The sequence below is a fragment of the Leuciscus leuciscus genome (assembly GCF_965113295.1).
Source record: "Leuciscus leuciscus genome assembly, chromosome: 17".
NCBI lineage: Eukaryota > Metazoa > Chordata > Actinopteri > Cypriniformes > Leuciscidae > Leuciscus > Leuciscus leuciscus.
In genome coordinates, this window is record NC_138741.1 from 12,204,705 (window position 1) to 12,276,793 (window position 72,089).

A 72,089-nucleotide genomic window follows, 5' to 3' on the forward strand; every position below is an offset into this window, starting at 1 on the left:
CCGATCTGCTCACAGTTTTCTCTTCAGATCGTTTCCGTGTAAACATAGCCTCGAACACATAAAAGTTTTCAGTTTTCAGTTAAAAACATGTCGTGTAAACATACTCTAAATAAGAATCTAAGGGGCTGTTTACATGACACCGTTTTCAACTAAAAACATAAACCTTTTTATGCGTTTTTGCCGATCATTTACACGGCAACGACATTTTGGGAGCCTGAAAACGCAAACTTTTGAAAATGGGTTTCAAATTGCAAAGTTTTGGAAAACTGTCTCTGTGTAAACAACAAAAACGCGAATCTCTGAAGACGATGACGTCATGTGTTCGCATTTCACCGCCATCTAATGGCCTGGCAGCAGAATACAGGGGTTTTAGTCATTTTCGCGGATCCGTGTGAATGGGGATCATTTTGACAGGTGTGGTCTGAATCAGAATCAGAATCAGAATCAGAAAGAGCTTTATTGCCAAGTGTGCTTGCACCCACAAGGAATTTTTCTTGGTACTGAAGCTTCCAGTGCACATATACAAATACAAATACAACAAGAAACATAGTAATACAAATTCTAAGAATAAAATATATATAAAAAAAAAAAAAAAAAAAAAAAAAAAAAAAAAATAGTATAAAAAGTAAAAAAAAAAAAAAAAAAAGGGGTCACAGTTGGGTTTAGTCTGAATAAACATTTACAGATTATGAACATATTTACAGTATTTTGAGAAGTATGAATAATATAAATATAAATATCACCTGAGTTAAAGAATATTACACTAGACAGTGGGAGTCTAGTGCATGTTACAGATTATGAACATATTTACAGTATTTTGAGTAGTATGAATAATATAAATATAAATATCACCTGAGTTAAGAGAATATTGCACTAGACAGTGGGAGTATTGCACTTACAGGCATATGCCTTGGGGGGCATGTTAAGTGTTCAGAAGGGAAATGGCCTGTGGAAAGAAACTGTTCCTGTGCCTGGATGTTCTTGTGGCCAGTGATCTGTGTCGCCGTCCTGACGGTAACAGTTCAAACAGGGGGTGTCCAGGGTGAGTGGAGTCTGTGATGATTTTACCTGCTCTCTTCCTCACTCTGGAAGAGTACAGGTCCTGGGGGGTTGGCAGGGGGGCACCAATAATCCTCTCTGCTGTCCGGACTGTCCGTTGTAGTCTCCTGATGTCCGATTTGGTAGCTGAACCAAACCAGACAGTGATGGAAGTGCTTAAAACAGACTCAATGACGGCTGAGTAGAACTGGATCAGCAGCTCCTGTGGCAGATTGAACTTCTTCAGCTGGCGAAGGAAGTACAGTCTCTGCTGGGCCTTTTTCACAATGGAGTCAATGTGATTTGCCCACTTCAGGTCCTGAGAGATGGTAGAGCCCAGGAACCTGAATGACTCCACTGCTTCCACAGTGCTGTTCATGATGGTGAGAGGGGGGAGTGCTGGGGATTTTCTCCTGAAATCCACAATCATCTCCACTGTTTTGAGCGTGTTCAGCTCAAGGTTGTTATAGCTGCACCAGACAGCCAGCTGTTCAACCCCCAGTCTGTAAGCAGACTCGTCACCATTTTGGATGAGACCGATGACGGTGGTGTCGTCTGCAAATTTCAGGAGCTTGACAGAGGGGTCTTTAGAAGTGCAGTCATTAGTGTACAGGGAGAAGAGCAGTGGGGAGAGAACGCACCCTTGGGGGGCGCCAGTGCTGATGGTGAGGGTCCTGGATGTGAGCTTCCCCAGTCTCACTCGCTGCTGCCGGTCGGTCAGGAAGCTGGAGATCCACTGACAGATTGAGGATGGCATGGAGAGCTGAGTCAGTTTGGCTGTGAGAAGATCAGGGATGATGGTATTGAAGGCCGAACTGAAGTCCACAAATAAGATCCGTGCATAAGTCCCAGGTCTGTCAAGATGTTGCAGGATATAGTGCAGTCCCATGTTGACTGCATCATCCACAGACCTGTTTGCTCTGTAAGCAAACTGAAAGGGATCCAGAAGGGGTCCAGTGATGTCCTTCAGATAGGCCAACACCAGTCTTTCAAACGACTTCATGACCACAGACGTGAGAGCGACAGGTCTGTAGTCATTAAGTCCAGTGATTTTAGGTTTTTTGGGAACCGGAATGATAGTGGAGCGTTTGAAGCAGCAGGGAACTTCACACTGCTCCAATGATCTGTTGAAGATCTGCGTGAAGACTGGGGCCAGTTGGTCAGCGCAGGCTTTTAGACAAGCAGATGAGATGCCGTCTGGGCCTGAAGCTTTCCTAGTCTTCTGTTTTTTGAAGACTCGGCTCACGTCCTCCACACAGACCTTAAGCTCAGGTTGGATGGCAGAAGGGGGGAGGAGAGGGGTTGCAGGAGGTGATGGTGGATGTGTGAAGTGCACATCAGAGCGGGTGTGAGGTGTGAGTCTGGGCTTCTCAAACCTGCAATAGAATGCATTGAGAGTGTCAGCCAGTTGTTGATTCTCCACAGATCGGGGGGATGGTGATTTGTAGTTGGTGATGTTCCTCAGGCCTCTCCAGACTGATGCCGGGTCGTTGGCTGAAAACTGGGTTTTCAGCTTTTCAGAGTAGCTTCTTTTAGCAACTCTGATCTCCTTTGTCAGTCTGTTTCTGGCCTGGTTATACAAGATTTTATCCCCACTTCTGTAAGCATCCTCTTTGGCATGACGAAGCTGTTTGAGTTTCCCAGTAAACCATGGTTTATCATTAGTGAATGATAAGAATGTCCTGGTAGGAATGCATGTATCCTCACAGAAACTGATATATGATGTTACAGTATCTGTGAGCTCATCCAGATCGGTGGCTGCAGCTTCAAAAACAGTCCAATCAGTGCAAAACTCAACATCTCTGTTTTAAACATATCGTTGCCGTGTAAACGTACCATAAAATATTACAAAAACATACCTTCTTCTTGCTCTTTTTCTTCACGTTCTTGGCCCGTTTTCTTTCTCTTTTTCTGCTCTGATTGGTTGGGAAGCAATTGCCATTATGTCAAGACGTTGCTGCACTGCATGATGTCCGAGTCAGTAATAAATATAGCCTAAAAAAATACGTATGACTCATCTAAAGTTTAAAAATGTACCTACAGTAAATTACCGCCATGTTTATAGTGATACGCTACTTCAATGATCTTTGAAAGAAAGAGGGTGGTTCCAAACCTGGTGGTTCGGGAGTGGATCCAAGCAAAAGATGAATTAATCTGATCATATTTGCAGCACAAATCGAAATGTATCACTGTACAAACTTCTTTAAATTAATTTAAAATTAATAAAAAAAAAACTGACCGAGATCAGTTAAAACCTTTAGAACCACTTCATGGGTTCACCAGATCAACGCCATCCATTTTGAGATGATTCGAAATTCGAATGTCGTATTGGATCGAATCGCTCGCTGTACTTTGAACACTGTTGAAAACTCGATTCAAGCTCTGATTGTTTCGAAAACAAACACCTATTGCAAAAAAAAAACTGTCATAAAAAGATTTAAAAATGCATAATAATTATGTTTCTATAAAAAAGGACTCTGCAAGAGGAAAGGGAAGTTATTTTGATTAAAGATTGCAAACACATTTATGTATTTATAAAATAATGATGTGAACGGATAAAGCATTTATAATAAATACTGCAATATTCTATTACAGAATATTAATTTTAATTTTTGAAATTCAATTCTTTTTTCAGTTTTTTATTTTTTTATTTTTTTATTTAGGAGATCAGTTTGATTGTTTCATAATCTCAAATGCCTCACTTTCCCCTAGACACCACGCGATGGCGCCATGAAGCTAAATATCGAGGTAGGCCGGTAGTGGACGCCGCCACTCGCGGACGGGCTTTAGGACCGCTGGGTGTGTGGGGCATTGCCGTAAGCTGCCTGTCTTCTGGTGCAGCTCGTTTCGGAGTCTTTTCGCCGAACATGTGGTGTGGTAGTGGCGTCACTACACTTGCCGCAGTCACTAACAAAACCGTTTGAGACCGAGGCACCGCTTTCTGACGAGTGCAAGGAAGTGTGACACGCGAGCAGCAGGTCAAGAGCAATGAAAACCGAGGGAATTGAGGGTACTGAAAGATTTCTGAGCCCCGGTAAAGGCCGGGGACTCAAAGCCACTAAGCAGTTCAAAGTTGGTGATCTAGTGTTCGCCTGTCCGGCGTATGCTTACGTGCTGACAGTGAACGAGAGAGGCGGACACTGCGAATACTGCTTTACCAGGTCAGCGCTCCTTTTAAGTCCACGTCTGACACTTTGTGTCTTTGTGTACGAGACTAGATCTTCCTGACTTGCTGTGCACACGGATGTTTCATTTGACAATGCATGCACGTACACCAAGAGCTTTTAATAATAATAATTGTTAACTTTTATAATAGTTCTTGATCAACTTTGTTTTGGTCATGACATATTTGACAGGAAGCTAATCTGCATTCACTGCAAGGCTGGTCCCTCTTAAAGATGGCTGGCACATGCTTTCTATTTTTTCTACGTTTATATGCTGCTGGGTCATGCACTCTGTGAGTGTGAAGGGTGACCCACTTTATACACACCTCCAACACGGACAATGAGTGCTGTGCATGAATGTTTAGTGAAATCTTTCTTTTCAGGCAGTCAGTATGTAGATTTTTACAGGAGACGTGTGTGATGTGATCTAGACTGCATAAATCCACTAGATACAATGACAATACATCTATCATAAGCATATGTAAACACAAGACAATGTAAATTATTCTTTTATGGACTTAAATGAGAGCTTTTGGTGGGATTGATGCATTTGTCACTGATGATTTTTTTTTTTACTTTTGTATTGTTACAATGAAGGTGATGTATGACTTTGTGCCATTGAACAAGAATGGAGTTGTTAAAGTTGGTATGCAAGAAAAAATCACCTCATCTGTTTTCTAAATGCTTGTTATAGATCTTATTGTGAGGGATTTATCCTTGCATATGTTTCATTTTTAATGAAACTTTGTAATGTTTCATTAAAATGTCATAACTGGACCTTCTGGTGAAATCTTCTCTGTGGTGATGTGGTTGCAGGACGTTTCCAATCATTTTATCTAAGACTTAGTTCGCGCAAAAATGAAAATTCTGTCATCATTAACTCACCATCATGTCGTTCCACAACTATAAGACTTGTTCATCTTCGAAACGCAAATTAAGATAATGATCACTTAAAGATTTCTCTCTGTATTGAAAGTCCAGGTAACCATTGATGCATCAAAATGTTCATAAAGACATGTGACATCATCAAAAAAGATGATGTTTTCAGGGTCAATATTAACCAAAACTGTATAGTTATTACCAACATTCTTCAAAATGTCTTATTTTATGTTCTGCAGGAGAAAGTCGTATATGGTTGGAACGGGTGAGGAAATGATGACATGACATGAACTTTAGAGAGAATGACAGAAATAAGATGCAATCAATGAAACTTAATGGTGACCGTGGCAAAAATATGTTGTGCTCTACCAAAGAATGAAAGTATTATGTTTTTTTAAAGGCATAAGGGTCAATAGTGACAGGATTTTCATTAACTTTAACATAGAGGGAAATAGTGGCATGCTGAAGTGTGAATTGAGGATCATCTAAAAAAAAACAAAAAACTTTTTTGTCATTTCATTCACAGGAAAGAAGGGCTGTCGAAGTGTGGAAAATGTAAACAGGCCTATTACTGCAATGTTGAGTGTCAGGTAAGTCTGTGTTTGTGCTTTTTGTTGAGGGAAACTATATCATAGTCTCTCTGTGTGTGGATTTGCTCCATTGTCCAAATTACAAAAATAGTTCACCCCAAAAAAAAGAAAATTAGGTTACACTATATTTTAGTGTCCTTGTTACATGTACTTACCATAGTAATAACAGTCAATTATGCATAATTACATGCAAATAACCAAATCCTAATCCTACCCTAACCTTTAGTAAGTACATGTAGTTGCTTAATATTACTCAGTACTTAAATATATAATTACACTGTAACGATGACACCTTAAAATAAAGTGTAACCAAAATTCTGTCATTATTTACTTACACATCATATTGCCAATATGCTGTGGAACACAGACACATACAGTACTGTGTAATGTAACGCTGACACACTGTATTGACCAATCAGAAACCATGGCCATAACGACCTGTTTCATAAAGTTAATTTTGCTCTGTCAGCATATATCAGAGCTTTTTTTCCCAACGCTTAGTACTTACACTACAGTGCTCTAATTGTGAGGATGGTCCCACTGGAGCAACGCTTGTTGAAGTGCTTTTCCTGTGTATGAGCCAGAGTAGCATAGTCTCAGAATGAACTCCATAGTTAACGCACTCACTTTACCTGGAATCAAACCTGCAGCCTTTGTGTTAGCAGCGCAGTACCTCAACAACTCAACCACCCTTTGCTACATACCTGAGACTAGTTTTGATCCATCCATTCTAATCAAATGTAGGGTCGTGGGGATGCTGGACAGTTTATATATAAATAAATAAATCATTGTACTGTATATTTTAAGAAATATACACAACACCGTTTTCAACTAAAAACGGAAAACTTATGCATTTTGGCCGTTCATTTTTCGGGGCCTGAAAACGCGAACTTGGGTTTCAAAGTGCAAGTTTTTGAAAACGATACCGTTATCATCTCCATGTAAAATACAAAAGCGCGAATTTGTGAAAACTAGGGCTGGGGTAAACGATTATTAATTAAACGATTAGTCGGGCGATTATTTGATCGATTAGTCGACTAATCTAACGACTAATTGGAATTATTTATCCTGTCTGTTATTCGCATATCTCTGTCGAGCCGTTACCAAATTACGATGGATTTCAAACTCGACAGCTGTCTGGGCACGAGTAAGTGCAGTGCCAAGTTTGACGTTGTTTGGATGAGAAATGCAAAAGATATGTTAAATATATTGGTAAAAGAAGCACTTAGAAGGTTGTGGTTTAAAAATAAACATTCTGACATAAACACACTGTCAGCTACAATGTTTACTTCTGAATAATATAGTATAAATGTGATAAATCCTTTTTTTTTCATGCAATTAATCCATTGAATCAATATAAAAGTTAATTTTCACATTGAAACTGTTGAAAATACACAACAAAGTAAGTTGATCCACATATGACAGCCTCTGAACTCGGTCAATACTAATCTGGACTAAACATAGGCTACATTCAATCAGCCATCGCTAGAAATACCTTCTGAACGACGGCGACCTTCTTTTTTGACGGCGATCAGCTGTAAAATGGCTTAGGTCCTGCTCGGTTTTCGTTGACTTTGAGTACAAGAATTGAAAGTTTTTTAAAAGATCCCCTGGGGTTAACGTGTCAGCATTCGACAGAAGTTTGACGCTGTCGTGTGAGAACAAGCATCAGTCGGCATTTCTCTTCCTCCCGCGTGCCTCATCTTCTTAATCTCCTCACGTAAATGATTAGATTTCGATGGCTTACGTTTCTTCCCTACGGCAGAATCCACCACAGGTTCATCAATGTATTATTTTTTTTGTTTGTTTGTTGATCAAAAAGTGCAAAGTAGATAAGGAAAACTAGGATGCCGGGTGTCAGAGCGCCACCGTTACTGTTTACAATGCGTGGAATGGTGCGCTGTGATTGGTTGAGCGGATTTGTGGCATTCTGCAGAGAAAGGAGACGTGTGTGTGTGGCGAGCTGTACCTCCGGGAATGGTGCAAAAAAATAAATAGATAATAAATAAAGAAGCGTCGACGCAAAAAAATATGACGTCGACGTAATTTTGGCGTCGACGTCATCGACGCACCGCTACAGCTCTAGTGAAAACGGTGACGTCAGTCTATAGACCTTATGTGCTAGAGAAACAAGCGCCCAGCTTTAGAATTTAGTTTTTTAACTTCCGTTTTCCCCATTGCTCTGTATAATTATAAGTCAAAGTAATTTGCTGGTGTAGTGGATTTACTTATTGTAGCGTTAACGAAAGCGGATATCATAACAAATGTTTAAAGTGGATATAACAAATGTCAGTAGACTGGGAAGATTTTAAAACGAGCGTTTCATTCATAAATCCGTAAGATCTTACCTGCATGCTGTGCAAATATAAAGCATAAGAGACTTAAAAAAAAATCTTACCAGCCCCAAACATTTGAATTGTAATTTTTAATTTATATATTTACTTTTTACTGTTCTAAAAGGCTTTAAAATATTTATTTCATCTCATCAACTTTGTATAAGACAAAGCACAGTTGACTCAGTTCCTCATTAATGAGTTCCTCCAGGATGAGAAACAGGGATCGTTCTCTGTAGAAACCACAGCCGGAATGACAGCTCTGTAATTGATCATTACGGGTGAGTGCCAAGCAGAGTCGAAAATCCAGCACAGAAAATAAAGATCATCAATAATCCATTTGCACTCTGCCACAAGGCCCTTCTCTCTAGTCCCTGCTGTTCTTCTGCGCCCTACAAGTTGTGGCGTTAGAATCAGCCTATCCATCATCATACGGTTTTAAGCTGTTCCAATTCAGGCTTGTTCCTCTGTGGATCCTTGCTCTGAATTTAGGCTTTTATTCACATATATATGTTGATCAGCCTACATAAACAGAAGCTCAAACGTACTTGCTTGAGAAGGGCACAAGTATGAACCTCATTGGTTCTCGCACATCAAGCAAACATGCGTGAGCTTCCATTTACCATGTCTGATGTGTTTATTTGTGAATAAAAGCCTAAATTCAATCTGTTCATCATATAAAAAGCGAACATGTCTCTTCAGAAAATGTGGACTACACCTCTCAATTCATATGGATTAGTTTTACAATCTCTATAAATTTTTTGAAGCGTCAAAGTGGTAATTTCACGGACTCAATGAAGAGACAGTGTTTTGAGGATGAACGAAAATCGAACAGGTTTGGAACGTCAAGATGATGACAGAATTTTGGGTGAACTAACCCTTTAACGTAACGTCATAATGTAAGGTAATTTGTAAAAATGTAAAGTTTATGCATTATCATTAAAATCAGTTCCTCCCACATGAAAATGACAAGCATTTTTACTTCATCCCAAATGCAATGCTCTATTCCCTGCTAAATGACATACAGGAAGTCCCGCCTCAAAATCACACCAATGATCTAAGACTTGCAGCAGAACAATGATTTGATAGCACTTCAGTGTTTATACTGCGGAAAGGGAAGCTACAAATGGTTGTCTCTGGCAAAGAAATGACACACTGTTGTCCATTTAAATATAAAAAAGCAAAAGTACAAAAAAAAAAGAACAGCAGACCAATATAATTAAAGCAGCGATCATGAAGAAAATCTGTGCAGCCTGTTTATTTTAAGGGACTTGGTGGTTGCTCCATTCCTAAATTGAGCTGAAAGGCGTTCTGGCCACGCTGTTGCTATGACAATCCGTCTCAAATGCATTAGGGATCGGTTTCTGTTTGCTCGCCAGAACACAGGATTTAGTTTATTCGTCGCCCAGTAGCCTGTGAGGCAGGCTGAGACTAATTCAAAGTCTTATCTCTCAGGAATTCTCGTATTCGCCTTGAGGTTCCGTTCCATTTGAAAGCATGACTCATCAAACGGAAGCGAGCCGACATGCGATTGGTTATATCAAAACAAGCATATCATCTCAAAAAGAAGAGCTGTGACCCTTCATGCTGGGTGTGGTATTCATCTGTTGATGAAATGTGAAAATATGCTATATGTTTCCAGTTTGTGTGAAAATAAACAATGGCCTTGTCCTTTCCTCAGAGAGGAGACTGGCCCATGCACAAGCTGGAGTGCTCAGCCATGTGCTCATACGGAGAGAACTGGTGTCCATCAGAAACCGTGCGACTGGTCGCCAGAATAATACTCAAACAGGTGAGGACAACCAGGATTTTTGGCATGCGATATAACTTTTTTGTTTTCAGCTTTAAAGGAAAAGTTTATTTTACTATTGAAATTGAATGCTATTTGTTTTTTTATGTCTATTTAGCCTTGTTTTTATTTTTATTTCAGTTTTAGTATTTCAGCATTTCTAATATGAAGTTTTTCAGCTTTAAAACTTAAGCTTTATCAGCTTTATTTCAATGAACTAATGATTTTAATAGTTTTAGTTAACAATAACAACAGTGCTCTAAAGACACCTATTTCCGGGTAACTTTTCATGCACGTACTAAATGCAATTATTATTACACTTAATGATATTTTGCTTGCTAACAGTCTTTGCCTAGGTGGATATTTACAGTGAATTTACTGCAGAGTAGTTGTTACAGTACATTTTATTCTCTGCTAGAACTACATTGCCTGTTAGATCTTAAACGTTTTTTTGGCAGTGGAAGTATGTTGAGGAGGCAGCTCTCCAGCTGCTCTGCTGTAATAATGTCTATAGCTACAGCCACTCTACTCATGAGTACTTCAGTTCAGAGAGTAAAGAGAGGTCTAGTGCTTTCACGTTCCTCACCTGCCAATTAGATTTTTTTGGGTTTTTTTTTTGTAGTTTTAAGTTCGCAATGCCTTCAGACCCTGCAACTGTACATGTCTGAATGCCTTGAGGAAAAAAAATTGTTATAGAGGGTTAGAGAAGATGCAGCTTGCTCAGGGTTGGTACGATTTTTTTAATGTTTTTAAAATATGTCTCTTATGCTCATCAAGGATGCATTTATTTGATCAAAAATGGTTTTCTATATTTTACATTCTATGATTTTCCTGTGCCTCATGCTGATTTAGTGCTCAAGAAATATTTCTTATTATTATCTGTGTTGAAAACCGTTGGGCTGCTTAATATTTTTGTGGAAACAATAATATGTTTTCTTTCAGGTTTCTTTGATTAATAGAATGTTTAAAAGAACAGCATTTATTTGAAATAGAAATCTTTTGTAAGATTATGAATGACTTGTCACTTTTGATCCATGGAACGAGTCCTTCCTTGCTGAATAAAAGCATTCATTTCTTTAAATAAATAAAAACTTACTGACACCAAACTTGGGCAGTCTTAAAAATTTCAATGATGGAAATTGTTTTAGGAACTAATAAAACAGACATTTATAAATGAGTTTCCTCCCTTTAGCCACTTCATTCGATGCTATTATTATTAATGCGCCTGATCGTGAGATTATAGGCAGCGAAGACAGCACACATCTCTGTTGTCTTCTAAATCCAACCAGATCAAGGAGTTTCAGTAGACAGGCTGTTACACAAACATTGGATTTAGATGTGCCTTGTTGCCTTCCTACCTCCATATGTTGCTTGTGAAGGCAGCATTTATCAGGTTTCAGACACCTCTAGAGTGAGTCTGAAGGAACTCGGCTCTTTCTGCAGCACCTGTTCAGATGATTAACCTTCACAGGTGTGAAAACACGGATGGCTTTTCTTTTTCTGAACACACTGATGCAAAGTTCACCAATAGTAATATTCAGTCATTTAAAAATCGGTACAATCCAGTGCACAGCTGATGATTTAGTTTAGAATTAGATGTAGAATTTTCAGTGCTGCTCTGGCACATATGGTGCTACCATGTGTTTTTTATGGATGTGTTTTTCCTGAATGCGTCAGGGCCGGCAGCTCTCCGTGACTCAGTCTGCCGGCACATGGTGCTTTGTGTCACACAGCATGTGCCCGTTAGACAGTTGGCCAGAAAACTGTTCGGTCTCATCAAACACTGAAACAAGGTTTTGTTTTGCATGTTTGACAGTTTGCGAGGATTGTCACATCTAACTTTTTAAACATTTTCTTGTTTTCCAGAAAAGCCAGACAGAAAGGACTCCTTCAGAAAGAGTGTTGACTCTTAGAGAATTGGAAGCACGTAAGTGTTTAGGGTTTAAAAAAAACTCTTTTGCTTAAAAGAGGGTTTGAAGTTGAAGTCAGTAAAAGGCTGGTGACTTTCCACACCTGTTTAATGACCCTTACCATCTGCCCTGTTGGCTCTCACAGATATATGACGCCTAGAGTAGGACTTGAAGTCTTTGTCTGTGTCTGAAATTGGTTGAGCCATGTGACAAAAAAAAAAAAAAAAAATCCGACATTGCATGTTTGATGAAAAGAGAGCTATTACTGCTATTGTCCTGATACTCAATTATATATTAACATTCTGTCTAATTTGTGGCATAGCCTTAACAATGTAAGACTGGAGTCTTTTTGAAGATGAAAGGCTAATTTCCTTTTTTGTACAATGTTTGTCAGATCTGGACAAGATGGATGATGAGAAGAATGAGATGAATGATACAGACATTGCTGCACTACATCACTTTTACTCCCGTCATCTCGATTTTCCTGATAATGCAGCACTTACCGAACTCTTTGCTCAGGTAAAGTTAACTGTGAATTATTATTTAAATTTTTTTTGCGTATAGTTTTGGGGCTCTGCATGTTTTTCACTAAATGAACACGGATAAATGCTATTTAATCAATTTCATGCATCAATGAAGAAATGCAGTAAAGCAAGGAATAATTGGAGTATTATCTTATATGTTTACTGCAACATTTTAATTACTCAATCAAATTTTGTAATCAAGTGATTGAAAATGACAGTTTGAAGATATATTTGCAGAAATTAACTCACCAAGTTTTTTTTTTTTTTTTTTTTTTTTGCTTCTAAATAAAAAGCCGAATTAAAAAATAATATTTACAGGATTGCTTTATTTTATATTGCCAGCAAAATCATGCAAACTAAGTATTATAAGAGCTTATTATATTCTAATCACTTTATAAAGTATGAATGCGTATCTATGAAATAGAAATACAATATAGTTTTATAAAATATAAATTAAGTTTACTATGTTTATTTTAAAGGGATAGTTCACCCAAAAATGAAAATTGTCACTGTTTACTCACCCTGTAAAATCTGTTTGACTGACTGACTTTTGTGGAACATAATAGAAGATATTTTGGAAATATATTAGTGTTTTCAATGTCAATGGTATCTAAAATGTTTAGTTGCTTACCAACATTCTTCAAAATAACTGCTGAAGAAAGAAAGTCATGTTTAGAATGACATGAATTCTCATTTTTTGTGTGAAAAATAAGGAGAATGACAGACTTGGAAATAAAAGATTCGATGAAAGTGAATTGTGACCTTGGCTTTCATTCTGTCTAGCATCTCTTTTATGTTCCACGGAAGAATGAAAGTATTAAGGGTTTTGAAAAAATGATCCCTTTAAGTGATCCTAGGTTAGTCTAGCATATCTAATAGTTCTCACTTCAGAAAGCATGAGATTTGTTCCAAAACCTTGTACCCTATTTGTGGATATTTCCAAGTCTGTGTGTCCATGCTAATTCCTCCTTTTTACATCACAGGTGAATTGTAATGGCTTCACCATTGAAGATGAAGAGCTGTCTCATTTGGGTTCTGCTGTTTTTCAAGAGTAAGTCTCACACTAGAAATCAAAACCACTGCCTTGACCAAAATATATGAAGTACTTGATAGTAATTGAATGTCTTTCCATGGTAGTGTTGCTCTGATGAACCACAGTTGTAGTCCAAATGTGATTGTGACGTATAAAGGTACAGTAGCCGAAGTGAGAGCGGTGCAGGAGATCAACCCTGAAGATGAGGTGAGACAGGGCCATGTTATGCTTCTTCTTAATATTGTATTGTATTGCAGCATGTCTTGTCATTGTTTGAGACTAAATAGTGACTAAAATATTACATTTACAGTAATGCAAAATTTTGTTATCTTCACTGACTGGCCAGACCTCACATGATTTTTATTGCCACATTCAGGAAGCCTTTGTTGTTTGTTATTTAGCATTATAATCATTGTCATTAAATTGTAATGTGAACTGTTCATGTAAAATGCAGAATTATCTGACAAGTCAGTATTGAATTCTGACATCTATTATAGTATTGCATAATCATCTCATTACTAATTTAATTGTTGTATATTGTGTGACAGTCCTCTTTGTTTCTCTGGTATAGATCTTCAACAGTTACATTGACCTCCTGTATCCAACAGAGGATAGAATTGAACGGTTGAAAGATTCTTACTTCTTCACCTGTGACTGTAAAGAATGCACCTCTAAATCAAAGGTGAGTGTCATTTTAACCCCTTTAATAAACGACTTTTCATATACGGGTGCGTTCACACTTTTAGTTCAGTTCTTTTGGTCCAACCCAAAAAACAGATAATACATTTAGTCCTGGTTTGCTTAGCGTTCACACTGTCATTTTGTAAGACCGAGCCTAAAGATACAAAAAACAAAAAACGAAAAAAAAAACGTATTTTGCGACTGAACTTACCGAATATCCAAAACAATGCTGTGTGCTTGGATAAATGTGCTCGTTATATGGGTGTACATATGATGGCATTTTGTCCAGCTGAGAACTCGTGAAGAGTTTATAAAATGTGTAAAAAGGAGTCAAAACAGCGTCGGGAATTCCTCTGTTGCACACAAACGAAGATCGAAGGAGAAGGCGTTTCTGACGCCTGTACCGAACTGTTATGGCTCCCATGACGAGAAAAAAATCAGGTATGCTTCAGCATTCTGTCCTTTTTAGGGTCGCATCTGGTGACATCACGTCATGTTTTTGGTTCGTTTATATGTCTTTGGTCCTTGTTGCGTTCATATTTCTGTCGAAACGCACCAGAGTTCGTTTGAAAGCGGACCGAGAACCATCTTTTTATATGTAATAACAGTATGAATAAAAATTAACACGAATAAGGGAACTCAAGTCGATATATGTGGAATAACACCTTCTTTTTTATTTAGGACAAAGCCAAAATGGAGATCCGTCAGAAGCTTAGCACACCTCCAGAGGATGAGGAAATCACACAGATGGTCATGTATGCCAGAAATGTCATTGAGGAGTTCAGGAGAGCAAAGCACTACAAAAATATCCTTCATTGGCCTTTTAAATTTTTTTTTTTTATCTTTATAGTTTTGTCTGTGATATCGGCCAATATTTTGAATATAGAGCAATCCAGAGGCACTGGGATATATTTAGTCTCCACACTTGAAGCCATACTAACCTTTGGGATATATTGTGCCACAAAACATACATTAGTGTTTTTTAAAAACACAATTGCTTGAAAAAGTCTGAGAAAATGTAGACTGAGCAGATCAGACCAAGCTCCCTTTGTCAGACAATATACACTACCATTGAAAAGTTTTGGGACAAATATTTTCTTTTTCTTTTTTTGCTTTTATTCAGCAGTTATGCGTTAATTATATATTTTTTAAATCTACAAACTGTTTTCAACATTGATAAGTTATGTTTCTTCAGCACCAAAGAATATATGAATGATTTCAGAAGGATCATGTGACAGTAATGAAAGTAATGAAAAAAAGAAAAAATGAACCGAGAAAAATAGTTATTTTTAAAATTGTAGTAATATTTCACATTAAATGCATATTAAATTAAATGCAGCCTTGGTGAGCACAAGACACTTTTTTTCACAGACCCCAAACTTTTGAACGGAAGTGTATATATCCTGAAGTTGTGGTTTTGACTAAAAGTTCCTTGACCGCTAAGTACCCCCCAGTGAGCTGCTGGAAATCTGTGAACTAAGCCTGGAGAAAATGGGTTCAATCTTTGCCGAAACCAATGTGTACATGCTGCATATGATGTATCAGGCAATGGGTGTCTGTCTCTATATGCAGGATTGGGACGGAGCAATGAAATATGGCGAGAAAATTGTCCAGCCCTACAGGTAATGCTGGGTCCAGTGTAATTCCTGTCCTTCTAACTGATTTTAATTTAAAATTCAAATAATAAAGAGTTACAGTGTATCCACTTTACTAATAGTGTCCAATGCACATATCTTTCTAGTGTGCACTATCCTCCTTACTCACTGAATGTGGCTTCTATGTACCTGAAACTTGGAAGATTGTACCTAGGACTTGAGAGGAGTACACAAGGAGTTAAAGCTTTAAAGAAGGTAAGGCGTTAGCGGTGCTAATGTAATAATAATGTTATATTGGACGTGGGCGTCCTTTTGAAATCTAAAAGAAGAAAAAAACTAAATATTTTTGGACCCATCTAGGCTTATAAATTGTTGTTGCTGAATTTATCACAGGCTCTTGCAATCATGGACATTGCCCATGGTAAGGACCACCCGTACATCGCTGAGATTAAAAAGGAAATAGAAGACCAGACATAATGGGAACACGTGGAGGAATATGCATCAAACACTGGCATGTGTCTTATACCTCTCCTGGGAATATAAAAACAAAGTGATGTCAAAATTACCTGTTTATCTGAGATGTCATTTAAATGAATTTTGGGTTTTGTAAATAGATGGCCTGAGTCTGAGATACTTTGTTGCTTGTGTTGTCTGCACTTTGAAAAAATGTGCTATAATGTTTTCTGAGAAGAAGGGCTAAGAATTAAGAATCATATCATATATGCCAGGTTTTTAACAACATTTTGCCCCCTCATGTAGCAACACAATATTATTGTTTTCAATAGCTAACGAATGTAAATCATTTATATATTCTCAATAAGGCGAAAGACTCTGATTCTGTTTTATTTGTCTGTTTGCATGGTTATTGTGTTTGCACTGATCAAAATATTTCATGGATACTGTTAAGATATTGGACTTCCAATCAATCAGTGCATTTCATAATGTTACTATCATTGTTGCTTATTTGTTAAACGTTTCTTGTTTGTTTAGTATTGTGCTATTTTGACAGATCGTATGGGCAAAAAAAAAAAGAAAAAAAGATGCAGACTGCCACATGCAAAATACATTAAATTTAATGTGACAACACTAAAGTAATAAATTCCTTATGACAAACACTGACTTTATGGATTAATTTTTTTTTTAGTGGAATACTATTTAAGATGTGCAACCAGCATCAAAATAACACATTTATCTCTGAATTGTATCACTAAATACATTCAGCGACTTGTAATCATCATCATCTGCTATTGTTTTTGTCATAAGTCTCTTCATAAGCTGTGTTGCATCCCTGGCAGTAACCATGGTGATGCAATCCATATATGGCTCTCATACCATCTGCTATGACCCAGAGCACGTGTTTGGCAGAGCCCTTTGGAAGCAGTATGGTGCCATTCATCTCTCTACAGAGCACTGCATTCAGGAAGACAAACACGAACAGAAGAGTAACCATTCAGAAGTGTATTGCAGCAAGGGATTAGAAATCATTACACACAAACACAAATCATATGTGGTGTATTAACTATGGTCATCAGGTTTGCTCAAAGCCCAGTTTCAGATGTCACGAATTATAAAGACAAACATGATTAAAGTTTTCTTTTAATATGGATATTAAGGAAGCAGAATTTCTTTGAGTCTTTATTTGTGTTCAGGTGTTTTTTTAAGTGTTATTTTCTGCAAGTCGTCGGTTGTTTATATGGACTTTTGGATGAGAGTTTACTGGTTCACCCGGCTATTCATTTAAATTCTGAAATAAAAGACTGTTTTTAAAAAATGGGTGGGTGGAGTTAAATTCGAATGGATAGGGATGACCAATCAGAGGCCGATATGTTCTTACGTCTTATGCCAAACGCGCCAATGAATACGCTGCATTCAGTCACCAACAATTTTGAACCTTTTTTTGAATTTTCCACTTTAGTAACTGAAGAAGAACACACAAGGGAAGAGCCTACAGAGAGTAACCATAAGGGGTTCTTTCTTTATTTCTGGTAAGATGATATATTTTTGTCGAATGTAGTATTTCATTTTTGAGAGTGGAATGTTAAAAGCCGTTATAAAGTAATTTGATGTCTTAAAACCATCCGCGTGTCAGCCGACTGAAACATTTTTTTTTTCACAACTTTACGTTACCTGCCTTTAAAACATAAGTTATAAGATTTAAACACATATATGTCATTTTAATTTTTTGTTCTATAAAAATATAATATTAACTAAACCTAAAACCACCTCCGGTCATAACTAAGTTAGCCTACTTGCGATATATTTACCGAAATCTAAATATTTCTTATTTTAAAGAAACTAATAGGGTGAAGAAGTTATTTTTATTACATAACGTTACACCTCTTATTATGTCTCACAGCTGTGCCCCTAAAATATTTGTGAAATTAGGTAATATTAAACTCGGTTTTCATCCTGGAGGACCTCTTTCTGTATTTCACTTAATATGAGTCTAAAAATGTTACACATGTCCTGATGTAACGTTACTTGTAAGCACTTTTGACATGTAAAATCTAATATAATCCTTCATTTTAAGTAGATCCTTCAGCATTTAATACATGTGTGAAATGCAAAATATTATTATTTTGTGAACAGTAATTTGTCAACATCGTAATGTATTCTGTCAGACTGGTGACTGCAGTAGATGAAGCTGAAATAAGTTCAAAACCATCCTGTTGTCTCTATTCATTAAGTGAAGTTGATTCAAGATTTGCCAATATTTATATTAAATGTGAGATTTTTTTGTTGTATACAACAGTGTTTAATAATTTAATGTTAAATTATTTATATTATTGTATACAATCAATTGTGCCAATATGTAGCCTGTTTTATCTCAGTGTTAGGTTATGCATATAATTCTGTAATATTTCATCTTGACCGGGACTTTTATAAAACAAATGTTGCTCATTGTATTCTTCAGAGCATGCCAGTTTTTCTTTGAGGAGCAACACAGCATCTTCAGTAAGTATGAGCTGGGCTGTAGAAGAGTGGAAGGATGGCCTTCCTGCAAAGGCCTTACAAAAGATCCAAGAGATTGAAGGGCAGCTTGACAAGTTAAAGAAGGAAAGACAACAGAAACAGTTTCAGATGGATTCCCTCGAAGCTACTTTACAGAAACAGAGGCAAAAGGTCAGTTACCTGAGAAATATCAGACTAGATTTCCTCAGATTTGAGCAGATTTAAATATCTCCATTATTTGTGTATTGTATTTCCCTACAGATGGACAGTGAGAAAAGTGAAGCGTCTGCCCTTAAGAGGGAGAACCAGTCTTTGGTAGAGTCTTGTGAAAGTCTGGAAAAGACTAGACAGAAACTTGCACATGACATCCAAACGAAGGAGCAACAGGTGAATTATCTGGACGGGCAACTAATCTTGTGCAAGAAGCAGACTGATAGATTAGAGCAAGAGGTCAAAAAGTAAGTGGACTGTGTTTAATACTTTAGCCCTATTTGCACAGGATATGTGTTAAGTATTACCTGGTGACCTCTAGTCATTTTTAAATAATTGCGGAGGTTGTCTGTGATCTTAATCCCGTACAAATCGGCCATGTCTGTAATTTGTAAAGTAAAAATTCCCCCGCAAATGACCTACCATATTTCGCCAAACACCGAGGTCCTGTGATAATATTAGTCCCGTGTGAATCGGCATCTCTTTGATTTGGCGGGGGCGTTTATAATTTTTTCAAGGTTTTTGTTTCCTGTGCGCTTTTTTATCCCTCTTTCGAGAAGAATGGAGTGTTTTGATAGTATTTTGGCAGCTGGGTCATTTCGCTATACACCATACAACTATACAATTTGCAGAAAGAGAAAGCTGAAAACCATCAGAAGAGCAAAAACAAAAAGAATGGTTAGATGGAGATGAATTACATGTATTGCAGCATGCGGTATGGAACATTATTCTGTTTATGATATCATACAGCTAGACCTATAATAACAAGTTATTTCCAAGCAATAGCCTATTGACATAATATCCGAGAGATAAGTCTGTAAATTCGAGTAAAATCACAGGCTTCGCTTATCCCGTGCGAATGCCCCACACGAAATTCAGATGTGGGTGGGTAATTTCTAAATCACACGAGGTCCCCAGATAATACTAATCCAGTGCGAATAGGACTTTTGTTGTGAGTTGTGACAAAGTTATCAATATAATATCATTATTATTTTTAAATGTCTAACTAACTTTTATATAATATTATTATATAGCCTAATATGTATAAAAACTTTGTGTAAGAACATATTCTAAACTAGCCAAATAGACTTGTCTTGGGCTTGGCTTAATTTTTTATTTTATTTTATTCAGGTATAAGCATGAATTGGAACGATCCCAAACTTCACATTCTTCAGAAATCCAGCAGTTTAGTACACCGCAGAAACCTTTTGCAACCCCTGCAACACCTAATCATTGGCAACAAGGTAAGATATGAATTGTATAGAAAATAAAAATGCAATTCAGAATGAATGCAACATACTTAAACATTATAATATTGCATCTTCAGACTCAAAAATAAGTGACCTACAGGAAAAGTACAATCGAGAGGTTGAGGAGCGAAAAAGGTTGGAAGCTGAAATGAAAGTCATGCATGTAAAAGTAAGTAAAATACATACAATTTTGGTGAAAAGAGCCTTGTAGCTAGATAATATATTAAATGAAAATTATGTAATTTATTCACCCTCATGTCGTTCCAAACCCATAAGGCTTTCCTTCATCTTCGGAACACAAATTAAGATATTTTTAATGAAATCTGGGAGATTTTTGTCCCAGATTTGACAGTCTGTGCAACTACCACTTTGATGCTTATAAAAATTACATAAACTAATTTGAGCAGGTTCGGTTGAGCTTTTGTTTGTGGTTGCTGATCAATGTTTATTTGTGAATAAAGGTTACATTTAATCTGTTCATCATATAAAGTGAAAATTTGGACTAAACCGCTTTAAGTATATGGATTAGTTTTACAGTCTCTTTATGAACTTTTTCAGATTGGCAAAATTTTTCGAAGTGTCAAATTGGTAGTTGCGTAGACTATTACAAATTTCTTAATTTGTGTTCCGAAGATGAACAAAAATCTTAGTGTTTTGAAACGACATGAAGGTGAGTAAATTATGACAGAATTTCTGTTTTTGGGAGAACTAACCCTTTAATTTACTAAATGGTAATAATGCATCTCTCTTTTGTAACACCTGAAGCTTCTGAACCAGTCTGCAGTGAGCCATAAAGACATTGCAAGACAGCAGACAGGGTCCTCAATTTTCCCTTGGCAGCAAGACCAAAAAATACACAGTCATCAGTCTCAGACTGTGATGGAGACACCATCTAGGAGAAGAAACGGACCCTCTGGGATGTCATGGTCTTGTGATGACACACCAATAAAGCCACACCAGCAGTTCACATCAGGCACTCAAAGTGACACAGCTGGATCACAGCAGATGGAACAGCTTAAGAATATAAATCAAGGTTGGTCTGACCTTACAGATGGATTTAATTTTTTTATTATGTAATTGAGAATATGCTTTTGAATACAGCACTACAGTGATAATCTTCATATGCCTTGAGGTAACACATTTTGTTGCTGGTTTTTTTTTTGCTTTCTTATACTGATCAGATCTGAGGTCCAGGGTTTCTGAGTTAGAGCTCCGTCTTCAGGCTCAAGAGAAGGATATGAAGAATCAGATCAATAAATTCAGTGAAATTCAAACTCAACTGGAAATGGCCAGGAAAGATCTGGCAGACAAGGACAAACTCCTGAGCAAGTCCAGAGATGAACTCACAAAGACTACAGGCCAGTATGAGCAGTCAGTTTCTAAGGTAATGTAGATCTGTTTAATACATTATACTACTGCATATTATAGAAGATAAATTATCTTATATACAGTGGCCCCAGAAACTATTTTATCATGATTATATGTTATGTATAATGTATGAAGATATTAAAACATTAAGTGTCCTCTATATGTATTTTCATGTTGCAGTCATTTGGTTGAGGGGAGGGGGGCGAGGTTCATTGTTTAGAAACTCAAAATGTATTATAGATGATAGAGTTATCATGTGAATGTAGTAGTTCATCTTTGGTTGATTTTGGCTCCTCAGTGTTCTTCAGTTGAAATGAAGCTGAAGCAGGTAACAGAGGAGATGAACTGTCAGAGACATAATGCTGAAAGCGTGCATAGATCTCTGGAGCAGAAAATTAAAGACCAGGAGAGAGCGAGTCAGAAGGTCTTGTCTCCTTACTGTCAAATATAATTTAATGGTTTTTTATATATATTTCTGAATATTGGATGAGCTGAAATTTACAAATTCTTCTCACTCATTTCAGGAACTTGCACAACTTCAAAGCTCCCATCAAGCTCTTGAGCAGCAATTTAACCAGGTAAAAAATAAAACGAGTATGGAGATCCAGCAAGCCAAAAAAGACTACAATGTTTTGCAATCAGAAATGGATAAGGTAATTTGAAAATTCAACTATTAATATTGTTTTATAAATGTTATGAATACACATTTCTTTTTTACTTTGTTTCTTTTCAATTTCTCTATACACATTTGGCTAAGTTAATCACAACAGAATGCCATTGGTTTTAAAGGTAACTGCTCTAAAGAATCGACTGGAGAAAGATTTGGAAGAGCTGAAACAGAAACTTCTCAGGTCTGAGCAGGGGTTACAGGCCAGTCAATCGAAGGAGGCAGAGTTGAAGAAGAAATTTGATGTAAGTTCTTTGTGTATCTGTTAAAGAAAAGTTATTAGTTGGCTTGTTTTAATTTAATAATAATAGATTTTACTTTATGGAGTATGTGGACTAAAGTTTGTAGTACAAAAGCATGTAAATGACTTGTTTCTGCTTATCTTAGGAGATGCAGAGAGAGAAGAACACTCTCAGTTGTCAGTTAGACCAAGGAATGAAGAGGGTCAAACAACTTGAAGAGGAAAAACAAAATATTGAGCAAAACCTTGCCAAAAGCCGTACGATGGTGGATGATTTAAAAAGTATGTTTAAAAAGTGTAATAAATCTCATTGGTATATTTTCAATATTACATAACATTTTAGAAAAAAAATCAAGGAAAATCTAAAGTAATGCTTTATCTAATCATTTTTACTCATTACCTTCAGTGAAGACACAAACCCAGAGTGAAGAACTGACTGAACTTCGCAAAAAAATGGAACGTCAAAGTGCATCATCATCTCAAGAATTGGAAAATGCCAAGAAAACTCTGGCTGAAACAGAAGCAAAGAATATGAAGACTCAGGCTGAGTTGCAAAAACTAGTTCATGAAGTTGAACTCAAAGTTAATAAGATTTGTGCTGTGGAGAAAGAAAATGAAGACCTCAAAATGACCTCAAACTCCTGTCAGAAAGAAGTTGCTGAAATGAAGAAAGAGTATGAAGCTCTTCTGGAGTGGAAAAACGAAAAGGAACAGTTGATTAACAACGCCGAATCCAACCGTGAGGAAATGCTGAGTAAAATTGCAGATCTTGAGAAAGACAAGGCCAAACTCAGTGATGCTCATGATGGCTTTCAGAAAAAGATGCAAGATTTAGAAAATGAGAAGATTTGCATATCTGGTCAGATTGATTCACTCAAAGGTGAACTGCTCGTAAAATGTGTGGAGCTGGAGGAAAAAGGTAGAGTGTATGAGGAGCTTCAACAGCAGTTTAGTGAGACGCATCAAAAACATAATAAGGAGATGGACAATTTGAAGCAACAAATCACTCTAATGCAGGAGCAGGTGAGCGACCTTGAAACTAAACTGCATCAAGAAACAAGTAAGGTGGAAGGAATGGAGCAGGCCCATGGTCAGCTCCTTGAAGAATATGATAGTGCTTGTGACCTGGCTAAATCAAAGGACTCCATTATTGAAATGAACAGAACTGAGATTGAGCATCTTCAGGAATCATTTGCCTTGCGAGAGCAGGAGCTAGATAAATTCAAAGAAGAGAAAGACATGTTGGCTAAAGAATGTGAAGTCCGCCTTGCACAAAACAAAGAGTTGGAACAAGAAAAACTCAATGTGGAAACATCTCTGCAGGATGTTCTTGAGAATATTGCCGCCTTAGAATCAGACCTAAAGTCTCAAAAAGATTTAAATGCAGATATTCAGGAAAAATATGATGATCTTTCTAAAGTCAAAGAAGATCTAGTAGAGAAAGTGTCTTTGGTGGAAAAGAGGGAAAAAGATCTCATTCATGAAGTTGAATCAATGTTACAAAAGAATAAGTCTCTTGAAGAGCAGTTTAATTGTCTTGTTTCTGAAGCAGAAGAAACAAGAAGTTCCTTAGAAAAAGTAAAGGAGCTACAAGTTCAGACCGCCACTGAGTTGGAAAATCAAAAGACAATAGCTGACAATCTTGCAAAAGAAATAGATGAAGAAAGAAGGAACGCATCAAGCATGGAGCAGGATAATGCACAACTCAAAGTAAAACAAGAAGAGCTTGAAAATAAAGCAAATGATCTATCTGAGAAGTTTGAAAGCCTTCAAAAGCTCAATGATGCTGTTTGCCAAGAGAAAGAAAAACATCTTAAACAGCTTTCCATAATGACGGAAGCACTTGCTGAAAAAGATGTCATGGCAGAAAAGATTGTTTTAATACAAAGTGAGCTTGAGGCCTCAAATCATTTGTCAGCCACACTAAAGAATTCACTAGAAAGTCTTCAGAAACAGTTTGACTCTACTGTAGAGCTGAATTTATGTCTGGAAAAAAAATTACTGGACAGATCTGAAGAAAAAGCTTTATTAGAGACAAGTATCAAGGAGCTCACTGAGAGACATAACAGGGAATCTGAAGTTTATGTCTCTGAAAAGGAAACTCATTTTAAAAAACAAAATAGTTTAGAGGAGCGCATCAGTGTTCTTGAGGCAGAGTTACAGAGCAAATGTTTGGAGGTCAGAAATGCTTCAGAAAAACTGAAGGAGGCTGCCCTCGAAAAGGAAAAGCTGAAGCAAGATCTTGACTTATCAAAGGACCAACATAAGGAGAACACTGATTCTTATCAGAAAGTTGCAAAGGAACTTGAAGACTTGAAACAAAATGCATTTCCTCACGAGCAGGAGATAGAAAGTCTCAGAGCTGCTTTGACCATTCTGAAAAGCCAAGAAGCCACACAATCCTGTGAGATTGAATCTTTGAGAAACAAACTTCAGGAAGCTCAGTCTGAGAAAGCTAAAGCATTAGAGACATTGAATGAAAAAAAGATTAATGTGAGCAAAATTGAAGTACAGCTTGAAATGTTGCAGATGGATCTTGAAGATAATGAAACACAGGTAGAGGAGTTGCAAGGCAACATCAGTGTTCTTGAAGCAAAGTTAAGTGATAGTGAGGCTCAGAGGTCCACCCTACAAGCAGAGCTCGAGTCTGTCAAAGATGACTATAAAAAGAGTGTCCTTGAAGTGTCCCTGCTATCTGCATGTTTGGAGGAAACACAAAAGGAACAACAATCTAGTTCTGCATTAGTCAAAGAGTTGGAGTCTCTTCATGTAACCCATGAAAATCTTAAAGTTTCCCTAGAGCAAGAGAATTGCAAGCAGACAAACCTTGAAGCAATGTACAACAATCTTATGGAACAAAAACTAAAGTTAGAATCTGATATCCAGGGATTGAAAGCAGATGCTCAGAATTCCCAGGAGCAAGCAGATAAATTAAAACAGGCACATGATTATCTGCTATCTCAGATTGTTGAACAGCAAACTCGCATGGAACAGCTTCTGTCTGAGAAGAATCTTGATGCAGAGGGTTACTCTGATGCAGACACAATGAATAAAGAGCAAACCACATATGAGAATGACCAAGATATTTGCGAAATGGCATTTGCCAACACATCTATTTTGCCCTTTGAAGAAGATACTGCTGTTCTGAGTATTTCATCACCTGGAGACCAGCTTAATTCACAAGAAGAGGCCCAAACATCCTTGTCATCAGATGAGGATATCAAACCGTTACCACTGAAGGAGCTAATGCAAAATCAATCCAGGGAGCTTGAGGAGATATCTCATGTTCTTAAGGAGAATGTCAGAACCATGGAGGAGCAAACTAGGGTTCAAATAGATCAAATCAAATTACAGCATGCTAAAGAGCTCCAGAGCATGGAGGAGCAAATGCTCAATATAAAAAATGAGTTGGAGGCCAAACTCCGAGAAGAAAAACAACACGCAGATAACTTGTCCTCACAACTGGAGACAATGCAGCAACTGCAGGAATTGGACCTTGCATCCTCCTCCTTGCTGGCTACTGAAACTTCACAGGTAAACTATGTATTTCACAATTTAATGTCAGATGTTTTGAATTCAGATATTATGCATTATATCAGTTAAAGTGCTGACTTAAAGGTGTATTTCACTTGTGAAATAAATGAATCATGACCTTGACCTGCACATTTTTGCGATTGCATCAGTGAACTAAACATTTTCTTTTGCTGATGTTACATTCAGGCCGCCCATATGACATACACTAGAAAATTACAGAGTGCAGCTTAAATCATTGCATTTAAACAAAGTGTAACTGGGTGAAATATAGGTTTAAAGCTCTGCTGATATCAAAAAGCTATTCGATTTAATTTCTCTTGATTTGTATTCCTAACAATTTTTATTTTATTTTTTTTATCTTGGTCAGGAAATGACATCTAAAGCACAGAAGAACATAATCCATCATCCTGAAGAGTCAGACTCCACTCCAGATATTAGCCAGGAAAGTGAAAAAATACTTGTGGAACTTGAAACACTTAAGGAATCTCTAAGGACACGCGAAAAGGAGGTTCAACATTTGCAATCCCGGTTTGAAGTCTTGGAATCTGAAATGGCAATTAGAAAACATTTGTGCTCTGACTTGGAGGGCAAAGTTCATGAAACGGAAATAGAAAAGACAAACAGCACAAACAAATTGATGTCTGTCACTCAAGAAAACCAGAAACTGAGCAACCACATTGGAGAGTTGATAGAAGAGATCAATTCATTGAAACTACAGCTACAGACCTCCAAATGCCAGCTCTCAGATGTTATGGAGATGATGGAAAGCTTAGAGATGGCAAAAGGTGAGTGGGATGATACATTTTTCCAGATTGAGAGCGAACTAAAAAGAGTACGTTCTGAAAAGGCCAATTTAGAAAAGTACATCCTTTCCATGGAGGCTGACATAGAGGAGATACAAGAACAGAAACAAAGGCAAGCAGTAGAGCTTGATGCAGCTAGGAGGACAAATTACAGCCTTGAACAACAACTTAATACAACTATGGCAGAAGGTGGGCGACTTAAAGAAGAGCTTATTTTGTGTACTGATGTAAGGGAAAGTGAAAACCACTCCTTAATGAAGTTGAAAGAAAAGGCTGAGCTTCTGGAGAAGAGAGAGAGCAATACACGAGAACTTATAAAAGAACTAGAAGAGGACATTAGGGCAGGGAAAAGACAAATCGAGGCTGCATCTAACCAAATTGATGTCCTGAGGAAAGAAAAAGAGCAACTAATTCAACAGTCTCAAAACCTTGAGAATACAGTGGCTCTTTTGAATGAAGACAATACAAATTTGTTTAGTGAATTAAACAGTTTAAAGAACAATGAGAATTTTGCTTCAAGAGAGTCTGAAAACATGTCTTCCAAAATCCAATCACTTGAGAAGGAGAACGTCAGGCTGTCCCAGTCCCTTGAATCGTCTCTCTTGGAGAAAGGTGAAATAGCCTCCAGGTTGATTTCGACTCAGGAGGAAGTAGCTCAGATGAGACAGGGCATTGAAAAACTGAAGGTACGAATTGAATCTGACGAACGGAAAAAGAACCACATGAGTCAGCTGCTCAAAGCTGCACAGAGGAAGGCAGATGTTCTTCAGGACAACATTGAAAAGCTTGAGAGAGAAAAAGAAAATTCTGACCAGAATCTGGAGGACGCCATTCTTCAAGCAGAGAGTGCCAAAGCCGAGCTTGAGGAAATACAGGCTGAAACGCAAGAGCTTACCAAGAAAATCGAAGAGATGGCCACTGAGCTAAAGGATCTCAAGGAGGAGAAGTATAAACTTGAGCAAGAACTTGAGCAAAAGAACAGCCTAATTGATGAATTGCAGTTGTCCAATCAAGCAGCTTCTGAAAAGCTTAAATCTGTGGAAGAGGCAACAGTGAATCAGCAACAAATGATCACGGACTTCCAATTTAAAGTGGGTGCCATGGAGGAGGAACTTCAACTCTGTCGAACAGAAGTAGAATCGAAAGAACTGATCGCACAGAATTTGACCTCTCAGTTGCTGTCTTTGCAATCTGAAAACGAAGAATTTGCCCAGAGAGTTCTCGAATATGAAAGGTGTCAGGCAGAGCTTTGTTCAACCAACCAGTCAGTCTTGAAAGACTTTGAAAACAGGCAGCAGGAGCTTCGCAAAGAAAATGCCCGACTTCAGTCACAAATAGATGAGCTGCAGGCGCTATCTTCAATTCAGGATGAGCGAGATGAATTGCAAAAGGACAAGGTCGAGTTACAGTGTACTATTGCACAGTTGGAAGAGAAGACGCATATGCAGTCTTCCAAGATAGAGGTCATGCAGAAAAGTGTCACTTCTCTAGAGAACAATGTCCAACAGCTACAGAGCCAACTTGATGCTATGAAGCTCATGAATTCCGAACTAACAGAAAAGGTATTTTGCATTACCTTTAGCAGTTTATTTTTTCTCCTTGTTCTCATTTCACATATTAATTTATTTGCATTTACTTTCAGTTAAATGCACTACATGAGAGCAGTTTGCACCTCCATACGCAACATCAGCAAGAACTGTGTGAGGCAAGGGAAAAGCATAATATATTGGAGATTAATCATAATCAATTGACTTGTCAACTGCAGGAGTCTCAAAAACAAATCGAAACATACAAGGTAAGAATTTGTCCTTCACCATGTTTTACACTGGCTTCATTGATGTTCAGTCTCTGCTTACACTACACACATTTTCATTGCACCTTTCAGCTTGGCTTGGAAGCATTGACGATAGAGAAAGATGGCCTGCAGAAAAATTTATCTGATATTCAAGAAAGTCATGATGTTCAGATAACAGAAAATAACAGGAGGCATGAGGAGAACCTGAAACATGTACAGCAGCAGGTGGGTAGATGTAATATTGTAACAATGTTGTTGTTTTTTTAATAAAGGTAGTGCTGTGCATTCTAGCATAGTGTTATAATAACAATGCATTTATTTTTATTTTTATTTTTTTACATTTATTCAGCAAGTAGTCAAGGACGCAAAATACTTTATCATCATTACAAAATCTTTATATTTTAAATAAATTATGTTCTTTTATACTTTTTATTTATCAAAGAATCCTGAAAAAAATGATCATGTTTTTTTGCAAAAAATATTAAGTACTATTTTCAGCTGTTATAATTAGAAATGTTTCTTGAGCACCAAATCATCAAATTAAAATAATTTCTAAGAATCATTTGGCATTGAACACTGAATAATGGAGTAAAATTCAGCTTTGCCATCACAGGAATACATTTTATTTTATAATTTGAATTAACTGTTTTATATTTTAATTTAAAAATATTTGTTATTTTAAATTGTAATAATATTTCACAATAATACTGTTGTTGTTTTTTTGTTTTTGTTTTTTAATTATTATCGAGTTCAGTAAAAAAAAAATGTTTGTTATGTTCTACAGCATGAGATGGAGATTAATAAACTGAAGGAAGAAATGATGATGTTAGAAGAAAAGGCTGCACAGTATCTCTCTGACCTCAATAGCTTCAAGTCTCAAAATTCAGATGTGGAGTCTGCCTTAAAGGAATTACAAAATAAATTGGTAAATTGTGAAAATGAAAAGGTATTGTTTTTGTTGTTTTTCTGTTCATTCTTCATTATTTTGGACACAACTTTCATTCTATATTTAGTAAAGTAATTCACTTTTATATGTATTGGTCTTGGTCCCTGTAGGCAGAGTTTGACTCTAAGGTTGTGCGTTTGTCCAAAGAGAAGGACAGTGCTATGAGTAAGATCAATTTGTGGATGAAGTCATGCAAACAGCTGGAACGTGAGAAGCAAGCACTTCAGGAAGAACTTCAGCAGCAGGGACAACAGATAGCAGCACTGCAGGCCTCACAGAAACAAGGTATAGACAAAACTCAAGAGAACATAACACACTATATAGAAAACTTAACTTGCATAGGACTGTCTCTTTTTTTTTATTTTTTTTTTTTTTTTATCAAGTGATTTCATATCGGCCATATTTATCTTGTTTTAAACTGAAATAATCAGTTTTTGGATTTTGATAAATGTTAAACAAAGAAACATGATGGAAATTCAATAAGATATATTTAGGATTTTGCTCTCTGGGTATTTTTTAAATAATATATATTACATAAAAAAATTATATGTTTAATGTAATATATGCTAATGTTATATTAATACACTACTAAACACTACACTACTAAACATTAGTAATATACACTAATGTTATATAATAAAACTACTTTCATGTTTCAAAAAAAAAAAAATCAAAGTACCGTAATATTTACTGGTGATCTCAGACTTTTGGACACAGTATATCAATTTAAAGCATATCAGATAGATGTACAGAGATTCCCTTTTTTGTAAAAAATCTTGTTTTACAGCATCTGTCATGTTAACAGGTGATGGCAGCAGTGACGGCCTGCAGGAAGAACTACAGGAGCTGAAGGAAGCTCTGGAGGAAAAGAGCCTTGAGGCGGACGACAACATGGACCGATACTGCAGCCTAATGGTCAAAGTTCACAAGCTGGAAGAGACCAATGAAAGCCTCAAGAACCAGCTCAAGCAGATGAGCACCCAGAAAAAGACACCCAAGAGCAGGAGGTCCCTGAGGTCTGAGAAGAGTGACATGGAGAACAATAAGCCAGTGGAAGACACTAAGAGCGTGCCAGCAGGAAAGAGACAGAGAGCAGAGGATGACACCCCCAGCAAAGCACAGGAAGCCCTGCACAGTATCACCAAAAGACTGAAAGCTGCGGCTGCCACACCTAAATTCACACAAGACGATGAGGATTACAGACCAGAGGGTTTGCCTGAACTTGTTCAGAAAGGTGAGAGGTTATCACAATTTGTCATACGTCCTCATGGCACAGCCTTCACATTCATATGTGAGTTGTGCTCAATCAAACTTTCACAATTGAAGGAACAAGTGAAGTCATTGATCAACATCACTTCTTTCTGCACAGGTTTTGCAAATATTCCAATTGGAGAGATGAGCCCATTCATCATTCGCAGAACTGCAGTGCAGCGCTGCAGCCCTCGTCTGGCCGTCCGAACAACTGCGGCTCAGCAGAGCTCCATTTTAGCAGAACATCCTGTGCAAATCTCCAAACAGACAGCAGAGGGCAGGAAATCAAACACAGTGAGTAGAACTACCTGTATTTCCTGCAACCACAACTACCTACATCTTTCAAACTATTTACTCGCAAAATGGTGATGATGATAGTATTGATTCCATGAAAGTTTGTTTGAATCTTTGGTGAAAATGTTAAAAACTATATATATATATATATATATATGTTTATATAAATAATAACAATACATTGACTTTCACTCAATTACATTTACATATAGTCACTTAGTAGATGCATTTATTTAAATCAACTTATACATTTGTGACCCTGGACCACAAAACCAGTCTTATGGGTAATTTTTTTTTTTTTGAGATTTATACATCACATGAGAGCTGAATACATAAGCTTTCCATTGATATATGGTTTGTTAGGATAGGAATCTGGAATCTGAGGGTGCAAAAAAATCTAAACATTGAGAAAATCAATGAAACATCCACTCACAAAAACACATTTTTTATATATTTAAGGTAGGACATTTACAAAATATCTTCATGGATAATGATCTTTACTTAATTTCCTAATGATTTTTGGCATAAAAGAACAATTTATAATTTTGACCCATACAATGTATTGTTGGCTATTGCCACAAATTTTGCACACCCGTGCAACTTATGACTGGTTTTGTGATCCAGGGTCACATTTGGAAAAACACAAGCAATTTGTCATAAAGCAGCCAACAGTATTAGCAGTGCAGTTAAGTCAAGTCAAGTTTATTTGTATAGCGCTTTTCACAATAAAGATTGTATCAAAGCAGCTTCACAGTATTAAATTAAAATAATACAACAAAGTTTGTTTCAAGAGGAATTTATTGATTGATAAAATTAAATTAAATATCCCCAAAATATCCCCAACTGAGCAAGCCAAAGGCAACAGTGGCAAGTAACCGAAAAACTCCATCAAGTGACCTAATGATGTCCTAAAACTCCATCAAGTGACCGAATGGAAAAAAAAAACCTTGGGAGAACCCAGGCTCAGTCGGGGGCCAGTTCTCCTCTGGCATTTATGAGCTAGAGGCCGGATTGTAGTTTGAACTGTAGGATTATAAGAATGCCTGGCTGAAGAGATGCGACTTTAATCTAGTTTTAAACTGGGAGAGCGAGTCTGAGCAACGAACAGTATCAGGAAGACTATTCCAGAGTTTTGGAGCCAAATGTGAAAATGCTCTCCCTCCTTTGGTGGTTCTGGATATCCTAGGTATGACCAAAAGCCTTGAATTTAGTGATCTTAAAGAGCGCGATGGATTATAGGGCGATAGAAGATCCGTTAAATAGACTGGAGCTAAGCCGTTTAGGGCTTTATAAGTCAGTAGCAATACCTTGTAATTAATACGGAGCTTTATAGGTAACCAATGCAGTGATGATAAAATCGGTGTTATATGATCATATTTTCTTGATCTCGTAAGAACTCTAGCGGCGGCATTTTGGACTAACTGTAGCTTGTTTATTGAGGATGCAGGACAACCAGCTAATAAAGCATTACAGTAATCCAGTCTCGAGGTCATGAATGCCTGAACTAACTTTTCTGCATCAGAAACTGTATTTTCAAAAGACAGGTTGCAATCGAGTATAACACCCAGGTCTTTTACTGTAGAGGATAAAGTAACAGGACATCCTATGATGTTAAAGTTGTATTGTGCGAGGTTTTGTGGGCGGTTTTTTTAACCGATAAGTATTACCTCTGTCTTGTCTGGATTTAATAAAAGAAAATTACGCGTCATCCAATCTTTTATATCTTTAACACACTCTGTCAATTTGGAAAATTTTGCGTTTTCATCCGGCCTTGATGAAATATATATTTGAGTGTCATCAGCATAACAATGGAAACTAATTCCATGTTTCCTTATAATATTTCCAAGTGGCATCATATATATTGAGAATAACAGAGGGCCCTGCGGCACTCCATTGTTTACTGGAGTTATGATCGATTTTTCTCCATTTAAATAGACAAAATGGTCCAGCTTAGTGCTTGTCCTTGAACACCAGTATAATTTTGTAGTCGATCTAAGAGTAATGTGTGATCTATAGTATCGAACGCAGCACTAAGATCAAGTAAAACTAGTATTGAGATACAGCCTTGGTCAGAAGCTAAAAGTAAATCATTTGTGATTTTAACAAGCGCAGTTTCAGTGCTATGATGCGGTCTGAATCCAGACTGAAACTTTTCATAGATATCATTTTGTTGCAAGAAAGAGCCCAGTTGAGCGGACACCACTTTTTCTAATATTTTAGACATAAATGGAAGATTTGAAATGGGTCTATAATTTGCTAGATTATTATGATCTAATTGTGGTTTCTTAATGAGAGGTTTTATAACTGCCAGTTTAAATGTTCTTGGAACATGACCTAAAGATAAAGACGAGTTAATAATATTGAGGAGAGGCTCTTCCACTACAGGTAACACTTCTTTCAGTAGTTTAGTTGGTATAGGATCTAATAAACATGTTGTTGTTTTAGATGAAGTGATAAGTTTATTTAACTCTTTTTGTTCTATAGTTGTAAAACACTGTAATTGTTCTTGCGGGGTGATAATTGAAGCTGAATTATAAGGCGCAATTGAAGATTGAACGTTTACAATTGTGGTTCTGATGCTTTCTATTTTCTCAGTGAAGAAGTTCATGAAATCATTACTACTGAACTGTAACGGGATATTTTGTTCGGGTGACGTCTGTTTATTTGTTAGTCTAGCCACGGTGTTAAATAAAAACCTTGGATTGTTTTGGTTGTTTTCTATTAGTTTGCGGAGGTGCTCAGCCCTGGCCGCTTTTAGGGCCTTTTTATAACGTGACATACTGTCTTTCCACGCGATTCTAAAGACCTCTAAATTAGTTTGTTTCCATTTACGCTCTAAAATACAGGTTTCTCTCTTTAGAACATGCGTAGTATTGTTGTACCATGGTGCTTTATTTTTCTCTCTGACCTTTTTTAATTTAATAGGTGCAACCACATCCAATGTTCTAGAGAGAATGGTGCTCATAGTGCTAGTTAGTTCTTCTAGTTCATCTGTTTGTTTGGGTTCAGGCAGCAGCTGAGACAGATTAGATAAGCAATTTGAGAAATTATCTATGGTGGATGGGAGGATTGTTCTGCCTGGTTGATAACGCGACGCCGCATGACATATTACAGCAGTACGTAATATGCAAGTTACCATGTAGTGATCAGTGACATCATCACTTTGTGGAATGATATCTATATCGGTTGGATCGGTTCCATGTGATATAATTAAATCGAGTGTATGATTAAGACGATGTGTTGGTCCGGTGACGTTTTGCTTGACCCCAAATGAATTGAATAAATCTGTAAACGCAGCCCCTAACGCATCATTTGGATGTCTACGTGTATGTTAAAATCTCCAACAATTAATGCTTTATCGACATTGACTAATAGGTCTGAGAGAAAATCTGCAAACTCTTTTAGGAAATCAGCGTAAGGCCCTGGCGGTCTATATACGGTAGCCAAGGCTAGAGATAATAGGGATGTTTTTCTAACATCTAAGAGCGTAACATTTAGTACAAGTACTTCAAATGAAATAAACTTATAACCCGTTTTCTGAGTAACATTGAGAATATCTCTATAGATGGTTGCAACACCGCCGCCACGACCAATCAGACGGTGCTCATGCTTATAACAGTATCCAGGAGGAGTAGACTCATTAATACCGAAATAATCATTTGGTTTAAGCCAGGTTTCGGTAAGGCAAAGTACATCGAAGCTATTATCTGTGACTATTTCATTTACAATAACTGCCTTAGGTGTGAGTTATCTAATGTTTAGAAGACCTAGCTTTAGAAATAGTTTTTGTTTACTAATAGCAACATTTTCTGTTTTAATAACAATTAGATTTTTCCTAGATCCTGCAGTAGATTTATTATTTGATCTCACTAAACGAGGAATAGACACGTTTCTATGCAATGTTCTACACTAGTATTTATATCAGTTAAATTGGTGCAGCAGAGACTATGATTTGGACTTTTGGTTACTAGTCAAAGGGTATTTAACATTTTGGAGATGTTATCCGACAGAAGATCCGCTCCGAATCTGCTTGGGTGTAAGTAGGGCTGGGCGATAATTCGATCTCGATACGGGATCGCGATAAATTTTTTAACGATTTCGATAATATGCTTGGGACATATTATTCGATATCACATGAAAAAGTAAGCGCAACAACAACAGTATCAGTCTGCCGGCTGCCGTATAATTAATGCGATATGGCTCAGGTTTCCGTTGTCAGGTAATGCCGTAATGCCAAAATGAATTTGAGAATAAGCCTAAAATGTATAAAGCAAAAATACACCGACCTTTGGCTATGTTATAAAGGAACAGGCTCTACCGTTTGAAAGTTATTAAACAACATCGCATGCTGCATTTCAAATAAAGCGCACGCCTAAAACGGCTGTAGGATATAGACCTAAACAACGAACGAATGAGTGAGACGTTTCAAATATGGCCAGGCCCAGGCAGACTAGCCGCCTGTAAAAGCTTTTTTCAGAGGCCAGACGCGACGGACGATGGTGAATCAGGAACGCCTGAAGCCTCAGATGTCCAGACAGCTCCACCACCACCGGAGAAAAAGCAGAATCGGATCAAGACGAAGCAGCGAAGTCGCCTTGCGGAGGACAAGGTTACGCGGCTTATGCGCATTGCAAGTTGTGGAGAGACACTAGCCGCGTTTTCCATTAGGCGACCCTTCAAATTGCGCAAATTGAAATTGCGAATTAAAAATACGCACAATGGAAACACGTCAATTTCGCAAAAACTCCCGTTTATCGCAAAAAAGTTTTTATGCTCGCATGAGGAGGTTTTTCAGGCAATTCGAAAAAGGAATATTTCGCAAAACTGATATGGAAACAGTTTTTTGCGCATTTACAGTCACCTGACTTAGAAGACGCGGTGTGTGTGAGGTCCATGTATAGCTACGCAAATAATAATCATTTTATATAATTTTATTATATTATAACATTTAATAGGCTATATTTAGAAGACGCTTTTATGCAAAAAAGGAACAAAGCTGAGTGTGGAGCGCGCACTGCATGGCACGGAGGCGCGGGCGTGACCACTTGCAATAACAGTGGAAACAACTTAAAATACTCTATCATTTCTGGTCATACAGAAAATAATAATACATTATTTTCAACTACTTTTATTTGTGTAAACTCACAATAACAAGAAAACGTTGTGCTTTTGTAAAATAAAATAAAACAATCAGATGCACTTTCATGATCTCCGTAAACTGGAGCGCGAGAACTGAAACAAAATATAGCCTATTTAGGCTAAAGCTTGAAATGTCCACTTTAAAACGAACAAATTCGAATCGAAAGTTAATACCTTCTGATTATGCAATCCATATGAAAGGTGCATTTCTCTCTAAAAGCGCATCTGCTTAACAGTGGTGGAGATGGAAATGTGATTTTAGCCGACACTTAGAAAACAATAGTTTATTAATAATATTAATGACTCTTCTCATTCAGCACTGCGGGAAAAACATCAATTCCAGGTTCTAATTTGGCCTTAGAAAACCAGTAAAATCGACATGTTTTCCATATTAATTTGTGAATATTTTAAATGTTTAATAAAGGGGCAAAAAGTCATAAACAAAAATCTGAAAATTCGTCGGTATTTACTTTTTTGCGCAGCAGTTTGTGTAGCCAGTTCAAATTAAAATTTTGGTGTTCAACTTTGCGTTTTAAAAAGACAACAACCGTTCATTTTTCGTTTTTCAATTACGGGTTAAAAAAGGAAAAACGAATGGACACAAAAGTAGCCTACATGGATCGTTTGGACAGAATACGAGACAGAGTTCTTTATTAAATTTATAAAAGAAACAATAATTAGCCTATAGGAATACTGGATTCTAAATCTCAAATAAATGGCACAATCAAAACCTCGGAGCAGAAATGAGGGCGAAACACCCAGAAACTCCTTATATGTGTCGTTCGCAGTATAAGGGTCTTTCCCTGCCATTAATGCTCGGATAACACGCCACGTCAGAGAAAAAAAAGGACGTTTTAGTCGCCTAACAAGTAATGCATTAAGTAGCATTAATGGAAACGCCGTCATTTCGCAATAGTTTTTTTTTATCGATATTTAGATAATAGCGCAAAACATTTGCGCAAATCTGTAATGGAAACGCGGCAACAGGGAAGTTTTGATTTTAAGTCGGCAGCTGCACAATTCAGCACTGCAAAACAGCGTAAAAAGTAGCCTAAAATGACGCGAGACAATGTTATAGGCCTAGTCATTTGTTTGTTCCAGTTCATTTGACAAGGAGTCATTTCACGGTGGCCAATTTAAATGTTACCAGCTAAATGAGACATACTGAGAGAGTATAATTAAGTTCGCTTGAGTAAAAACAATAGGCTACTATTCAGATATTTTATGTGGGGAAGGGGGATTGGTTTGTTAAACTATGAATGTGAAACCATAGTAAAAACAATTGGCGTTGATTGACGCCAATCGGACGTTCATGGTTTTTTCCGTCTATTTGAAAGTTAGGCTAATAAACATGTTGCATTCTATACGGCCTGATTATGTCATTTTTTAAGTTACATAGCCTGCCTCCAGTTTTCCTCAACTTGACTAATTAAGAGGCGATATTTGACCGGCAAATCATCAAAATGTCCGGAAAACGAAACCTCTGCCGGTCAAAATCAAAAAATGTAAAATATATTGAAAAGTGACCACTGACCAGTCACTTACTAGTTTGCACTTGTTTGAAAGCATATACAACTCTGTATGAGCGAAAGAGCGCTGAATTTTCTTTTGCCAGTTGTGGGCCCTGCTGCTCTCTTGACCAATGGAAAGATTCCTACAATGTGGGAGTGTAATGTGAATCCTTTGTCTGCATGAAGGCATGATAAAAAAAAAATCCATATCGCCCAGCCCTAGGTGTAAGCCATCAGCACGGAAAAGCCTAGGACGCTCCCAAAACAGATTCCAATTATTTACAAAGAGCAGTTTCTACTCATTGCACCATGACATTAACCATTCATTTAGCGCAAATAATCTGCGGAACTTTTCATGCCCTAATCGGTACGTGGGAAGCGGTCCTGACACAATGATCGTTGTTTCAGGCGATGTGCTGCGTACCGTATCGATCAGATTCCTGAAGTCTTTCTTCAGAATCTCCGTCTGGCGCAGCCTGATGTCGTTCACTCCCGCGTGCAAGACCACAGTTCCGACGCGCTCGTCACCGTTCAGGATCTCGGGAACGCGAGCAGCGATTTCAGAAACACGAGCACCAGGAACGCAGTGACTGTGCACCTTACTTTTACCTAACGTAGTGTGTACGTGCCGAACGATGGAATCGCCGATGATCACAGCATCGCGTTCTGTTTCACGAAGAGGGGAGAAGCGGTTTTGTGTGGATAACTCGAAAACCGGGAGGGTCGGAGAAAGTCTTGGTCTAAACCTGACTCAAGTCTTCCGCTGCGGAACCACCCAGGCTTCGTGGTGGCGTGTTGGAGCCGGAGTGAACGAGACCATGGCTGATCGCGACCGATGCTGAGGAACGCACGGAGTAGACGCGGTCGGAGTCAGCGGGTTAGTAACGTTAAACACTGATTTGTGTGCATCGCCGCGTGATGTTTCAAGAGCCAAACACCGGTCTCTCAGCTCGGCCTGTCTCAATAAAAGGTCGTGGATCTGTTTCTCAACAGCTTCCAGCTCAGACTGCAGTGCGTGCAGCTCAAATGTGTCCTCACCTGCACCAAAAGGTAGACTACTTACATCTGATATATTCGCCATTTTAACAGATGGACAGTGAGTTAGCAACGAAGCTACCAGTGATGCTATCAATATTAATACTAATTTATGACTGAAGTCTTGGATATAATCCGTTTTTTTTTTAGTGGTAGGGGTGTAGAGTAGACGCACGATAGGTGAAAAAAAAAAGTTTGTTTGTAAGTGAGTGTGGAGAAGACGCGTTCAGCCGTGATCCACGGACGTAACCTTTAAGAGTATGCAGCGTTGGATCACTAATAGGCTTGAGATGCGTCTGCTCAACAGTCCGCGTTGTAACTATGAGGTTTGAGCAGTAACGTTAGTGCTTCTCAGTGAGGAAAAGTAGAAAATGTTCGTTGTAAGTGAGTTTAAAGAGAATGAGCTATACCACATTGAGTTATGAGTTATACCACATTTTAAGAGTAGACCAAAATAGTTGAATATGTAATATGATATTTTGATTGATGTTCTGTTATTTTAAGAACAAAAATGGGGAAAACAAACATGAGAGGTGGTTTATATGTCATTAACTCTCATTGTGTAGCTGAAAATATTTAGGCATTCCTCAGTCTTTAACCACAGGAGGGCATCATAGACCCTCAGAAAATGTACCTGCAGTCTGTAGTCAACTCATGTCGCTCTTAAAGTTACTGACCATGAAAGAATTTCCAGATGAAACTGTGCATGACATTTCAGATTAGATGGAAAGCCTTAAGTGCTCTGAGGCATTAAAGCTCTCCTGTCAGCTTTTAACTCCCTCTGTAGCTCTGATCATGTCACCTTACCCCAGGTCACTATTTCCTGGAGATTTTCCCTTTTATTCTTCAAGAATTCAAAGGGAAGTGGAGACCAAATGCTGCAGAGTTACTCTTATGTCCCAGAAATACCCTTCACCAACTTGATTACCTGATTCAAGACATAGTTTATGGAGGCAAAAGTTCTGCATTCCTGCTTCCATGTGTCAATTTAAAGGAAATATCCAGGTTCAGTACAAGTTAAGCTAGGTCATTAGCACTTGTAGCATAATATTGATTATCAAAAAAAAAAAAATGGACTTCAAACTCATTTTAATAAAAAAAAAAAAGTAAGATTGTGAGTTATAGAGAGGCAATTGCAATATGTAACAATTCAAATAATCTTGTATACTCTAACCTATTTCCTTTGTGTGTCACTGTCATTTTACTATGAAGAAAACAAGAGTATGGATGTGCATGAATTAATAAAGATCTATTTGCTAAAAAAATGCCTTTCATTAGGCCAGTATACCACTAATATCACGGCCTTATGTCTGCTTTTACGCCTCTGTGGCGGCTATGAAACCGCACCGTAAAATGGTCTGATTAGCGCAATACGACGTGCAAAAGTGCTCATTTTGGATTTCGTTAGAGCAGTTCATCTAGTACAAGGCTGAATCCAGAATCTTTTATTTTATTTTTTTATAATTTTTTTATTTTATTGAAGCATGAGCCTCCCCTTTATATAATACAACACTTTCTAAAGTCCTTTGTCTATGACTCTGCTAGCAATAAGCAATGTTAGAATTGAATGAAGAAACTCAGCATTTCTCCGCCATCTGTAAGGATGCGTTAAATTCAAAAGTGGTATTATAAAGGGTGTTTTGACCTTGTGAAATACACTTTTTTTTATCACATTTTACTGTACGAATATTTGTTATAATTGGCTGTTAAAATTTTATATGGGACAATATAAATTTACTACCCTAACGAAATCCAAATTTGTATTACTTTTTACTATGCCAATGGTTTAAGCATCTAGGACATTGAATACTGAGCCACCTATTGCACCATCAGCCCATTATGTGGCGCGGTTCCTTGGCCGCCATGGAGTAAAATTCATTAAAGCACATATACGGCCTTGAAATATGATGTACTGCCATAACAAAAGCCACATTTTTTGCACTTTTTACTGTATCAGTCTTTTTTATGGACTCTTGAACTGGGCAGGTCTCTTTAGTGTCTCAAGTCATTGTGACTGTGACTTTAATTGTCTATCTATATTGTCTAATTATATATACACACAGTATACACTTTATTTAAATAATAAATCATGTAATTAATTCCCTCTAAAGATTAGTATACAATTGACAGCCCTAATTAATAGATGACATGACAGAAAAACCAACAACTGAACTTTGAATGAAACAGATGCGAGCCGAGATGAGCAAACCATTAGTCAGCTTCCAGCACAGCCAATTTTCAAGTACTATTCAGCACTGGTTCTTCTCCAGAAAGTACATGCTGGGTATAAGTCAAGGGTTAGGGGAGAACAGAAGATTGATTGATTGCAACATCTTATATTTATACATTTTGCACTTGTCCTCAGCTTGGCATTTCACCCAGAGAGAGATACAGTACGAGTTGTTTTGAACATTGATTGATTGATTGAACATTGCTGCTGGGCATTCTTGACAGCTCAGCGTTGCTCTCTTCTGACATTATTCATATACTTTCAGGTTCAGGATCCTAAGGCCATCCAGAGCAGTGCGGCTTTACTATCTCCACTCGCCAACAGTCCACGGGAAAACAGCTGTGGAAGCCCTGTGCAGAAAACTAGCAGGCGCTCTCGCGGCTTCAAGAAGACCCCTGAGAAACAGGAATGGCTCAGCGCTTCTCCAAAACAAAACGACAACTGCCAAGTTCAGTGATTACTGGGATGCCATGCAAATTTCCAGTGTTTTAAATGGTATATTTTGCAGAATGTTTATACACTGGCTTTTTAGCTTTGTAAATAATATTCAGGAAGCCGTATCTATATTTGTTTTTTATAATATTTTCTATTTCTCGTTTCATTCATCTCATATTTTCATTCTTTTTTTACTATTTCAAAACATCTGATGTGTTATCATAAACACAGAATAGCGGTATCGTTTTAGTGTATGTATTTTATTGACCTGATTTCTTATGTCTTTTTGTATTTTTATAAATAGAAACATTACAACTAATCACTCCATTTTACCTTATGTCATTGTTTTTTCTGACTGCTTTACTAAACTTCACTCTGCCTTACAAATATGTTTGTTTGTGTACTTCTGTTTTCTGGAAGTGGCCTTTTGGCTGTTTACTCGCACGCAAGAAATACAGCAGATTTTATTGTTAAGCAATGATAAATTCCAGCCCTGAACGCATTAAGCTGTGTAATATGTAAATATTTATTTGCAGACTGTCTAATACAGTCTATTATTAATGAACACACAACAGGGATCTAATTCTTAGTTCAGGTTCTGACTCAATACAGGTCTACTTGGCTCTTAAATCAATACCTTTGCTTTTAAATTCACTCAGAAGATCTCCCCTGAGGTTTGGTTAAGGTCTAGTTGAGAGGATTTGGGAAGAAAAAGAAAAAGCTTATGTGATGATACAATGAATGAGGGTTTCATCATGACAACCTTAAAATGTGTTCCCTGAAAGTCCTTTTACTTAAATTATTTGACACCAAAAGCTGTTTTGATGTTGAGTTTATTCTAACAATAATGAATTGTTTATATAATTAAAATTGTAATTCACTTTTATTATTAAGTTTTAGTAATTGTGTTATAGGCTTTTTATTTATTTTTATTTAAGAAAATGCCTTTTTGGCTTTAATTTATATTATTTTAGTTATAATAATCTTAGTACTTCTATTTAAACTTTTTATTGAAAAAAAAAATTAGGAAACATTTCAAATTTCCGTTTACATTTTTTTAATGTATTGTTTATTTTATAGCAGCTTATTTATAACTGTAAATCTAATTTTAGTAGTTTTAGTTAACAGTAACAGCACTGGATAGGATGTATTCATGAAGTATCTTTGTTGTCGGAAATAAATGTATAATCCCCGTTTTTCTCTTGCAGTGCAAAGCAAGAACAAATCCTCCAGTGCATTGAAGTTTCTGCTGGTGTATCACTGCAAAGTAATACATCATGTCATGTCATCTTTTAAATCATTTCAGCAAAATGCTACCACATAGGGCTTTTATTACTCCACAGACATGCTTACTATGTAATATGTGTGCATTATTAAGTTGATCCCATGAGGGAAATTGTGGTGTTTTGCCAGTCAAGACAAAATTCAACATTAATCGTAAAATCGTAAATATATCGTGAATTAAAAATGCAAACACATGTAATTTTAATAATACTAACTTGCACTACCAAAATTGCATGTCACTTCAACAACATCACATTATTATATTAAATTGCACCATTTGCCAGCTGATATTTATAGCTATTTTGAGTTTGAAGAGCTGCCCTTTGGATTAGATCATAGTTCAATATTTCAGGACAGACAGCTTTAATAGAAAACATAAATTTGACTGTCCACAGAGACATTTTTAGAATTAGAATGTGGTGCCATATTAAATCCACTTCCTTCTGTGTACAGTGCAATAAATTGTAAGGCGATTCAATCGAATTGCGGTTCTGTTTCTGAGTTTTGAATTTTGATGTTACATAATACATAAATAAAATTTTAAAGGTGTATGTTTAGGGAATATCAGATGCTGTATCTTTATTTTTTTTTCTGTCTAACAAGCACTGTGCATAATAACTATATTACTCACTGATATTGAATTTATAATTTGCATGCTAAAAGCACATGAAAAGATTTCTTTGTATTTCCAAAATCTATGAAATCATAATCATATTAAGATAGGCTACTCCAGATTTAAAAAGCTTTCTACTGTGATCCTGGTAATTGAAGAAAATTATGCTTTAGTATTGCTGAAGAAAATTCCATTATATGACCGACTGTGCTGACTCTGCTGAAAATGATTTTGATCAAAGTCAAGGACTGTGACTACTGTACACATGCTATCTATTGGGGAGAAATAGGACATGTATTTACAGGAGTATTATCTCATGCGTTTAACGTAAATCCCAGGATGTCCTTCGAAAAAGAGTAGGGGTTTAACCCCGGCATCCTGGCCAAATTTGCCCATTGGCTCTGTCCATCATGGCCTCCTAATCATCCCAATATACTGACTGGCTTCATCGCTCTGTCTTCTCTCCACCAGTAAGCTGGTGTGTGGTGGGCGTTCTGGCACAATATGGCTGCCGTCGCTTTATCCAGGTGGGTGCTGCACATTGGTGGTGGTTGAGGAGATCCCCCCTTCCGTATGTGAAGCACTTTGAGTACCCAGAAAAACGCTATATAAATGTAGCAAATTATTATATGCGCATCTACCACAAACGCAGGACATCACATCAGTTCTGACTGGATCTCTTCCCAAATCGTCCCTTCCTAACATTTCCGTCTAGTTTTTATTCGTTGACGAAAATGTCAATAGTTTTTGTCATAGTTTTTGTCATTCAAAACTGGGTTTTATTTAGTTATCGAAAATAATGAAAAAAAATATTCTGCGACAAAATTAACACTGGTCCAGAAAGACTGTCAGTCTGTACAATAGAGGTGGTCTCTTTATACATTGTTACACAGTTCCGTTTGAGTGAGTCATTGAATCATTCACTTAACCAATTCATTAAAAAAGCTGCTTCACATGCTGTGTTTAAGACCTGCGTTTTATGGCGTTCCCTCTCTAACTTCTCGTTCACTCAGATGTATGTCATTGGGTATATTGCACAAGTGCCCACCACTGGCTGAACCCTTGCAATAGGTTTAAATGGAACGCCCTAAACCCTGGAATCTGCTCTGGAGCCATGCCGTTTAATCTCAGTATAACTCTTCTAAACTGCTTAATTTAACTAACTTAAAGCTGCAAAGTACTTTTCCCTCTGTTTGAATCATATAAGGTGTGTGGGTAAATTAGTTGCAAGCACTGCGAGTTCCTGTTGTGCTATCACAATCGGGTTGCATTGTGGTCTATGGATCTGCCTGATGTGTACATATGAGTAGATTCCCCCGAGGGGAAGTGCTTAGGGAAGTTCGTAACTGTATCTAAAAATAGAGTTAAACACAGCCACCATGTGTTCCTCTGCAACGTGGTTCTGCTTTGGCTTAGAATGATTTTCATTGGCGGGCAAAAATAGAAAAAGTAACAGGCGAGGGTTGAATTACAATTGAAGTGAGCATCCCTTAGTCAGGTTAGACATCATATTGAATTTAAGGCGGATGAAATCGAAGCAGTGGGGAACAGACTTACAGTCTTTACAACAGCAGGCACTATTAAGGTCCTCATGTAACTTTGACAATTTAGGAGTTTTGCCTACTAAAATTTTTTTTTACATTTTTTTTTTTTATAAACATTTCATTAGCTGAACAATGTATGTTTTTGAATAACAATACAAACAGCTGAATACTGTGCTTCTATCTCTCACAGCCTCGTTTTCATTCCTGTAAAATGAAACTTAAATATGCCACTACTCTTATTAAGAGCAGAGCAGATTATCTTCTCCTGTAATGTTACCATGAAAACGCAGTTGTTGCAAATAAAAGTTTATAAAATATGCTTTAAATACATTAAAAATTAACCACAAGGAGGCCACCCTGGGTCGCATTACCATAAACTGTAAAATTACTTCCTTGAAGTAATAATTGCATGCCATGTACCCTTCACTAACGGGCTTGTGAAATTGCCCTTTTGTGAAGGGATTCACTTGTTCACTTTTGCTCACTAGTTTACTAGTGTTCTTTTCCAGAAGTGTCCTTCAAGCACACAAAACCCTGTGTGAAATTCATCCAATATTGTATCTAATATGCAAGTTGCAACAAAAAAAATCTTGTTGACAAATTTATAAAAGCAATGCCACTCATGTGCATGCTGTTGGTCGGCACAGACACACAAAATTACATATTCATGAGTTCACACTTACAAAGAGAATGCGTATTTGGCATGCTGTCCGTGGAGAGGGCAACGAGCTTGATATTTGGCCCGAACCCAGAGCCAAACCGTAAGCGCTCAGGGTAATGATCTTTCAGCGCTACATCCTATGGCAAGCCGTTTTAGCTTAAATTGTACCCAGCGTTACTTGTCGTAATTGCATTTTTACTAGTAAGAATTCAATTAAGCCTGGTTCACACGGCAGGATAATTAGGCCGATTTTAGCCCCGATTAACCCCTTCCGACAATCTTAAGGATGCTCCGATTATCGTAAAATAATCTGATCAGATATTCCTGCCATGTGTGGTGTGTTAAGACTGCTCTCGTCTGCTCGGAAGGACGTCGGGACCGCTCCGATCTCAAATCGGGGATATCCAACATGTTGGATTTTTTTGGCCCGATTTCTCCTCGTGTGTGGTGTCCCCCGGGGACAAACGAGCACGCACACTGTTAGACTTTTCTGTAATTTCTACAGTTATTTACTTTAAATCCCCCAGTATTATACTGCTATTTCTCTTTACAGTAAATAACTGTGATTCCAATTGCATCATGGGAATTTTCTGTGACGTCTAACACCACATACAGAGACTTACTGTATTTTTTAAATTTGCTGTATACTACTGTATTTGACGTAACTGCCTCTCTGGCTGGCACCATTCCACCGTGCTTTTTATTTCCTAATTTTTGCCTTACACCACGTGTCTACAACGCTATAATAGCCAGAGGCTGTCTATATTGGACACATTGAAGCGACCGGACCTTTAAATGCAAACCTGTTTATCCCTTGTAAGAACTAGTGCGAGCGCTTGGACTCGTATCGGACTACGTCTGAAATATAACGGCCGCGGCGCATCACTATACTGTCTGGGATTTGTCGTGTCGCGTCAGACAGACATCCAGTGTAGGTAATGGGGTCTGTCTTTTGTTGGATCGCGACGTTCGTGTCTGGCCCGGGGAAGAGACGGAATTCACTTCACCGAGAGAGAGATCAGCAAGCAAGGTAAAAAAAACAAAAAACAAAAAACATTCTGTGTATGTTGACAGGATTGTGCCCAGTTTAACGTATGTTATAACGTTAACGTTAGCCTAACGTTACTCGTCGTCAACATGGCGGTAACGAACTTTACCATGGTAAACTGAGCTAACGTTTCATTTTACACACTTTGTTAGATTATTGAATTGTCGAGTTAAAATATGCCAACGAGCAACGCGTTTACATTAACAATAAATGTGAATAAACTAATGTGAAATTCTGTTTATATCTTATATGTTGGCCTACTGATGAGAACCTTTATAGTTTTAGCATTAGTTTGCAAACTATACCATATTATAGTTTTTTTTTTTTGTGGAATTTATTATTTACTTCCATTTTTGTGTTTAAAGGCAACTGCAACAAAGCGCCAATTCGCGCCAGTGACTTAGCAAGATTCCAGAGGTAGGCCAGCCCATTTGTGATATATTTTGAGATAAGTTTGCTGAAATGATTAGCATACACTATGTGAAAATTGCTTTTGAGCCACTGGTGCAGACTAGGTAGCTAACAATATCTTATAAAATCTCTATAAAATTGGCTAACTTTATATCAAATAAGTGACCTTTGCATTATGTCTAACTTTATTACACAGCAAATGAACCAATCAGAAGATGGACCATTGTCTTTGTTCAGTCTCACCAGATTAAATGTATCCAGGTAAGCACTGCAGTAAAACTCTCACTAAGACCAAATCTAGCATTCTAAACAACTTAAGTTGATATTTTTGCATTATTTTTATATTTTATTAGCCAGCGACTCTACCATTGCAGTTCCACCTGACTAGGAAGGTCCTAATATCAGCGCACAGGTGGGTTAACTACTGTAGGAAGGAGAACGATCATCACACAGTGATTTCTTGCATGTATCTTACTGTGTATTTGTCTCAAACAGGTACTCCTTCACTGCAGACAAGCTGAAATGGGCTAAAATCATCTATTTCAGTCGTTCAACTTCTTTCTATGCATCTCAGCATTTTTGGACAGAATTTAGGATTTGTAAGTATTAAAATTTAATCTGGCATAATTTAATTTAGTTCTTTTGTATGCTATTTATTGACAAAAGCTGTTTACAAATATATATTCTTAAGTTTTTGTGAAAATAATAATAAAAATTAACAAAAAAGGAGGTTAAAAATAATGTGACACTAATATTCTCTCTCTCTCTCTCTCTCTCTCTCTCTCTCTCTCTCTCTCTCTCTCTCTCTCATATAGTTTTGGAACCGGGATCTCCTCTGAAGGACTGAGTACATTAGTGTTTGTGGACACGCATGCAGACCAGGGAACACTCTGATGTTGTCAATCAAGTTCTGAACAGGAACCAATCTTTGGAGAAGTTCATTTATTCACAAAGGTGGACAAAAACATTGTGTTGGCTTTTTAAAGATTATTTTGATGACTTTTACTCCTATGCTGTAGAAAAGATGGAGTAGACAGTCAGACATTGATAATAATAATAAATGTTTCTTGAGCATCAAAGAGACTTCTTTCAAAAACATTACGCCACTTAAATACTTCTTTTGGCCACCAGTGTACATGAATCCAACACATTTTTGGAAATAAGTGAAATTATTTTTAAGGTGGGGTTATGTATCTTGTATTGTGAAAAGAACTGTGTTTTGTCCTGTTTTGGACATTTCCTTTTTGAATGCTTAATGTATTTATATTCTGCAGTTTTATGAATGTAATGGTTGATATTTCATTATAATACTTGTATAAGCTAAACAACCAATGACTCTACATTCATTTAGTCAAATGCTAATGTTTTGTTTATGATTTTATGTATGTTTTCAAAAATGTTTGCAGTGAAGGACAGCACATAATGTGTTAATTTAACACGTTTACACATCTTTGTGCTAACCTCTCTGACATATTTACTTTGTTAAAATCATTAACACAATGAATGAGTTAAAATTAACACAAAAAATGTTGTCTCTAAACTTACCCATTAATGTGTAAAAATTTCACACATCATTTCCAGCATTGGCATGTTTATATATGAAATGTTTTAAATAAAAAAATGGTATTTTGTGATAACTTTGTCTAATTGGTTTGTATGAAAGTAGTACTTATGTAGGATAAAAATAAAAATAATCATATATCAAAATTATCAAATCTAATTTATATTTAGTACAAATAAAAATAATTACAGTAGTGTACTGATTAGCTTAGTTTTTACAGTAATGCACTGTACTGATTAGCTTCGTTTTTACAGTAATGCACTGTATTACACAAAACTGAAATACGGTTTGGTACTGTAACTCTTAATTACAGTAACTTACTGGCAACAGTGTTGCCAGTAAGTTACTGTAAAAAACCCTTGAAAAGTCTAACAGTGCAGCCTGTGGACTGTGGCGTGTAGCCAATCAGAAAGCGAGGTGGTGAGGCGGTGAGGAAGCACCGGGAAACAAAATCAAAACAGCCGGCGGGATTTTGCGAGATTTCCCGTCTGACCTGGGAATGCTCGGAAGTCAAATCGGTTTGTGTGTGATGTGTTGATTTTGCCGTGTGGCTGCGCACCACACACTGTACGACCAAAACTGTTAGACCCGTGATTTTTTATCGCCGTGTCGTGTGTGGGGTCTCTCAGGTTTGGAAAATCGGCCGACAATTTTAAAATCGTCCCGTGTGAACCAGGCTTTAGAGAGCTTTACAATTCAATTCTTGAATTAGAGAGCTCTCTAATTGTAATTACTACTAGTAAGAATTGAATTGTAGAGCTCTCTAATTGAATTCTTACTAGTAAAAATGCAATTACGACGAGTAACGCTGGTTACAATTTAAGCTAAAACGGCTTGCCATACACATCCTCTAATATTTTTATCTAGAACCAAACGTGCTTCATTAAAGCTCTTTCCTCTCCGTGCGTGTTGCTTCTCTCTCTCGTTAAAGAAATTATTTTAAGACACGGTTATTTTGACAACAGAAACACTGCGAGCAGCAAAATAGACACTTTTGCTAAAACGCTGCAGAAAACGAGAATGCGGCAAATACAAATATTTGCATATGTCTCACATGGTTCCCACCGTTTGTGACAAAAAACGTGTGGCGCCTTTAAGGCTGATTTATACTTAAGTATGAATATTTACATAACTCTGCGTCGGACCTACGAAGAGGCTACTCGGTCCACAGTAGATTTGGTCGTTTGAATTCAAATCACAGATAGAAAGAAAATCCCCTCCCCTTTTCCATTGCTGCAGCCTCTGTTTCGAGTTCTCATTGATATTTTATTTCTGCCTCTCATTGTAATGCTCCCCTTCACCTCACTCTCACTCAGCAAGATCTGGGGGGAAAAACGATTGATGCTAAGCCAACTCATCCATCCAGCCTATAAATAGAACACATCTCACTCTAATGGGTCAGTGAAATATTCAATTCATCTACACACTTGCAACCTCTTGCTTCTACCTGGGATTCCTGCCAGTCACTTGGCTAAAGTAACAACACACACATGCACAAACAAAAAACAAAACAAAAACAATCAACAATAAATAAAAGGTCATGTGTGAATGTCAGAGAAATTTAAGAAGCAAAATAGAGAGTAGACATCCAAGTGAGATATTAAGTGGATAAAAAAATTATGCAGTAGAGATCTTTCTGAATATCAAGCGATGAACAAGACAATATAGAGGAGATTGCCGTGAAAGCGCTTTATTCCAGTCGGGGACAGTACACAAAGAGGCAGAAGACAAAGAAGGTCAGTAGAAAGCAATAATATAACACACTCCACAATAACAATACTTGCTTGGGCTTATAAGTGAAAAAGATGAGAGCAAACAAAGCTTGTGGGTCATACTCAAACGAGACAAAAGGGAAAAGAGAATGGGTATATAAACAGTCCTTGATTGACGTGATGATGAGGGACAGGTGATTGGCATTATTCTGGCGATTGGGACTTGTGAAGAACCAGGTGCAGGTGTGAAACTGAAGGCTTTCTCAGGACGTACCAATATCATTGACTGTACTTGGGATATTCAGTCAAACAGCACATGCTGACTCCTCATTCTTTCCAATCCTAGAGGTGACGTCGTGATTATCCTCATCCTTGCCTATGACTTCAGAATTCCCTAGCGGAGCTAATAATAAGCAGAAAGTGACATGAAACTGTGAGTTCCTGATAAGTCTCATTTCCTTAAGCTCAGGTGGAAATAGGTAAAGTTGACAGCAAATCAACATTTGTGTGAAAGGGGATATTTCTTCCCATCTGTTCCTTATCAACAAACAAACAGAAAGAAACCCCTTTTAGAAGTTAAGACCTAGTCTATTTTTCTTTAACTATATTTTCCACTTCATGTTCAAGGCACCAACGGTCTTTTCTGGAGGTTTGTTTTGCTCAACAGGCCTGCATTTTCTAGAAGGCAATATGCTCCACTATAGCCATTGTAACTTGTATTGGCAAAGTGAAGGAGGCTCTTAACCTCAATGAAACCTTTTAAAATGGTTCTGTATGTAAGCACACTTATATTCCACAGCTGTAGCGCTTTGCTAAAGTGGTACAAGGCAAGTGGTATAAGAGCATAATGGCCATGTGAAACGTATGAAAGCTGCTTTTATAAGCGTTATCTTGTTTGATGTTGCAAATCTAAGAATGCACCCATTAGAGATTTTCTTTAAAATGGAAAAAAATGTGAAGTTTGTGTACTTCTAATTGCAGAGCACTTTACAAGACATGTTACACTTTTGTCCCTTTTTAACAGATAAAGTATAGTCTTGGAAACTTTTTACGGTAACGCTTTACAATAAGGTCTCATTTGTTAACATTCGTTAATGCGTTAACTAGCATATTAGTGAATAAAAATGTTTGTTCATGTTAATTCACAGTGCATTAACTAATGTTAACAGATACAACTTTTGATTAAGGTATTAATAAATGTTGAGATTAACACTATAATGCTGCAGAATTATTGTTCATTGTTAGCTAATGTTATCTAATGTAGTTAACAAATTAAATTTATTGTAAAGTGTTACCCTTTTTACAATGCCTTTATTAACTACACCATATATGTGTCCATATGGTTCCATATGTGACCATATAAGCCCTCAAGGCCAAAAGTGAAAAATAACAACAGCCATTCATTAATGAAAAAAAAAAAAAAAAAAATGTATTTCAAAACAACTACTAAATTATTTAAGAATTTCATAATAACTTTCTCGTTAGTGCTATTTCAATGTTGTCTTTTGACATGGAGATGGACTGATAAAATGGTCCAAGTAAACGTTTGTTCATGAGAACTTTCCCACTGACCACACTGTATGGTGAAACCTCATGCAATGTCAGTGTTTTTCTAAGGCATAGCATAAGCTCATTCACGTGCATGGCAAACACAAGCTAAATATTTTCACACTACATGGGTCAAGGGGTTGCTTCTCAAAATGTTATGTAACGTGGATTAGACCGTTATCTTGCTAAGAAAACGGCCCTCTATTTATATACTGTGAGCCCCTAAAAAAGAATGGCCACTGTTTAACTTTCAAATGCCAGTGGATGTTCTCCCTGAGATTTACAATGAGTCAGCAGTTTGACATTTGACCCAAGTGTTTTTTCAAGTAGTCAATTGAAGTGAAGAGTGAATGCCAATAAATGGACAGATGCTAGTCATGAGCTTAAGCCCAAATGTGCTTTACATTTAAAAAAAAAACTTATTCTGCAAGATGGGACAGCAGGATTAAAGGGTTTTCTATGTTAAAGGAAAAATATCCTAAAAATGATGATTGCCGCATTGGTTATTTGTTCCCATTCATGGAATATGAGGAAAATTACGTGTAAATTGAATGAATTTGTTCTTAAAGTTCACTCAAAAATGAAATTAGCACTTACTCACCCTCATGTCATTCCAATACTGCTTAATGTTTTTATCCATACAATGAAAAAAAAAAAAAAAAAAAAATTCTCATTTTCAGTGCACTGAAAGGAAGGATGTGCTATAAATAGAAAATATGTCCGTGTCCCTGTGTATTCTGACCTGAAATATAGCTTAAATATACCAGGTTAGCTTTAGCTTAAGTACTGGAGCAAGGCACAGGTATTTTCCATTTGTTTTTTTAAAGAGGTATACCATAAACGCAGTCTCTAAAATACACATTATTGGTAGAAAAAGACCAGGTGTGCTAATCTTTGCTAATTATCATCCTGTGGAAGGCTTACAGTCTCAATACAATCACATAGTTAGCATATTTTAAAACGGATTTATGTGTCATAGGTCAAATTCTGGTCAAAAATGATATCTAACTAGAAACCTGATAGAGTGTAAACAGCGATTCTCTGCATGAGTCACATCACTTCCTTTAGTTTAATGAGAATTTGTGTATAGCTGCTCCGTAAACTAAATTGCCAAGAGTCAAATGTCTTATAATGCATTGCTATTGTGTAGGAAGTGTATAAGTTCTTGAAGATGATTACAAGCAGGGTAATGTTTTCTCATTAAAATCAGATGTTTTTCTATTAATTCAATTGGGAATACTAGGAAATGCCAAAATGGTGGCGTGGTGGCTTTACCTTTTATGACTTCATGAGCAATCCAGTCATTTATAAAGATAATATGTAAATATTCATGATATATTGGATCATCTACAGGCTTATTGAGTTATTCTGCATGTTTTTGGAATCATTTCTTTCTTAGAAAAGTTTTGCCAAAAACTTTGATGCTTGTAAATGAGCTATAAAAGTGAGTTGTTTTTTTGGATATGAAAGTTATGTTCACAACACTTCCAAATTTTCCATGTCGTTTATGTTCTTGCTTGAAATAAGATCCATGCCAATATTATGGGTAAGTTTGGTATTGTGATTCCAAAATCAAACTGGCAGAGGATAACGACGGTCCATGGAGGAAGCTTATGAACACTGTGTGCATGGAATGTGAGTGCACATGTGCCTTTGATGCACTTCTGTCATTGCCCAAAGGACACATAATTTTAGCCATCTCAGTGACAGAAAAGTGCTATTGCCAAGGTGAAAAAACAATGGGGGAAAGGAAAGGGAAACAGAAGCTAGTGTATATGGGAAATAAAATATGGTGTCTCTTAACAGCTGTATTTTAAAATCATGATGTCTCAACATGAACTATAATTCACTACATCATCTCTACAGTTTGTTCAGTCAACAAAAAGGCAAGGGGTCATGCAAAGTTAAAACTCTTTGAGACTGTCTACTCTAATACATCACTTCTACATTACATGCATTGTGTATGCACATAGATTGACTGTGCAGTTATTGTCATTTGCTATTGACAACCCCCTCTCTGTTCATATTCAAACAAATATATTAGATACAATGAATCTTCCTTTAAGCAATGTTATACGTTCAGCCTTTTCATTTTCATCTCAATGGGAGATGTATTTGGAATGTAAGACGTTAATACGTTCACAGCTGGAACATTGCCAAAGTCATTATGGAAATTTTGTTGTACTGATAGATGATTTGAACTAGAATTGACACTTTAGAAGAATGTTATACAATGCAATCTTTATAAATATTTGAAACATGCCCAAAAGCAACCTTGAACAGTGTTTTAAAATGTCTACTTTTTTTGTTGGAAAAATGTAACTGCGTCTTAAATGCACCTTACGTTTTTTGAAAAACACTGCAGTTTTAAAATTCAAGTTTGGGTACACTGAAAAAAAATGTTTTGTCTGTTCAACTTAGAAAATGTACTTCATGTGGTAACCTCTAAAATACTGCAAAATTTAAATTAAGAAATTATTGAAAATAAACTGACTGATAAACTGAATTCAACCAACCTGAAAAAACATGGTTTTACTGAAACATAATTGTTAGTAGATATAACCTGATTACTCCAGCAAGGTAAAATTATTTAATACATTTGATTATAATCTTTTTATTTTTATTAAGTCCTTTTCCACCTTGATGTAAAAACACTCAAATTAATTAATTACCCTAACTTAATTGAAGAATTATTTGCACACAACTTAATTTAGTTCATTTAAAATAAATCAGTTTAATTTAGATACTACAGTAAATTAATTGTATGTTTAAATTAATTACATTAGTCAAATTAATGTAATTTTAACTTAATTTGAATTGTTATTGAACATGGAACACTGAGTGCCCACAGCCTAAACACAAGCGCTATATACTCTTCAGCACAATGGTAACAAAATTCAATAACAGAAACTCCTCTAAATGTCCAACATAACTGATCATTAAACATTAACATAAACTACCACCAACATCTCATCCATTACTGATAAACACATAAAATAACACTTCATTCCTACATTTTCTCTCCTAATGCAGTCCTTTGCAAAGCATGCTGGTAACTAGAGATCCACTGGCCAGGGCTGCATTTCTCAAAAGCATCATGAGCTAAGTTGATCGTAGTAGAGACTATTGGTGGAAATGGCTTTACGATCTACTTAGGCTTACAGTGCTTTTGAGAAATGCAGCCCAGTTAGTCGTCAAGAAAATGTATTAACTAATTAAGTTGTGACAGTGTTAAATAGTTGCTTTAGCTCATTTTAATTAAACTGAACAAGAGGCAAAAATAATTGAGTATGTTTGTTTTATAATGTTAATTGTGATTTTCTCTTTGATGCAACATAACCCCAAAACAAAATTTCTCATTGAAGCAAAGTTCACCAAAGACCAGCTAAACACAAACCCTTTCTTCTTTGTCTTTCAGAGCAGATGTCCTAGCTGACATGAGTCAAGACTATACAGGCCTTTATAGGTGTGGGGCAGAATAGTGCACATGTGTCGAATGTGTCACTCCTGAGCTTTATTGTACATTGGGTCAGTGTAACTCATTTAAGTTACAACTGCATTCCCTTGTTTACATAAACCTGACTGAATTAGGTTACAACAACAAAATTAGAATTTAGAGGTAGAATCAGGTAGATATACCTCCTTAAAGCAACAACTGCACGTTCACTTTTTACAGTGATGCTTGTAATGGGCTATATGTTTTAGAACAAGATGTAAAAATACCTCCAAATAGGGCCTAATTTTAGGTTAACCAAAATCTTTTGATTTTTAAAAATGTAAAATAAATAATAAACAACTACCTTACCAGAAAGATAAATCATACACGACTAGCCAACAGAAATATGTGACATTTAAATTCATGACACTTAAAGGCATTGATTGATTGATTGATTGATTGATTAGTGCAAGATTGATACTAAAACAAGGAGATAAGGCATTGTATGACCAATGCTGTACGATTCTTGAACGATGATTATGAGCTGGTTCTTTAATGAATCAAACATGCAGCTGCGTGACCAATGCATTCCTATTCCGAAATGACTCTTATAAGTTGGTCCTTTTTAATGAATAAAAACAGCGCGGTCTGTCGATGCAGTCAGATTCCTGAACAAATTACTCTAATGAGCTGGTTTTTTGGGGTTTTTTTTACTGTAAATTCACAATTCTCATCAAAACTCTTTCAATAATCAAACAGACCAAATGGACCCTTTTTTACAGACTGATGATGCGGTTTAAAGTACATCAGCATCGTAAATCCTGCAAATTTTTTTTATATTTTAATTTCTTCGAAAAATGTATCAACATTTATAACACTATAGTGTACTAGCCTATATTGTATATTGCCTTTGCATCAAATCACAAAAAAACTAGTTAAGGCTGCTGTGAGGGTATAGGCCTAATACAGCGGCTGTGGGAGTGACGGTTGACACCTTTCTCTCTTTTGACTGCCCTTATCAATCTCTCTCTATTTTTTCCCTCTTTTTAAAAGTTGTGAAATCACTATTGTGGAGTTTTTCTTTTTCTATTTGACCAAATGGGAACACAAAAAATATATATTTAATATATTCTCTCATTCGTCGCTAAAGAGCTTTAGCCTACCCAAGACTTCCGCTTCTGAGAAAAACCCGGAAATTTGAAAGGGTCAATTAATCAGAAAGTCTTAATTGACTGAACCACAAGTTCAGTTTCCTTTTCAAAACAAACAACTGCCGCTGTAATGTTCGTGAGACTTAGCCTAAATCTGGATGTTTGTTTTATCTTCTTAGTTGAAATCATTTATTTCATCACTTGGAAACAAGCTGCTAATGGTTCTTTCAAATATTTACTCCCCAAAAGTAGCTCCAAAACCGGAATCGTTCAGAGAACGAGAATCATTCAATTCCTCATGATTTCCTTTCCCTAATATTGACAGACATGCGAAATGACTTGCGGCAATGGAGTGGCGCGCATGACATCGTGAAACCTGCCCACAGTTTGCGAACAAACGAGGAGTGCGAGCGCTTGTGAGCGTGGAGACGGACAGCTCGCGCGCTCATGATGAGAACAGCCCGTCCAGTTATCCGTGTGCCCCCTTTGGACACTCCCTTCTCACTTCAGTGCTTACTCAACCACGAAATCCACCGCTGGATTCCAAAATACTGCTCGCATGGAGATTTAAAACTGGACAGAGGCATGATAGTCCAGAAGAGAACACGGAGGGATGCGAGTGTGTTTGCTGCCATGATTAACATCCAGTTTTTGTTAGTGTGCTCCTGAGAACGGCAAGACAAGTCAAGAGGTCCAACACTCAAGACAGCCGATGAGGAAGAAAAGATTTGACAAAGTAGTAAGTGCGAGATGTATTTTTGCATAATTGAATTGTTAATTGTTGTAAATTTGGCATGATGGTTAACCCATTCACCCCCGAATTATGTTCAAGGGACATCCAAATATCATCACGCTTTAATTCTACTCGAGATTCGACTATAAATGATAATCAGTCAAAATAATTGATTTGGTTCTGAACACTAGTAAAATCCAAATAATTTGACAAAGTTAATGCAGAATCACTGTAGATTCCGTTTTTTAAAAAAGAAAAGTTTTTTTTTTCTGAAATTAAATAATAAAATGATAAATGTAGAGTAGGCCTATTAGCTGGAATTCAGTATTACTGAAAGCAGATAAAAGTAAATGTAAACACTACAATACACTTGCTACAATGGTGATGGCTATTGAAGTGCCTTCTGCAGGGGTTGAACCTTTTACCTTTTTAGGTGACCAGCTGAAATGATGTATCACAGCGCCACACCACCCACAGCCTTGACATGCTTTTTCCAGATTTGTAGGAGGATTATTACTGAAATCACATTTTGCAGTATAGTATGCCTCTTCTGCTTGCTTGCTTGCTTGCTTCATTACAACATAAAAAAAAAAAAAGATATAAACTCTTTAATGTGATCTAATGACTTGTCTCGCTCATATCAACTTTAGCTTTAATGTAAAAGTCCAAATATTATTAATATACTTTTAAGTTTGGCAGTTGGAGTTTATAAAAATATTAAAAAACACCAAAGAGAAGTGATTTGAATGGATCTGCATGGGTTAAAGTTTCACATCCACATAAGTGGACACATGCATTGCTGGAACCCTCTGGGGCTTCAGTAACTAACATATCTTTAATAAGCATTGAGGTCTGTATTATGCACAGCTCTAAATTAGTGCTGAAACTTGTGCTGTCTTGCGTAACGTAGTTCCACACGCTGCATACTGGACACTAGTGAGGAGAACATTACGTCCACTATCACTGGTTTGCTAGAGAAGGTTTTCACACTTGGCTGAAACACTGCAGAAGTCAGCTGAGAAAGAACCAAATTAATATCCTCACAGATGAAGGGCCAGATTCATTTCTCCACTGATTATAATTTTTTTACAACCCTGAAAATGATTTTTGCAGTTTAATTCAGTCTGTTACTTGCCATTTCTTTGGCATTTTTTTCCCCCATTCCTGCGATGATGCTCTTTTATGAAAATCCTCTTTAAAGTAAATTGTAAATGCTCATATTAAGAAATAATCAGTCAAATATTTCAACACCGTTATGATAACCCTATCATAAACGCATGTTCCCAGGGAACAGAATTGCTTTAGATTCAGAATAATAACAATAATCATTTTCTGAACCATAAAATCTATGTCTATAATCTAAATCAAATTCATCACTGTTTTAAAACCCAGCAGCTGTCTGTGCCTTTCATAGCGGCTATTATTTATTGATGGCTCTGTAAAAAACATGAATGCGTTTTCGTTCATGTACAAAGACATATGGAAAAATAAATATAGATATCTAGAAATCAAGCATGATTCTTTAAACTGTAATACAAAATTACTAAAGCCTTCTCAGCAGTTATTTTTTTGAATTACTGCTGGCTTTTATAACCCCCCTCTCTCTCTCTCTCCTGCTCTCTCTCTTACCTCCTCTCTCCCTTTGTTCCCCCCAGTGGCTGCACCTGATCTTTTAGATCCTAAATCAGCCACATACAACACCAAACCACGGCTGTCGTTCTCCTCCAAGCCCATTGTGTATAACTCGGGTGATGATTGTGATACCATAACCACCGTAATGAAGTGGAAAACAGTATTGGCGATCTTCCTGCTGGTGGTCCTGTACCTGATCATCGGAGCCACGGTGTTCAAAGCTCTGGAACAGCCCCAGGAGATCTCGCAGAAGTACCTCATCCTGCAGGAGAAAATGATCTTTCTCTCTAGACATGCCTGTGTCAACACCTCTGAACTGGAGGACCTGGTCAAGGTACAAAATCATTTACCTGTGTGCTTGAAAGTGGAATTCAAAATACTTATTTGTATAGGCCTAGGTAAAAATAGCCTTTTTAATGTTGATTCAAATCATAGTGGTTTTGTGTGTGGTACGTTGGGTGAATAGACTAATCTTTGCCAAAAATCAAAACAGACAGCTCTGAAGTTGTCAGAAACCGTGTGCAATCTGATTAATTGAAAACACTAAGCCGAAGACATGTTGGTCTGTTTCTGAAGTGTGATGCAACCATATTTCTTAGAAATAAGAGGGATGGAAAAGATTGCTTGGCTGAAATTATAAACATTCTGAACAGTCTGTTATGCCTTGAATGTATTTATGAAATGTTCTTATGGCTAATAACTGTATACGCTTTATCTGCTCTCCTTAAAGTGGGGTTGCTGCCAGCAATTTCTTTTAAATTATGTTTTATTAACAAAGTTCGGGAGGAGGACGCTCAGATAATTAACACGAGCGGAGAGCACTCGGCAATCAATGATAAGAGGTGTATATATATTCAGCAGTCTCACCTCAATTTGTTGACAGTTTAGCAGCATCCCTCCAGCCCCCCCCCCTCTCCACACACTTCTAGTCCAAACCATTTACATGTACATAGTACTCTGGGTTCGGGCCGAACTCTGAGCTCGGAGTCCTCTCCCAGGACAGCACGCCAAATACGCATTAAACTTTACGCCCTCTAATTGTATGTAAGTGTGAACTCGTGAAATTGGTTTGAAATTAAATCTGCTCTTGACATTACAACACTAGCTGTGCCTTCTGAAGTCTATGGTATTTACCTTTGTGCAAAAGTAGATTGCACTTATGAAATGTCACTTTCTATTCAAAGATTAATGTGTGCTGCAATTCTAGCAGCAATGTAAAGGTCTTGGATGCTTGTGTGTGTCATTAGCTGTGTTTTCATCCACATATTCTTATGTAAATCTTAGGATATTGCTTTAAAATGCTGGACAAAACACCAAAAAAAAAAAAAAAAAAAAAATCTTTTCTTTTTTTTTACTGTAAATGTGTATAAAATTGTGAACACATGGAATGGGAGTTCTGCTTTTGTTTTTTGAAATATTTAAATAATCATTTTAATAATTTGAGCAATAGTTCTATTTTTGATTTCCACACTTTTAGTGTGGTTGGGTTGTTGTGCGCTGTGATGTGTTAAACATCCTACCTATAAATATTCCTGTAGCTCTCTGACAGGCTATAAATCTACATTTTCTAACCCCAGGAGACAACTCGTACACCTCCCCCTTACCTTTTACGATAAATTACATCCCAACACACTGCATTCATCTTCTTCCCATCTCTTGATTATTGTTCTGATGCTCACATCCACAAACCTATGAACAAATGTTGATTCCTGCCTAGTTGCTTTGCTGCCAACAGCCCAAACCCAGTAGTGATTGTAGCGGCACTTAGTTGGTGTTCACAAACAGGAAAGCCTCCCCATGGAAAGAATGGCCTCTCGCTTTTTGCCTGAGCTCTCCTTCTGCCAGCTGGGAGGAGGCATGGATGAGCAGCTGGGATACACTGAGGGCTTGTCCTGACTCCTGCTATATTTAGGCCAGGAGAACCTGCACAATGTGCAGATGTTTTTGACAGTGTTTACATTACTCACTCACTGCTTAGTGAAAACATACCCAGTTGTTTTTTTGTTTTTGTTTTTTTTGCTACAGTTCTCTGGACTTTGAGATGAAGCTCAAGGCTGGTTAATGGACCAGGCCACTGTGGTCCACTGTTTTATCTCGGATGTCCCGGTGGCCCAATACCTGACACAAGCCACTGCAGACTCAAAAAGAGATAGATGCTTAGTGCTTGAATGTTTTGCAGTAAACATTGGCCCGGTGTGACAAATGAAGAAATTATGGGTCTTTTTTGGCCCATCTTCATCACTGTTTGGGGAGGTTCAAGGTCTAGAGACACCTTTTTTTGTTGAACTTTTAAGTTGAACTTATTTTAACTTGAGCACCGCATTTTTAAAACGCCGTGTCATGCGCAAGACGATGTTAAAGACGCGAGATGCGAGTGCAGCAGTTAAAGATGTCCGTCTAGCGTCTTTACATTAAAAAACAATGGAAAAGTAGAACAGTGGAAAAGTACATTCTGTGTGAACAGCCCCTTCAATTTTAATGTTTGAAATGCTTTTCTTTGTTGTTTTGGCATTAATTGCAGCTCTATTTTTCAGTTTTGTAAACCAATTTTTTGTTATTTTGACATTATTTGCAACGTTATTTTTAATTCCTGCCGTTTTTTTTACATTGTATACCAGTAATTGCAACTTTATTTTTCATCTTTGCAATGCAGTTTTCCATTATTTGGAAATTACATCTCATAACTGCCACTTTATTAAATTAAATTTTCAATTTGTTTTTGAAAATTTTTATATTTGCAACTTATTTATTGTATTTTTGCATATGCAATTTTCCATTATTTGGACATTAACAAGATTTGAACATCTTGTAATCTCAACAAAAAAAAGAAAGAAATTGCAATCCAATTGTTCATTATTTGGACTATATCTTGTAGTTGCAACTTTTCACTTTATCTCGCAGTTGTGATAAGAGATGGCCATACTACTTTCTTGCCTCATGTACATGTAATGAGAGAAAGACTGAATGAGATATGAGTTAAGGACCATGGACAGCTCCACCTTTTGCCCTTCACTTACTTTAGTTTCTGAAGTTTGCATACATATGAAATGAGAACAGAACAACTTCAGCAAAGCTTTGACCTTCCATTCACTCATTGAGTAATGTGTCCTTTTAAAGTGCTTTTTAACTTACCTAGTGTAAAAATAAGAAAAGCTATTTAAAGAACTACACATTCCCTAAGTTTGGAATCAATCCAAGCTTGTAGTAAGTGACTTTAGGTCTTCAAGGAACACACTGATCAGAGAAGCAAATATTGATCTCAATAATGCCAAGATCCCTTCTTTAGAAGAAGAGGCTCCGTCTGAAAAACAGTACAAGAAGTATAATATCATTCCTGCTGCACAAACAAAGGGCCACACATTTGATAAGGCAGCCATACTATAACAGATTTGACAGTGAATGAAATTACGGGACAAATTCTGTCTTAACTCCCAGCTGACACTGTAATGTGTGACGTAAAATCCAGAGATGCTGTGGAACACTGATAAAGAACAGATCCGTGTCTTTGTTTGAGGACCTGAATGTAGGCAATTGGAGCCAGCCATCCTGCTCATTCAGAGACCGTCTGCTTCAGATTTAAACGTGTTACATCTCTCCGCACAATAGCAGATGGGGTTATACTTGGAAATAGCATGGCTGAATATGATTCAACATGGGTAAATTGGAAATATAGCTGTCATTTTCTAAATAACTTTTTCTAATGAAAATTTGCCATAATTTTTTCAATCTTCATGTCATTCTGCCCCTGTAATATTTTATTTCTTTTGTGGATGGCAGAGTATCTACTTTTGTGTTTCACAAAGAAAGAAAATACAGGTATGAGAAGGGAGTAAATTATGACTTTTCATTTTTGGAGTTTTTTTTTATATATATTTTTTTTATTATTTTTTTTATCAAGTGTTTGCTCTGTGTTCATTGCTCTCATTTTTGGTTTGAGCTTGAAGTGATTCGTTACATTTTTGGAGATTATTCCTGAGACCTGTTCTCTCATTCGCAGCAAGTGGTGGTTGCTATCCGGGCCGGGGTCAATCCCTCGGGTCACCCCTCCAATGAGAGCAGCATGTGGGACCTCAGCAGCTCCTTCTTCTTTGCAGGGACTGTCATCACCACTATAGGTAACGGTTGTTCTCGGTATCAATCCCCTAATTGAGTCTTTATTTGATTAGTGACTTTTTGAACTTCATTATCACTTCATTTAGGTGATGAAAGCAACTTGGGGAAACGTGCTTGGTAAAACGAGTTTAACTCAGGGACTTAAAAGTCATATAAATAGACCACAAATAGGGCTGCACAATTGATGAAAAAAAATTCCCAATTCATTAATTGTGAAATGTGTCAGTTACAGCTTTATTTTTAAGTGTGCTCCTGTGAGTCTGTCAGCTTCTATTGGATGTGTGGGTCAGTATGATAAATTTTTTTTTACAATAAAAAAAATACAGTAAAACCGGTAATATTGTTAAATATTATTACAATTTAAAATAACTGTTTTATATTTCAACATGTTTAGTTATTTATTGCTGTGAAGGCAAAGCTACATTGTCATCAGCCATTACTCCAGTCTTCAGCGTTACATGATCCTTCAGAAATCATTCTAATATGCTGATTTGGTGCTCAATTTTTTTTTTTCATAATTAAAGAACATCTGTGCTGTTGCTGAAACTGTAATGCTGTTGCGTCTTCGTCCATTGGATCATTCATCCCTCCACCAGAGGGAGCCATCACCAGAATTCTAGTTCCACTTCCTTTGTCAGTAGTTCACTTCCTGTTTGCAGATATTTAAACCAAAGTCACTTAAAGGCAAACCTGCCACCTTAGCCGAAAAAAGCGTAATGCCTGTTACCGCTGTGAAGGAGACAAGTGGCCGTAAAAAAAAAAAAAAGAATTTCAATGGAGGAGTTGCTTCACTATTCTGAATAAACTGCTTTTGTGAGGAAATCATAATTTAATGAATCAACAACTCATCATCTAATCTTCGATATGCTTGTTCTTAAGGTTAACATTTTTTGTATTGATCTATTTTTAGAGTTTACACTGAAAATAATTTGCTGTTATAAGAGAAGTCACGGACAGGCAATGATTCAGTTTACAGCACTTATAATTCATTTATATGGTATCCGCAAACAGTGATTGAGCTGTAAAGCTGTGAATCAAGGCACATGTGATCCAAGTTAGCCATTACTCTTTTTTCCAGTGGTAGAGCCACGGACCCTCATATCTCCCAATTTCTGATTTTAAACCATGCTCTCAGTAGTCAAGTCAAGTATATTTGTATAGCGCTTTTCACAATACAGATTGTATCAAAGCAGCTTCACAGTATTAAATTAAAATAATACAACAAAGTTTGTTTCAAGAGGAATTTATTGATTGATAAAATTAAATTAAATATCCCCAAAATATCCCCAACTGAGCAAGCCAAAGGCAACAGTGGCAAGGAACCGAAAAACTCCATCAAGTGACCTAATGGTGTCCTAAAACTCCAAGTGACCTAATGGAGAAGAAAAAACCTTGGGAGAACCCAGGCTCAGTCGGGGGCCAGTTCTCCTCTGGCATTTATGAGCTAGAGGACGGATTGTAGTTTGAACTGTAAGATTACATGAATGCCTGGCTGAAGAGATGCGACTTTAATCTAGTTTTAAACTGGGAGAGCTAGTCTGAGCAACGAACAGTATCAGGAAGACTATTCCAGAGTTTTGGAGCCAAATGTGAAAACGCTCTCCCTCCTTTGGTGGTTCTGGATATCCTAGGTATGACCAAAAGCCTTGAATTTAGTGATCTTAAAGAGCGCGATTGATTATAGGGCGATAGAAGATCCGTTAAATAGACTGGAGCTAAGCCGTTTAGGGCTTTATAAGTCAGTAGCAATACCTTGTAATTAATACGGAGCTTTATAGGTAACCAATGCAGTGATGATAAAATTGGTGTTATATGATCATATTTTCTTGATCTCGTAAGAACTCTAGCGGCGGCATTTTGGACTAACTGTAGCTTGTTTATTGAGGATGCAGGACAACCAGCTAATAAAGCATTACAGTAATCCAGTCTCGAGGTCATGAATGCATGAACTAACTTTTCTGCATCAGAAACTGATAGCATATTACGTAGCTTAGCAATGTTTCTAAGGTGGAAAAAGGCTGTTTTTGTAACATATGAAATATGTGTTTAGGCTCGCAAGAAGTAGCCATCTTTGAGAAGTACTGCAAGTTCACCTGCATACCAAGTGTTACTATTACTATCTTGTCTCTTGAGCATGACCCTTTCAATGTTCTCTGGGATATCCTTTTGGGATTTTTATTTTTTTTTGCTGTTGGACTGCCTATTTGGATTTTTGGATTTCTGCCTGGACATTGATTATGGTTACCTGCTAAACGTTTGGTTTGTACGCTCTGGACTTGTTGATTTGTTTAATAAACTCCAGCAAATGGATTCTAAAACACAAAATACTTCACTGGACATGAATCCAGCAGGAGTCTCACAACCAGGAGTGGCTTTTGCTTTTCAGAGCAAGATGCTAAAGGGCCACCAGGAACAGCTAATTGGCTACTAATAAACATTTTACTCCGTATATTCAAGCTCTACTGTCAACCAGAACCGAAATGGTAAGGCTGGCTTTAACTGCTAAGTTTGTTGGGTCTGCAGATAAATGTCTGGGTTTTTTACATCCATGCTCAGTCTCTTTTTCGCATCAACCTGATGCATACCATAGTCAAACAAGTGTGCTTTCATCATGTCACTTCTCATAGGCAAAGCGCTGGAGTCGGCGTCTGCTGTCTGGGATAATGATTTACAGATCCGTAGTTCATTCACATATTTTGTGCAACAAATACGAGATGTGTTTGAATATCCAGCCTGTGGGAAAGATGTTTCATTCAAATTAATTACACCTACGCCAGGGCCAATCCACCGCAGCTGAATATGCCACTAAATTCTGCACATTAGCACCACAGAGCAGATGGAACGGCGTGGCTTTAAAAACAGTTTTCCGTGAGGGATTAAATCCCGTTCTACAAGAGGAATTGGCATGTAAGACGAATCCTTAATTCTTTCACAGTACAGTTATCTGGCAATCAAGCTTGACAGTTTAATTTGAACCCACCACTGAGCTATCCAGTCATGTTTCCCATGAATCTCCCGAACCTATTCAAATTAGGCGAAGAACGCCAGCGGCAATTACTTAACCGTCTACAGTATGTTTCTACTGTGGATAACCTGGTCATCAGTGTGTCTCCTGCCCATTAAAGACAAGGGTGGAACAACCAAAGCGAGCCTAACCTCATGTTCCCTCAATTTCTCACTACCAGTCAAAATATTGAACTAATATCTAATCAGACCTGTTGTGTAACAGCCCTAGTGGATTCTGGAGCTGGAGTAAATTTGATATTTCAGCAACTGGTTCATAAATTCCAACTCCCTACTGTGCAATGCTTTCCACCATACATATCACGGCAGTTGACGACAAACCCTTTGGGAGGGAAAAATCACTCATCAAACAGGTCTGATTAAGCTCCTGACTTTTCATACTGAGGAACTTATACTGTTTTTCATCTCCTCACCATTGCATCCCATCATCTTGGGGCATCCTTAGCTGTCAGTACATGACCCACAGATCTCATAGAGGCAAGGTGAACTCATCCAATGGTCAACCTTCTGTCTTGAACCCCACCATCCAGTTCCCATGTCGGACTACCAGTGTAAAAAGCCCCAAACTTCAGAAAACTGTCCATATCCCCTAAGAATACCAGGGCGGAGGTATTCGGCAGGGAAAAATTAAGCTAGATGAAAATCAGAACAGGAACATGGAAACGACATTAACGACTAAATTAACACTTTAATGTAAATTCTATTAATTAAAATATTTAAATTGCAATTAAAATATCAAGGGAAATAATCAACTTATGATTTTTGTCCCCTAACCTCGACAAGGATATTTACATATGATCTGAACACTCAGCATTTTATGGATTCATTTCGGTAACACTTTATTTTACAGTGTCCGTTACATATGTTACATGTACTTACCATAGTAATAACAGTCAAGTATGCATAATTACATGTAACTAACCCCTTAACCAAATCCTAATCCTACCCTAACCTTTAGTAAGTACATGTAGTTGCTTAATATTACTCAGTACTTAAATGTATAATTACACTGTAACAATGACACCTTAAAATAAAATGTAACTAAATAAATAATCAGCAGCTGCATTTTTCATTTTGACTTCATCACTAAGGATGTATAGGAAATTGCATTAATGTAATTTAATAAGCTTGATTAATGAACCTTAACTAATCCTTTCAACAGCTTTGACTGTTCTTGAATACATGTGTAAGACACCTTTGAAACCTGCTGGAACGGAGCCAAGTAGTGGATTAAAGAGCAAGCCCCCCTTCATCAATCCCCCCCAGTGTCCCTACTTGGGTTGCGAAGTTTAAATTGCAATTAATGAACTGAGCAGGTCTGACAGCTTGACCTTTTATACAGTTGAAGGAGGCCAATTTCTTGGGGCTGCACATCACATCTCCATGTTTTATGTATGTTAAAAAGTTTGGGGGCCCTAAACATTTTTGTTTAATGAAATTAATGCTTTTATTCTGCAAATATGCATTAAAGACATATATAATGTTTTAAATAAACTATATATATATATATATATATATATATATATATATATATATATATATAATATAAAATAAATGCTGTCCTCTATTCATCAAAGAATCCTGAAAAAAATGCTGTCCTCTATTCATCAAAGAATCCTGAAAAAAATGTCACGTTTCCACAAAAATATTAAGCAGCACGACCGTTTTCAACATTGATAATAATAAGAAATGTTTCTTGTAGTAAATCAGCAAATTAGAATGATTTCTGAAGGATTATATGACACTGAAGACTGGAGTAATGATGCTGAAAATGCATCTTTGCGATCAGGAATAATTGATCAAACATATTATTTTCCCATTTTATGGTAAAATAAATGCAGCCTTCATGAGCATGTGTGTACATGTGCGTGAGTTAGATTGTTTTAACAATTCTGTTAAAAACAGGTTGCTTGTTTTATTAATGTTGTTGTATTATTTTGCATGAATCAACATCATCCATAATGTGTTTGTCACCCAAGGGAGTCAATTTATAGGCTTGGCCTTTAAAGCTCCAACTGCTAATTTGTTTACCAATAGGTGACCAAATAATTATTATTTTTTGACATTTGAACGAAAACCTTTCAACTCCACCTGACCACCTCCATCAGCAAGGATGCACTCACTTTGTAGTGTCCTTATGCGTTCATCTGTTGGTGAGGGCATCACATGTGTGCAGAGTATTTGCCAAAGCTAAAGCCCTCAAAAGACACACTTGTGTGCTCATTAAGCTCTTTTTGCGTCAGTCTTCCAGTAAGTAGTGCTTCTTCTCTAATGAGGGTGGCACGGCATGGTCTTGTTCCCTGTGTCAAACTGACTTGTGTTGTGCTCTAAGACAGCACATGACATTCATTTCTCATCCGATTCGAGAACAGATATTATCCTGCTTTAACACATAATTTCAGTCATTTAGGTGTTATGACTCATGAATGTGTTCATCATGGTGCTTTTCAATACTGGGACTACAGCTACTTTTGTGTACATTTGTACAATACTTTTAGGTAGTTTTATTTTCATTGTTATTATGATTATTATTCAGATGACAACTTGAGGTGTTAAAATAGTCGTAGGTATCCAGTAAAAAAATTGTACAGTCCATAAATTTCTCTAATTACTTGAAGTCATATTTGTTCTCCAGGTAAAGTAACATGCTTTGATAAACATTATCATTGTGTTTTTATTTCATTTTTAAAGCTATTGTTTACAAATTCAACAAGTGATCAACAAATGTAAGACTTTGTGGCAACTGGTATGAATACAGACTTAACCTGAGTCGATGTTCAGGGTTGAGAATGTTGACTCAGAGTATGTTGAACAAAACAAAGTCAGACTGTTTGCATGTGGCAGACAGAACAAACAAGATATATTGGTTAAGCAAAGAGAATAAGAGCATATTCCACTTTCTTTTTTTCTATGAAGGTTCTGTTTTCATCATTGATCAAGACACGTGCTGACATACCACTTCATCAAATCCTGTGGCTCATGTTTTCTTACATCTGAAGATTTGTTTGCATTGAAATCATTTGCATAAATGTATAGATATGACACAATTAATATATTATATGTGCATCGGAACAGAGCCGGTTTATGTTTGGGAAACTTGTTTTTATTAGAGCAGCTATTTTATCAAAATCAATTATATCAATAATAAAAAAAAGAATAAAAAAAAAGATTGGCAGAATAGTTTTGGCCCACTGGTCACCAGTTTGTGTTCTTATCTAGGTCTATGACAAATTAATTACTCGTTGTTTGTTTCTATTTAAGGTCAGGAAGTATGATGTTATCTATCTGAACAATGAAGTGCCTGGCCACAGGAAAAAATTTAAATGCTGAAGCCATTAACACGCATTATAAATTTTTATATACTTAAATCATCATAGTTAATCTGCTGGAACAAGTATGATATTATCCAACCTTGAACATGTGTACATAATTCTTCCAAAAGGTAATGTGTAAAGACATTACAGTTATTCGTCTCCATTGTGCCGTGTGTAATTAAGGTTGTCTCGTAGGAAACCATTTTATGTCTCTTTCAAGGTTTTTTGATTTAATTAGATTTAAAAGAGGACAGAGTGCATGAGGAGTGATTGAGCCCAGTTATTGAGTTTCAAGGAAAAAGGAAAGGTAATTGGATGGAGGCTCTTGCGGAAATGCCCCCAACTGCTGTGCTTCACTCAGGGTGGGCCTGTCCAGTGGCTTTGCTTTTTGCTCTTGTAATTGCTTAAATTCCAGTTGTGGTAGTATTACACACACCACAACCACTGGTATTCTTTCTGTATTCTCACATTTTATTATACAAAATGAGTCAAAATGAATTTGAAAAAATAATACATTTAGTTTTAATCATTTTTTGTTCAAAGCTTGTTTGTTTTTGTATGTCTTTGTAAATGCATAATGTAATGCATTTCAGACTTAAAAGGAAATTTCCTAAATGTTAGGTTCCCCTCATACTCCTAGAGATCATAATCTGGGTTGTAACCAAGGGATTTGGTAGATTTGGTTTGAACCAGGGCTTAATAGGTGAAAAAATAATTAAATCGGTTCCCTTTCGAGCGAACTTCGATGCTGCGTTATTGCGTTGACGCTATGGAAATGTTGTCAGCGTGACCGGAGTCTGAATCATGTGTACAAATGCACCAATGTCATTGGTCATGTACGAAGGCCGGTTGACGCTACGCAGTACGTGACTTGTGTCTATAAAATGTTGCCTGACACGGCATCACCAGCTTCTTTGTGTTTAGAAGTTGCTTGTCTGTATAGTTTGTCACAGTGTATGTGTTTTAGAGGAGGAGTTTGACTTAAAATGGAGAATAAAGCCCTATTCGGAAGGGACTTGTTTAACATGGAGAGGTGGGGTAAAGTAATAATTACCAGAGCTTCTATGTGATTTTAGTCCCATCCGAATGTGCCATCTCAGTAATCATTACGGACAATGTCAGTAAAGATTACAGCGACTTTTACCTTCAGATTGGATTGTGTTGGTAATAGGTATTACTGAATAGGTTATAGGTTACTGAAGTTAATTAGTACATCGTTCAACCAGACATAATAGATTGTGTTTGCGCACGTGATATCAGGAAGCAACGTAATACGCACATGACGACAGGAAGGTGACGGAGGTCTGTAAATCGAGTTACTCCTCCCACTTCAGCTAGTTTTACTGAGATATCTTATCCCGTGCGAATTGGCCATTATTACAGACGTACTGTGGTAAAATTACATTACTCCATAAACCTTTTTAAAGTTAATCTTGTCCGAATAGGGATTAAGTGTAGGATATTTGTTCTGCCATGTCCGATATATATTTCTGAGGGTGACAGGCAATAATTTTGTGTTGTGTGCATTGGATCAGAGCATGCTAGGTCAGCTCTTGAGGGAGCTGACTGTTCTCACTGCAATCGCTTTTCAGCGAGAAAGCTCCGCTCCTGGCCCTCGAGCGTTACCAGCCTATAGATTCTGGTCTCTTGACTGAGGTCTATTTTCATCATGGTGTGAACCGCGTCATCTAAACCCAGTTAACTGCCTGGTTGGTTCAGGACTGGAGTTCCTTCAAGAGCATCTCTCAGCGGGACTAACCCCTGCTACCACGAAGGAGTATGTTGCTGCTATTTCGGCTTGCCACATTCACATTGAAGGGGCTTCTGTAAGACTCATGTCTTGGTTTCCTGCATCCTACGAGGTGTCAGAAGGCTCAGGTCTGTCTGCAGACCACGGGTTCCTTCATGGGATCTCTATGTTTTAGAAGGGTTGTTGAGAGGAACCTTTGAGACAGCCTCAGAGAAGCTTCTGACTCTTAAGGTAGCTCTCTTGATACGTATAATTATTATTATTATTATTATTATTATTTATTTTTTTAAGAGGGTAGGAGATTTGTAGGCCCTCAATTTTCTGAATTATCAGTTTAATTCAAAGAAATGGTCAACAAAATATCTTACAAACTTTAGAAAACAACAAAATGTTTCAGGAAGCACAGTAATACTCCAGCTAATACAAATTTGTTCTAAGAACATTTTGTGAACATTCCCATTAAGTTTTGAAAACTTTGTTTCTGAATGTTCTCTGAACATTCAAAATAGGCAGGTGTTTTTTTAAATGTAAAAAAATAAATAATATATATATATATATATATATAAATATAAATAATTTTATTCTTGGTGACCGTTAAGGTAATGTATTTTCTAATTTATCACTTTGCAAGTATTATGGGAACGTTACCTTGGAATGTTCTCTGAATTATCTGAAAAAGTAGCGAGTGGTAACATTTAAAAGACATTAGACTAACATCTAGCTAAAAAGTTTCAGAAAAACGTTTCATGAATGATGTATAAATAAAGTTTTGTTGCTAATAATTTGACAGCATTATTAAACACCTGATAACTTTGAACAAACATTCTATTAATGTTACTTGAAGAACGTTTGTTCATAACTTTAAGAGAACCTTACTAGAACGTTAGCCAAAGTTCTGAGAATATTATCTGTTAGTTGAGACCTGTATGTTTTTGCTGATCATTCCTACACATAATGTCTGGGACTTCTCTTTCTGCAGGGTTTGGAAATGTCTCTCCACACACAAAAGGTGGCAGGATCTTTTGCATTATCTATGCACTACTGGGGATCCCACTCTTTGGGTTCCTCTTGGCAGGAGTGGGCGATCAGCTGGGAACAATATTTGGCAAAGGAATCGCCAAAGTGGAAAAGATGTTTGTGGTGAGAAAATTAAGCTAAAATCATGAACATGAAACTAGCAAAACCATTACCATTAATTCACATTATAATCTATCATTATAATCATTTTACTTGTGCTGCAGTTTCTAGAATCGTACATCTATGCTAACTTGTTTCCAGAAATGTTGACCTGAACAATGTGTATATAGCTATTCAAGTTATAACAACAGATTAGACCAATTCTGTGAAATATTTATAA

The 72,089-nt window shown here is 37.0% G+C and overlaps 3 protein-coding genes and 1 long non-coding RNA gene across 6 annotated transcripts in view; all 4 read left to right on the forward strand.

Moving 5' to 3' along the window:
* The first annotated feature begins 3,833 nt into the window (after positions 1 to 3,833).
* Positions 3,834 to 16,649, forward strand: smyd2a (SET and MYND domain containing 2a). The gene is made up of 12 exons (XM_082143935.1): positions 3,834 to 4,199; positions 5,608 to 5,671; positions 9,686 to 9,796; positions 11,660 to 11,720; positions 12,098 to 12,222; positions 13,211 to 13,278; positions 13,365 to 13,467; positions 13,832 to 13,942; positions 14,623 to 14,746; positions 15,389 to 15,563; positions 15,683 to 15,791; positions 15,930 to 16,649. Exons 1-12 carry the CDS (start codon positions 4,027 to 4,029, stop codon positions 16,011 to 16,013), a joined length of 1,308 nt encoding a protein of 435 aa, XP_082000061.1. The 5' UTR covers positions 3,834 to 4,026; the 3' UTR covers positions 16,014 to 16,649.
* Positions 16,650 to 17,334: 685 nt separating this feature from the next.
* cenpf (centromere protein F) lies at positions 17,335 to 43,030 on the forward strand. Of its 2 annotated transcripts, XM_082143933.1 has the most exons (20): positions 17,335 to 17,521; positions 18,451 to 18,659; positions 18,750 to 18,946; positions 19,830 to 19,942; positions 20,026 to 20,117; positions 20,714 to 20,981; positions 21,130 to 21,332; positions 21,615 to 21,740; positions 21,841 to 21,969; positions 22,106 to 22,228; positions 22,371 to 22,506; positions 22,631 to 25,758; positions 26,126 to 28,123; positions 28,204 to 28,356; positions 28,447 to 28,581; positions 29,141 to 29,302; positions 29,413 to 29,587; positions 30,108 to 30,536; positions 30,672 to 30,847; positions 41,028 to 43,030. In XM_082143933.1, exons 2-20 carry the CDS (start codon positions 18,498 to 18,500, stop codon positions 41,217 to 41,219), a joined length of 8,097 nt encoding a protein of 2,698 aa, XP_082000059.1. In that variant the 5' UTR covers positions 17,335 to 17,521; positions 18,451 to 18,497; the 3' UTR covers positions 41,220 to 43,030. The 2 variants fall into 2 exon arrangements, with proteins under 2 accessions (XP_082000059.1, XP_082000060.1); XM_082143934.1 differs by lacking the exon at positions 17,335 to 17,521 and having other exon boundaries at positions 18,071 to 18,659.
* A 2,878-nt stretch (positions 43,031 to 45,908) lies between these two features.
* On the forward strand, positions 45,909 to 48,250 carry LOC309478599. Its single transcript, XR_014199051.1, has 6 exons — positions 45,909 to 46,329; positions 46,713 to 46,764; positions 46,955 to 47,019; positions 47,112 to 47,170; positions 47,254 to 47,357; positions 47,574 to 48,250. It is a non-coding gene; the product is annotated as an uncharacterized lncRNA (long non-coding RNA).
* A 2,063-nt stretch (positions 48,251 to 50,313) lies between these two features.
* Positions 50,314 to 72,089, forward strand: part of kcnk2a (potassium channel, subfamily K, member 2a) — a 28,642-nt gene continuing 6,866 nt past the window's right edge. The window contains exons 1-5 of one of the 2 annotated variants that reach the window (XM_082143936.1): positions 50,314 to 50,464; positions 56,492 to 56,905; positions 58,555 to 58,865; positions 62,529 to 62,646; positions 71,712 to 71,872. In XM_082143936.1, coding sequence (XP_082000062.1) covers position 56,905; positions 58,555 to 58,865; positions 62,529 to 62,646; positions 71,712 to 71,872 — 591 coding nt within the window. In that variant the 5' untranslated portion in view covers positions 50,314 to 50,464; positions 56,492 to 56,904. The remainder of the gene's footprint in view (positions 50,465 to 56,491; positions 56,906 to 58,554; positions 58,866 to 62,528; positions 62,647 to 71,711; positions 71,873 to 72,089) is intronic. The other variant, XM_082143937.1, reaches the window with a different exon arrangement.

Coding starts and splice junctions, on each gene's coding strand:
- smyd2a (XM_082143935.1), top strand. CDS start 4,027: ATGAAAACCGAGGGAATTGAGGGTACTGAAAGATTTCTGAGCCCCGGT. Junction 9,797..11,659: donor CCAGAATAATACTCAAACAG/GTGAGGACAACC, acceptor CTTGTTTTCCAG/AAAAGCCAGACAGAAAGGAC. Junction 11,721..12,097: donor TCTTAGAGAATTGGAAGCAC/GTAAGTGTTTAG, acceptor AATGTTTGTCAG/ATCTGGACAAGATGGATGAT.
- cenpf (XM_082143933.1), top strand. CDS start 18,498: ATGAGCTGGGCTGTAGAAGAGTGGAAGGATGGCCTTCCTGCAAAGGCC. Junction 19,943..20,025: donor ACCTAATCATTGGCAACAAG/GTAAGATATGAA, acceptor TTGCATCTTCAG/ACTCAAAAATAAGTGACCTA. Junction 21,970..22,105: donor TGCAATCAGAAATGGATAAG/GTAATTTGAAAA, acceptor TTGGTTTTAAAG/GTAACTGCTCTAAAGAATCG.